The sequence below is a fragment of the Branchiostoma belcheri genome, unplaced genomic scaffold, assembly GCF_001625305.1.
Source record: "Branchiostoma belcheri isolate BF01 breed outbred unplaced genomic scaffold, Haploidv18h27 scaffold1, whole genome shotgun sequence".
Lineage (NCBI taxonomy): Eukaryota > Metazoa > Chordata > Leptocardii > Amphioxiformes > Branchiostomatidae > Branchiostoma > Branchiostoma belcheri.
This window is the reverse complement of record NW_017802379.1, coordinates 1,847,336-1,919,424: the sequence shown is the minus strand read 5'-3', so window position 1 is coordinate 1,919,424 and position 72,089 is coordinate 1,847,336. Positions and strand designations below refer to the sequence as shown.

Below are 72,089 nucleotides of genomic sequence, written 5' to 3'. Positions count from 1 at the left end.
CCTCGATAAACCTTGTGCAACGGAGCGGCGCACGGGCGAGGGGCTTCCGGTCCCGCGGTCACAAACCATTACCACCGAGGACCGCAAACTCATCCTTTAAAATTCCCCACTGAAGTAGGCCTAGGTGTTCCCGTTTTCCCTCCGTCTCCCGGGTAATCTGTAGTTTAGGCGTGGAAGATTCGCCTGGTGGTTATCAGTGTCGGCAGACATTCCTCTGACGTGGATTCGCGTCCAGTAGGTACCAGTCAGGTGTCTATCATCGGCTGATTTTGGATACCTTAAGAGTCAAAAGCCACCTCCAGAGTGTTTACTGATCAAGCAATAGTAGCGCTTTGCGTACGAAAGGTTTGGGGTGTGTGGCGTAGATATGGCGACATGTGTACACTTAAGCTAGTTTATGGTTGCTTTTGTGAAGTAAAAATAGTTAGTTGACGCTTTCATAAAAAAGTTTGCTGTCTTCCTTATTGCGACAATGCTTTGTATAGCAAGCATGGGTACACTTACAAAGTACCTTTATTTATCAGTTTATATCATACATTTTCGTCACGGTCTTGTCTAGTATTATATAATTATAACAGGTGTTTTAATTGTTCATTTATCATAAAGATAATTCTTTTAGGTGCATAGATGGATGACCGTTCGGTCTGCCATATCTGTTGTACAGACATAACCAGCTTTTGAATTTATTTAGACCTCTGGACTAAAACTATATATCATTGATGCACTAAACACGTTTTACCAGAAGTGACCTTTGACTGTAACGTTCCTGAAAACTACATGTTGCATTGTGATTTGGAATATACATTTTATGCTCTATAAAAGAGAAAGTTTATTGCAAATACATGTTCTCTTACCGCCTGGTCGGACCGTTAGCGTAGCCTCCACCATGCCTTTCTACGGGAATACGGATCGTAGAATTCGGCAAAAAAAAGAGAGTAAAATTGGCCAAGGGAGTCCGATCAGGGGAGGTAGTTTCTTTCCCTCTCCGCGGTCAGTCCAACTATAGGACGGCCAAACTCCCCTGACAAATATTTTCCTATATATAGCCAGCGTAGTTAGTCTGGTAGAGACTACCGTTAGGGCATTGTACAGGGGAATGTACGTTAATTTGTTCTCGTGAGTCGGAGGTAAACAGAGCGGGGCTGTCCTGGCGTGAACACAAACAGCCTCCGTCGCCGCAGGTTTACCCGCTCCCTGCAGGACAAATGGAGAGTACACAAATCATACTTTGTCGTCTGTAACGGTTTTGTCACGCTGTCCGCCGTACGGGGTACACGTTAAGTGGCTCTGTAAAGGATTCGCCCATCTCTGGGACGGCGTCGGATGAGTCACAGTTTGGTCATACTTTAGTTGCAAAATGATGCCCGAAGGCTTATTCCATGTACAGACCATTAGAAATAAAGTACAGTAGAAAAGGTACAACTACGTTTGCTATTATAGGGTTAACACAAACTTAGGAAACTTCGCCCATCTCTGGAGAAGCGTTGTCTGAGTCAGCGTCAGAGTTTGTTCATACTTTATTTGCAAAATCTTACCCTTATTCCATGCAAGTCCAAGTCATGCCTTCAAGTATTAGAGTTATCAACCAAGGATTGAGCTGTTCAAAAACTTATTCTTTCCTAGAACTATCGCAGAGTGCAACTCGCTGTCACCAAGTACAGTAGGGGCATTGTCATTAGATAGCTTTAAACAATGTTTAGAGTTAGATGCTCAAGTCGTTCGGTGTAATGTAGCCAGCTGCCGCCGCGCCACATGCCTGCGAAGTTGGTGTGTTATACCGGCTATACAGATACAGATAGAACAATAGAAATAAAGTAAAGCAATATAGGAGGTATAACAACTGTCTGATACTACTAACTTATACTACTTATACTACTACGTTACTATTGGGTTAACACAAACTTCGGAAACTTTGCCCTTCTCTGGAACAGCGTCGTCTGAGTCAGCGTCACAGTTAGGTAATACTTTACTTGCAAAATTATGCCTGAAGGCTAATTGCATGCGCATGTATAGAAATATAACAACAATAGAAATAAAGTAAGTAAAGCAATAGAGGACGTGCATCTACTGTCTGATTAACTTATACTACTACGTTTACGGGGTTAATAACGGTAGCAGATATTCGTAAATGACATACAATGTATCGTGCGGTCTCCACGTTAAGGCTAATATTCCACATCGAAGTGATTTTTTTTCTTCTAGTTTGATAGGGGCTGAATTAGGGATATCTAGAGACTTTTGCTTGTTTTTTTGAAGGCAAGAGTCGTAAATTGTATGTAATGCAATAGATTACGATGTGTTGAAGCGAAATAGTTTTGTACAGCTAATATAGTAGGGTAGGGACACTAGGGAGGGAGATATATTTTGAGACTTATAGATATTGAGATAATCTATAAAAATTGTCCAGATATTGCTAAGAAATATCCGTGGCCACACCAAAGAACTACTTTTCTTGTAAGATTCTAATGATGCTGTTTAAACTAGACTCGTGAGTATGATAATTATTTTCCATTTAACTCACTGATGTAATGCAAAGCTATATATTACTGATATACACGCGTATTTGATTCACTTTCAGTGGGGAGGACACTGCCTTTTTTTGTGTAACTGTGACATGTTGAATCGGAAAAGTTTATTTAGCGTATAAATCGGTCTAGACAACACCAAAATACTCCCGGTCACTTGTGTCACCTGTAGAACGGATTCGTTCCTCTGTGTTGAACCCAGACCATCTGACGTGTACCGTATGGACTTACCAACCAGCCCCCAGGCGGGACCTGAAATGAAAACAAGGCATTAGCGAGAAGAGAAGTTTGTGTTACGAGACTGATTTTCTCAAGAAAACAACCGCCAACGAAAAGGAAACAATCCCGAAACTCTAGCTCAAATCGCGCTTGCCCCCAATTTATTTGGCAACTTAACAGTAGTGAACTGAGTATTACTACTAACGCCATTTTGTAGCATACATACATGAAAACATTAAAATTTTAAGACTGGAAATAAGGACACCTATATGAGTATAATATACCTTAGGGATTAATCAACATGAACTTTTAAAAGATCGTGTACACGCGAGTGGAGCAAATATCTTTTAAGTCGGGAGAAAATATCTTCGTTACAATATCGCCGGGAAATACGTATGAGAAGAAAAGTCAATAGTTAAATTTTTCATCGGTAGTTTCAAATACATCCGTGTAATCCTGATCTACTTTGTTCTTTCTAAATTACAATTATGCAATTATTCGATTGATGTGCATTTCCCTGGTTTCTAGAATTAAATAAGATAAATCACAATATGGGTGTTGCAACTTACACATGTATCTGCATTGTAGCTTTTAATGATACCCTCGAAGTTTAAACTCAACTTTGTAAAATGTGAGCCTAGTTTCCTACATATGATGCATGTCTATGTACGATTATTATAAGAGAATGGTTTTATTCACGAGCAAACTTGTCACAAATAAGCAGCTATGTTTACTTTGATACGTTTACATGTAGCTGAATTGGGTTGTGACTTAACATACTCGTACGTAAGTTATAACGATAAAATTATTGCAGATAGTTGATAGAAGTTGAATATTAAATAAAAAAAATATTAAAAACAACCTCTTCATATACATTATTATGCATGCTGGTTGGTCTATTTGAACAATAAGTCGACACAAAGTTTCCCGTAGCTGTGTACGTTATTCCGTATGTCCAGCTGGTAGATGTTAGCAGCTCCCACACTGATGATGTTTTATGTTGCCGCTTGTAGACATTTTGCCGGAGGATATTCTTGAGAGTAAGTCTGGTACAGAAGTTCTCTGCTCCGTGTGAAAAAAAATGTCTAAGGGGCAACAGGTTTAGGCCAGTCGTGGATGTTTCCTTTTTAACACTTAATTTCAATTTTCTTTTAAACACTTCATTTTGGTCAGACCTGTAGCTAATACAACATATTCATTAGCCTCTACCAGGCTTCGGGAGGGGGCTGGAAAGAGTAGAAATCGGCCAAATAGAGAAGCCAGTGGAATTGGCAAACTGTTCTTTCCAGTACACCAACTCCCCTGGCATGCTATTTGGCCGATTTCTACTCTTTCCAGCCGCCTCCCGAAGCCTGGTAGAGGCTACATATTCATCACAAGACAAAACGATGGTTGAAAAGTAGCCTCGGTGCCATCTGATTTTCAACGGGGGCTCCTTGCCCTCGCTGTCACGATTTTTTTCGGGCAAGCGAGTACAGGAGTTGCCGGTACTCCGTACTAGTCCATGCCGAAATGCTACATAAAGTCTGCTTGTATCAAACACGACTTCAGAATGGCAAGAAAATGTACATCTACTACCTAACATTGAATCGAGTCTACCCATAACCGTTAGACGCTCGTTTCACTAGAAAAAGTGCTATACAAACCAAAGAAGTAAAGGTTATTTTCTTTGTGACCTATACGATCCGGAAATGTTTTCTTTGTAGAGGTAAACACATATACATGCAATGTAGTTGTACATAAGAATGCCTCCGGATGCCTTTGACTTCAATTCTATATCTTAAAATGATTCTAGCCTGTCTCTTAAATATGTACAAAAATATTGTCTTATTTTGGAATAATGTAGGGATAATACAATGCCGTGAGCTCTATACGAAACACATATGCAAGAACCTTAAATACGATACAATCAATTATTTAAAAGATACGTTACTAAAATTGTGTGGAAAAAATGTAAGATTACGAATAGTAGTACATCATCATGTTTTAACAAACAACGTCGTTTTTAAGAATGTAACTCAAAGTGTTGTTTATGCTGATTTAAGAAACAACTTTCTCACACTCATACTACATTTACAATTTATCAGTCTTTCCTCTATCTGTTCCACTGTGTCTTGCATCTTGTGAGTTCCTTTATGTCCCAGAGTTGTCTTTCTGTTGTAGGAGGATCCAGTCTTCTATGCTTGAGGTCGTTTTTGTATATATGTAAATACGGAAGGTCTTGCGAATGTTCTGTAGCCTTCAGTGTTAAAGTTGCATCCTGTTATATCATCGCGAATATACCAGAGATAGAACCTCGATAAACAGACCCACACTGTCAGTATCCAGTTCTAACATCAAAGGTATTTACGTTATTTTTAGACCTGACTGCTACTGAAGCGCTAATCCCATGAAAAATTGAACTTCGCCGATCCCGTATTTTCGTAAGAGGAAAGTCAACATGCGGCCGACGACAGAGTCCTACCCCCAAAACAGGCGGGCCGGGGTTACGGTCGCTGCCGCTGAATGGCGGGGTGTGTACTCTGGTAACTACAGAAACAAGAAAGCCGACACTGGCCGCTGAAAAGTCGCTTCCGAACCGAAGACGGAGGGAAACAAACGTTAGGAGACGCACCAAGCATCATTTAAGAAAGAAAACACAAAAACATCGTCTTAAAAATGAGTTTAAAGGGTTAAGAAACAATATATAATGTTTTTCTTGAATGTCGACATACATGTAGCCAGATTAGAATGATATCAAAATGTGTATCTTTTTTGTTCTACAAACTTGGCAATGCATTTTAAGGAACATGTAGGTGTTTCTTGGTTGTTGCTCTAGGGAAATTTAAACTAACACAATTTTCCTAGGTTGATAAACATTATCGATGTACATTGAGTTTTTTTTTGTACAATATCTAGTCATTCTGAAATTAATAAACGTCTGGGGAGTCATAAAAGTGTAGGCTTTATAATTTTTTTACACTTGTCGATTTTTTTTTAATGCTTCTAGAGCAGACTTTGTACAAGGTGTATTCTAACTTCACATTTTATTTATTTCCTTTGATACAGCGTTAACATGTTACAAATTACGCCGTATCCACGTGAGCAAGAAAAAATACGGAGAGTTATACCTAACGTATATGAAAAACGCACTAAGCTTCCACGACACATTTTATCAGTATTTCTGAATAGTTCGTCTGTTTCAGATTTTGCCCACATGTTCGTCAAAGTAATTTCATCTTCTATTTCACTCCTCCAGTGTCATGCTAAATTTGCCGTCCGTCATCGCTCGACCACCTGACCTGATTTTTCCTCGCCAACTGTGATATGATTAAAGATGCTCCCGGCTTGTCCGCCCCCTCCCACAGGCAATCTTATCTTATCACAGACGTCTCGTCTTCAAACAATCTTCTTCCTCTTTTGAGATGACAAAAGAAACCCAAGCCTCACGTCGGTGCTCAGAAAGTCCGCAGAAAAAGGCGTGTTGTTGGTGTTTATGTTTTCCTACACCACTACAGGAGCGTCTGAGCACAATCGTTCCGCAGGGTTAGAGTTACCCGCTATTTACCGACCTCGGGTTTGTTTCCGGCGATTTTCAGGCCGCGTGGCGAAAATAACCTTATATCAGAAATCCTAGCCTTCCCGGGGAGGAGTTAAAAAAACACGTTTTGGTCAATAATCACCAGATTAGTCCTCAAACAATGGCGGGATGGCCGGAGTTGTGTTAGGGCATTAGCCTTTCTACAGCCGAAAACACTCCCGGACAAAGGAAAGAGAACATCGTGGGGCGACTGTGAGTTTTAGAACCGTGGAAACAACAACAGGAACGATACAAGGCGCGATGTGTCCGTTCAGGGCGGGAAACTTGTGTAAATCACAATTGTGAAGAGACTACTCGGAATAAAAGAAGTTTACGTCAGGAAAAAGCCAACAACAAACAGCTGAAAATAAAGCTTATTCTCTCACCGAGAGAGTGGCTATCTAAATGTTAGGCCTGAGATAAATCTAAGCATCAGTCGACAGTTCAGATAGGCAGTTGACAAGCGACCTAAAATGGGTACAAATTGGCTCTTTTTGCGTTATTGTTGTTTGAAGTGGGGTCCGCTTCCCGACATTGCAAACGGCTTCCTGTATACTTGAGTATGAGTCGCGTGATGACAAGTCGAGGTCGGCCATTTTCAGATTAACATTGGGAAGGTATTGATACCGGTATTCTTTTAACAGTTATCCAAGTCGTCATACAGTCACCACACTATATACGGTAAGAACATTATGAGATTTTGAAAGTAATTACAATTTAAAGTAGCCACTAGAGTTTTGCTTTCCCTAAAAAAAGTAGAAAAGGAACGCAATGCACATATTGAGGGACATGTCTTTTATCACACAAAATAACTAACAGTTTCGTCGAAGGTCTGACATAATTTCTCCTTGACGCTTTCAAATTTCACATCACATGGTTTCTTTTCGATAATAAAACTTGTTCTCCGCAAATTCATGGCCGGTGACTTATTGCAAGTACGAAAAGTACATTGGAAATTATGAAATAATAATGAACAATATAATGAAATGTAATGTAGTTTTGTTGCGTTTGATTTCTTTTCAGTATGCAGTGCCGGTAGCTAGAGTACATGAAATGCCCGACGAGATATATGAATTGGAAGGTGTCAGTATAGAAATGCAGTATTTTGTAGACTGGAAATATGTATAAAACTGACAGACATTTGGTGGCTACTTCAAATAATTATCTCTTTCGGTGCTATATTGATAACATTCTTTCATAACAATTTTAGTGTCCTAAGTGCATCAACGCAGATTAAAAGAAACCGTTGATACGTGCAATCTATTTCTAGTGACACATAACATTCTTAATATAATTACCAAACTGTGGGAACGGATGAAAGAAGAATTTGCGCGGGAATATGAAAGACGGATTTAGCACATTACAGGCGTTGTTGTCCTCAATCAACCATTTTCAATTACGCTGAGGCACCTCAGATTAGATAGTGCAGAATTGAAGAACATCTTGAAATATTTGGACATTCCCAGAATGTATGGGAACATATTATAGTCGTGAGAACGGCCGTTATTTAGTTGCAGATTAAAAAAGTCTATCATTTGAGGTGGCAAAGGGACCATTGCTTGATGTGATGTGTAGACCGAATTTTGTAATCACGGTTATATTTTGTTTGTTGATTTGTTCGCTAAGAATAATTATAAAAATGGAGAAAAATAATGTCTGCATATGCAAGCATGTTTGTGAATCAAATTCATATCTTTACTCTGACAAGATTTATTTACTTACAGTTATGTACCCTAACACGTTAATTTGGTTACTGATAACTAGAAAAGTAAGGACATTAAGTCATTTAAAACATATTTGGCCACAGCGTGCACAAAATATAATTTCCCTACTGTTGAGGTTTCTAGCATATCCAGAACAACTTAAGAAAAAGAGAGAATGAAACGAAGCTTTGTGTCTTATTGCACAATAGTCGTATGCAAAATATGGCACCGAACCTTTTAAGATATTTTGATCCAGGCGTGGGATCATAAATATTGCATTGAACATCGTGGTCATTTGCTTGATATGCTAAAGACTTCAATTTGCAACCGCAATGCACATTGTTGTATCATTCCTTGTTTTGGAACAAAACAAAAGACATCTAGATGCAAATATTTATCTATTTTCAACAGCGAAAGACGACTGAATTACTGTCTTTCTTCAATATTGTCGTTAGCAAAAGGCGTCCGGGGAATAGAACCCGTGTCCTCACTCTGTCAGACTATCTTGATCCAGACGGATGAGGCGATTGGCAGCAGTGGGCGGCTCCCCTGTTATCAGACTTCCGCGGGAGACAGGGGGATCGGCCCGCGTGAGACAGGGGGATCGGCCCGGCGGAAGTTTTTCTTCTCGCTTCACAAGTGGCAACACCTGTGCTATCGCAGGACCGCAACGCACGGAACGCAATCAACTTTATTGCACAACGATTGTAGTGGATACAATGTGTGAAAAGTACTATATAACGAGTCTAACATCTACACTATTCTATTCATAGTAAACAGGAACTACATGCTTAAGTATGAGTATGGTAATCAGATTGCTAAGGAGACAACACTGAAAAATGTCTCTTAGGACAAAGGCTATGGCTGGAATCATAGCGGTGCATTTGGACTTTTCTAGGTGTATATGAAATACTGTAACATTATTATCACATTGGGCATTTTGCATTCAACAATTTGTACATAATACAATGTAGATGAGATTTTTTGAATAAAATATTTTCATAATAATTCAAAATAGTTTCATGAGGGTTTCAGTTCTGGGGTTTGCTAAAAAATACTGTCCAGAGAAGTTATTAGTCAACCTTAGGTAGTTTCAGTTTGCAGGGTACGTACGGTTTGGCAAATCTTTACTTTAATAATTATAAACGGCGAAAGCCTCTGATGAACAATTTCCCTATTTTGTTCAATTTTTACATTTTTTTCAGTCCGGCAAAGAGGTCTGGGTCAGACTAAATAGCGTGACGTCTGTTCTAAATATCCTTATCGCCGTATCATAAAGGAATGGTGACTATGTTCGACAGGGGATTCACGGGTAATCCGTATGTTTATTGAAATTCCTTGCCCTGAATAACGCTTGTTGTGTTGTTATTGTCCAGTCTGAATTCGTATATACCTCTGGTGATATGGGACTAAACAGGAATATGTAGTATGGCCTCCATCTTCTTCTTTTTTTAGTCGATGCGTATCATAGGTATTTTCCGTTAGATACGTAGATACAGGCACATTGTGTTATCCGCGTTTTATCCTATAACGATGATCTCTGATCAGTTGATTAAGTCGATACTTAGTTGAACAAGTAAACGAAGCTTTTTTAATCTGTGTCAAAATTCTGACTACGACTGTGCCTCGTACTTTAAAACGTGGTCAGTTTTGGTGCAGTTTGAGGGCGGCAATACAAAACTATTCCGGGTGAGGAATATATGTCTGATACTGAAATTCACTGCTATTTCGTAGCATTTCTTTTTTCGTTATCATTTCATATATACTTTGAAATTGCTCGGCAACAAGCTACGTGAGGAGTCCCTAATTTTGGTACCACCAATAAGTAGCTGTAACCAGCCTACGATACAAAACAAGCAACTGCTTTCAATCAACATTTTTGCTTCACAGAGGTCAAATTACTATGGGAAAGTGTTGATTCTTCCATACATTAAAAAATTACCATAAAGTTGATTTTCAAAATTCAGCCCCACCGCCCTGGTGCCGTCGAAAGTATCATACAGGTGATGTCGTGCTGGGATAAATTCGACGAGAAATCCCTCGGCTCCACCGGTGGGTGGTTGGCTTGTACCCCGGCCGGCCCACGCCGTTGTTATTGCTAAACTCCTGCTAACTCCTACGGATTACCCGGGAGAAAACCGCCCCACCTCACCTGTAGTGTGTGGTCCCATAACCGTGCAATACTCATATTTTGTCAACAGTGGCCCAATTAATGCTCAGTTTGACGAGAAAAAAAACTGAGACGTCTCTCACCGACCACAGTACCGTATCCAATCGGCCTGCCTGAGAGATGGGTGGTTGAGTTGTGAGCTTCGCCTGGTGCGCTATGTGTAAATTTGTGAATTGACCCGGCATTATGTGTACTGCCTCGTTGTGCATATATGCATTGTTCAGGTAGCCCATGTACACATTAAACTAACTCATTATACAAGACTGATACAATATTTTCCCTGTAAAGTCTGTGGCTTTATGTACTTCTTGACTTCATTATTGTAACAAAATTACAGGTCCCATTATTTTTGCGGCCAAATTTTCAAAATCGATGTTTTTTTCTACACGTATGTCGACTCTAAAGTAGCTTATAGGCCCAGTCATAGTGCAGGGTACTCCAGTTAATTTTGAAGGGAAATCGTAAAAGTAAGAAACCGTTAGTTTTCTCAGATTTTCAGAACAAATCTCAGAATGGACGTAGTAATTTGGTAACAGAGGATAGCAGAAACATCACCACTTTTTCACCACAACATTTGGGACGTTTTCAGTCAGGCAACAATTGGAAAGTTGTTACACTGACATCTATAATCAAGGTTTTAGCCACACAAATAGCTACAGCATTGTCTCCGGAATTTGGACAGAGGTATTAGCTGTGTGTAAATAGGTGGGTTTGTGTGGTTTAGTAACGAGTAAGGAGGTCAACAAGACCAGACAAACTTATCAATGGTTACATCGTTTGTTCAACTGACGTGAATGGGTTTCGAACCCGTGTCCACTTGTCACATCAAATAGGCACTCGCGGGGCCCTTAAATACCCCCCGTCCGTGCGTGTGTTAGCGCCATGTCTGGTATGTTCATCTCAAATTGGTAAATACGACGGGAATCGAACCATTGTCCTCGGGTCAGACCTTACACGGCATCACGCGCCCTCCCTCAGCAGGTGGGAGATCCGACGGCTTTCTTTCTTTCCCTTTTCCCCGCTAATGATGTCTGAGATCATCGCGCCCTCCATGTCAAACCGTTCATCCGGGGTACAGACGCTCGTCATCCGGGGAATTGACAGTCTTCATCCGGGGTACTGATCGGGGCCATAGCGATAAGGAGGCTCTAATTGACCGCATGAGTTTGCGGGCGATCTCCGGACCAGATACGGCCGACAGTGATTGATCGACGGTAATGCCGGCCCGGAGAAGTGACGCCATGGATGGATTTACGGATTACCTGGATCAGAGCGAAGCCCTCGATTGGTTTTTCGGGAGCGCGCGGCCGTCTCCCCCGACGGAAGAATGCCTTATCCCATCCTGGATGTTTGTAAACTGAAACAAACACCACTATAACATCTCCAAAACGTCATGATCAGATAGTCACTTCTCTTGATGATCAACTGTTATTATCAACTTAACTGTTATTTTTTACGAACATTAAGATAAAGATCAAGCAAAAATATTTCAATATATATGATTTTCCTTTACATACATCACGTGGATTAAAAAACTAAAGTAAACCCTTAGAACTGAGACAGACGCTTTATTGCATCCCACAAACATTCAATGACTCTTCTCCTTGATGCTACACCTTACCTAGTGTACCATTTTCTTCCAAACTTGCAGAGCAGACTTAGCTAGGATTATCGTTTTGATAAGTATAATTGGGATTATTATTTTGTTGGCATAAGTAAATCTGAATAAATTCAGAGTAGGGCTCTTTCCCGGTGTGACTGGTTCAAACCTTACAGTCCAACCTTACGCAGCTTGTACTAACTGTACAAAACTAATGGCATTTACCGGTTATGCGAAACAACAAAAATCATTAGGGTCGTTTTATCTTTCAATATCTTTCAATATCGTTTTATCTTTCAATATCTTCCCGGTTTCTTCTTTTACCAGGTCCATCAGCGTTACATTTGTCAGGATAATCTTCTGCCCAGGAAATACCAGAGAAGCTGAGAATATCTGCACGCCAGGGCTGAAGTGTCGAGACCATGGATCTACCCCGTGCTACGAGACAACAACTGTAACACCATCCTACAATTCTTACATTTAAGTCAGATCAGATATCATGCAGTTAACTGACCCTGTCATGGTCTTTTACAATCAAGCGCTAATTTGATGACAGTTAAGACAATATGTTACTGAGACTTCTGTATCAGACGTAGAAATTTTCTAACGTTTGATCCCACATTTTGTGTAAGTCGGTTTGGACTTTCATATTAGTAAGAGGCAAAGTTTCCATATGAGTTAATGCGTTTTGCTTAAACTATTCGTTTTTCATTTTACAAGCTAATTAATAAGCTAATGTTTCATGATATATTGAGAACATTTCATTGAGATTTCCAGATATAAAGCTTATTTCGTTTATTGATACCTTGTCTTCTCACTTTATTTTACTCACACTTACTAGCATTTTAGGATTGTCCACATGGCAACTGTAAGTTTTATCAACACTGCTGTAGGAAGGATATTTTAGTCGTTTTGCTAAAGCTTTCTTTTTTCCTCTACCAGGCTTCGGGAGGCGGCTGGAAAGAGTATAAATCGGCCAAATAGAGAGATAACATGCCAGGCGAGTTGGCCCGGTAGAGAGAAATCGGCTAAATAGAGAGATAACAGTTCTACTTTTTCCATCCGCCTCGGCGAAGCCTGATAGAGGCTATTCTTTCGCCACTCTGGTTTTTCGTCGCTGCAATTATCGAAATTGCCGTGACGCGTGGTGGCGCTAGACGCGATGATCTGACGTCACGGTTCAACAACACCGTTACCATGGTGATGACAGTTTCGGACGACAGACAAACTCCAAAAAGTTTTGCAAGTCAAAGTTTCTTATAGTATCTTTAAAGTTGTGTTTTGGGCCAATCTCTTTTCACTTTCTTAAGATTGCACACAGATTGTTCATGTAGTGTAGATATTCTCACTGATACATTCCCTTACCTTTGACATGCAAATATATACACTTCGCTACCTTTATATGCCCGTACAGAACGTATTTTCTGTGTATAGAATATAGTTTGTGTACCAGACCACCAGTAGCTGCGACAGATGAACGACCAAATATTTAACAGTTCGCTCAACGAATTTCATACATTTGGATAAAGAATACTTGGTCGAATATTTTTTCACCTTTTGTATTTTTGAGGCATTTAAATCATGGTGCATCACATTCCGATTATAAAATCAAGTATGATTAGTCTGAACCCATCGTCCGATCCAGTACAAGTTCTATGTTCTTGTAAATCCCACAGTCGCTTTTACATTCCTCAGTAAACACTCCGAGCCCGGCTGCCGACGGAGAAGTGTACAAATATGATCCATATGGCTCGGTGTGGGCCATATCTAACCAAAGGTCGCTCCTCCAAAAATATTTGGGATATCGCGTATCAAACTTAGCTACAGTCGCTAGTCGCACAGTTTACCTTCAGATTAGTCCTGAAGTCTGGCGAGGGCCTTGGTGAGAACGGCAGTGATTGTCGAATTTTCTGTGCCACGTGAAAGAATTGAATGGTTGTGACTTTATCATTACAGCTTGAACTTGAAGTTGACAGAGAATTTTTTTATAAAGAGGGTTACAAACACTGATGGATATAAAGTGCTAAGAACCAGTAGTAGATCCATGCTAATGTCCTCCTTTAGGCTTTATCAGTGTTGGGAAGAGCTATTGATGAAAGATGTCGGCACTGGATTCTGAGAAGTAAAACAACACAAAGATTTGGTGTTGTCTGATGTTGAACACTAGAAACATCATCTAAGCAGGCTGACTTGTTTCTAAAATCTTTAGATATGTGATTAAGTGTTTTCTTACAGGAATAAAACCATCAGTGCCATGGCCTTGAAGACGGGATTTGATAATCATCTGACCAGATATCAGGACGGCTGTCGGTCCGAACGCTTGAAGTGACAAGTCTGCAGGCTTCAAGCCTCCCAGACGTCAGCAGCGATCCACGTGGGCCCTGCAACTACCCCTGATCTGTCAGCCAAAAATTCGCCCCAATATTTCAGCGAATATTTTTTGGCAACTCTATATTGTTTACGTCTTGGGCGGATACTAATTAATTGCATCTTCTGTAGACTGAGTGACGCCCCGACATGTTGGGAGTTGTCAGGCTAGGATGATAAAAGAACACATCTGTTGGCAAAGGGGGGGGGGGGGGCTTTCCAACAGATCTGAATCTTCGAGCATCCTTGATAATGAACTGTGTTCTGCAGCTCAGAGTTGTTGAAACAGCCTCTGTATGTATCCAGTCTTTCTTCACTTCGTTCCACTGTGTATTCGTCCCTGCAAGTAGCCTGATTACAGTTCGTCCCCCTGTATTCATAGGCTATAGCGGACCAACTCCCCAGACATGTTATCCGTCTATTTGGCCAATTTCTACTTCTTCCAGTCTTTCCTTCCTAAAGAACTCTGAGACATGATGAGAGTCACTGTTTCCCGACAAGAACACCCTGAATCCAGGATTTCCGTCCAGAGAAACAAATATTCGTTCACGCTGTTTTCAAAATTTCTACCTCTGGTGTTATTAGACCTCTTGTTTCCGGTAACATAGTGATGAATCATGTGTAAACTATACTTCTGGGTCTTGATGAGACGACTTGTTTCCTTCGATGTCTGTCACAAAATACCTTTCATATTAGATGATGTTCCGAATCACTGAATCTGAAGGTCTGTGGCGTCATCGGAGAAGGTATGATTAACAAAAACAGTGATTTCTCGGAATTGTGGAGGAGATTCGGGTATATCTGAGTCACCCAAAGGATCAATAGTTTTTTGTGCGTACAACAATTCAAATTTCCTCTACAGTCTGCCACCGATGAGTGGCCAAATATTTCACAGGTCACTAAGTGAGTTTCGTGAAGAAAGAACGGTTTTTACGTAATTTGCTGTCTTTTGAATTGAATCATGCTTTTGCATCGTGCATCATATTGCACACAAATTACACGAATTTACACAAATCCAAAGTTTAATTTTGTCTTATTTTGTCAACTGTTCAACATGTTCTGATTCAACGAGTAACGTTTTAAGATTTTGGATGTTTTGAATCCAATTTCTATTTCTTGTGGTCGTGGACGACCAACAATATCACATTTTATGATGCATTTTGACAGTACAAATATACCTTTGAGTCTGCCCTAAAGTTATTTCATTATATGTCCTGTTTGTCGCATCAAACATTGTAGAAAAGAAGAAACCCACAACACACTATGGGTGTAGTTTCTCTCTCTGAGGTTACAGTATATGTATACAATGCAAGGCAAGAGCATATGCAAAATCAACAAATGATCGAGACGTAAACCAACTTAACCCATAATTCACCTTACCTTTTCTTTTACATTCAACAGAAAACATCTGTGTTAAGTCTGCCTCACAACACCTGTTTAAATTCTTTGGCTAAACGCTAATGAAAGAAATCGAAATTTGAATATGATGAAAATGCGACACTTCCAAAACGACATATACATAATATGTGGTTCGCAGCAGCGTATAATTTGAGGGTTCCGTATAGATAATTACGTTCTTAATGCAGGAATCTGGGCTACGTTTAAGCGTACACCATTATGGAGTTTCACAAACATTCCGAGAACATCATGCAACAGCTTATATGGAAACCCATAACATACATATACACAAGCTGTATTATATGCATACATTTTGTACACATCGCCTGTAACACTATTATTGACAAGTATTTTGTTCAGAGTGACAGATATGATATAAATCACTTTATTTTCTGTTTCATAAACTGTGTAGTAATTTCTGTTAATCCGTGAGTCGTAACAACTGACACAATCGTTTGTGTTGTTCGCCCTCGGGTGTCAAAACACAACCGTCCTTCTTCCGTTTAAATTTTGTTTACAACTCGGAGATTTCACTGTTTGTGGCAACAAAGAAGAATGCAGATTATGACAGTACTAGTATCAGGTTCTACAGTCGCTGGGAGGTAAAAGTGTTGAAAATACCTGTATGTTATGGCATGTTTCCAACAACAAAATCACACCCGCACACATGTGACAAAAAAAAAACAAAGAAGTTACTTTTCCAACGAAAATTTAAAGCAATGCATCTGTGTTTTGCTTCTCCGAAATTATACGTAGATCCCGAACAAAATTATTGAGAATGACGTGACTATACACCACATAAATACAGGATACAACATGTAATACTACAACACACAACAAAGAGAGTTTTGACTTCTGTGTATGTTGCTCTGATGAATGTGAAGAAACAACATATCCGTTTCCACTCAACGCTTTTGTAGCCAAAGTAAATGTTTCCAGTCGTCGTTGTGTAATTTCGATTGGTACATGTACATGTACACATCATATTTTGTGCTGAAACTAAGACGTCATCAGTCGGTGACCAAGTTTTTTCACACATTCGCAGGTCGTTCGAGGTCGGTGGCGACGTGTCGACACCCTTACAACCCGGACCAAACACGGAGACACTCCGCTTACCCTCGCATGTAAAGAATGCCGGGATTCTCTAAATGTTGGCGTGTCTTCGGTTTCAAAATTTATAAACACGGTCACAAAGAACCCCGGGGAGTGGCCTTTGTTCTGGGGACGAGTCGAGGTTCTTCTTGTCTCTCAGTCCTTTGATTCGTGAGGACCTGTTACGGGATAAAGGAGAAGGGCGTGCGCAAACACATGGATCAGCTTTCTGCTGACCAGAAACATCGACAAATCACATGTAAGGTTAAAACAACCTTTGGAACAAAAACAATTGACACTTATGCTAATGAGAACCGCCTTTCGATAATTTCTATCAAGCATTCAAGACAGACGAAATGTTTTCTGAAACATAGTCGTACATCGATTTTTAAGAAGCAGCACTGGCAGCAGAATATAAGTGATACCAACAGGATAAAAACAATAGTTTTATATGACGAACAATTGAATTTCCATACGCTATTGCAAATGTAATGTGTCTTGTTAAACATAATCATAATTGGTCACTTGTTTTGAAAACTTTGTACGATTGAGTTTTATTTTACTGCAATAAAGTATACGCTGGGAATGAACACTTCTAGATACATGACATCTTTTTAGGGGGACAATATGTACCAATACACCACTGCAACCTTTAGACAGACCGCACACCGTGAAGGATCCTAGGACAGGAAAGGTCGAAAAACTGTTTACTATCGGCACGAAGACGTTTTCGTCTTTTTGAGTGCTTGACAACATCAGGAACGGAATATTTTGAAGAAGTACTTAAGTTCAAAGCGTCTTTATCTGAATAGCCTGTGACTTGTTGTGTTTCAAACACCATACATGTATAACTACATGAAAAAATACAACATTATATACGTATAACGATTAGTATCGTTTGTGTGTTTACTAAGATTGGAAGGAGTAAAGAATTGAATGAATGGATTTAAAAGAATGAAGTTGTGCGACTTTTCAAATTTTAAAGACATCCCCATTTATTTATCCCGCAAGGATAAGTCATATTTGAGTTTATCAAAGTTGCAGTTGTTAAAATGTAACGCTAAGCCGATGTTCTAATGTTGAGCTGGGAATTTATTTATTGTATGTTTAATGCTGGAAAGTAGATATTATTAACATTTCTAACACTTCATCCCACTTCATTGTTCGGATGAAAAAAATCTGAATCCAGCTCCCTTTGAAATTTCCCAACTGCACAGCGCTACATTCTGACATTATTTTCACCTTTGCCACAAGAGCTGAGCGATCAACTATCTGGCAAAAATTGCAACGAATTTCAAAGAAAATAGAGAAAAGAAGTGTTTTTCTAATCTTTTGTGTGTTTTATTGTTTAATTATACTTTCCTGCACCACACAGATCAAACTTTGGTTGTTCAACGACGGAAAACAGTGGAAAGAGAGGGAGGTCCAAACCAAGCTGTAACACCTCAACACTGTTTTCTGGAGTCTCTAATTCATGTTTGTCAGCTCGCACAGAAACCCGAAAACCCACAGAGCGATGACAAAAGACTGATGTCACAGAAATGCCCAAATACGGTCCGCACACTTCACCTGCGGCGCGGGGTTGCAGCAGCCCACTTAGGTCTACTTCCGAAGAGGCGGCGGTGCGAGGAGCCCTGGCTGTCGTCACGTCCCCGTGTTTATGACCAGGTTTCCTGTGCTGAAGCTTTTGGATCGGGTGCATTTGTTGACTTGTTTAGTCTGCGGGGCAAGTTGTAGCAGGGGAGAAACTGCCCCAGTCACGCACCGCTACTTGTCCGAAGTTTGCAGCCTCCGACCCTAACTTTTGCGTTCAGAAATACAGCAAAATTATGCTCGTAGAAGAACCACACTGTTTAAGCTACAATATTAGAGAAATCAGAAAATAACAAGTCAAACCCAGCAGTAATGTATGTAGAAACATCAGATATATCTGTAAATTAGAGGGGTTTTTTTACATTCTGTGGTATTTGCAATTTCGCGTTTGAGTTCGCAGATAGATTGTTTATCATATCAATATTGGTTATTTTGTTTATCAATAAACTCGCCTGACTTTAGAGAATATAGCATAAACAGGTCCATTGCCTTTTCTGGACGTACGCCACTCCATCTTCTGTACACGCGCTTTCTCTAATCTAGACTAGAATGTACATGTCTTTAGCAGACTGTGGGAAATTGCATTCAAGTATAGGTCCGTACTGTTAATATGTATCCACTACAGAAGGTAAGTTGTTTGAATGCATTCCTGTAGGATGGCAAAGACATTTCGTTTGATTTTGCATCAGTATCAACGGTCGTTTTTACATACGCGCACGAACGTACACGGACGCAACTTCTGTCCCAAACACTTCTTTTCAAGAAACGACGTCCTACCAGTAGAAATGTACAACACACTATAAAAATATTTTTAAAAACATATCAAATAGGGCGTTTCTGTGGTTTTAAAGTACTTCGTGGTAAACAAGAGAATCTGTCAGTTTCTGTCAGAATCTGTCATGCTAATTTAGCATTTGAAAAATAACTCACATAATAGATAACAAGTCGCTGTGTTGCATTCAGGCAATATCAACCTGGCAATTGTAGTGCTTTAATTGAATGAGACGACTGAGGTTCAGAGACTAAGTGTGCAAGGCATAACAAAGCCCATTTTTGAGAGTTCGAATGAAAATTACTACAATATAAATTGACTATATACATTGCCAATGGATTTAGCCATCCAGGGATGGTTCCTTTGCCCAACGAACCAAACTCTTCTCACTTTCAGACTAGTCACAGTCTCTCATTCTTGAATAAATTCATCAGGTTGGTGAATGATTGAATAGCAAAGTCCTTATTTTTTACTTAGATTATAGCACTAGTGCTAGCTTAATGCTGTATATTTGTTTGTATACAGAAGCGACTCCTTTGTACTTAACTCAGTAGGTATTTTTGTACAATAAACTTATAAAGGTCTTCATTTATTCATTTATTCGCAACCACGAGGTGCTGCAGCCAGGTGTTGAGATCTGTGCCCTACAGAGGCGTGTTGATGACCCGGTACAAGGTCACCGTTCCGCTCAGGCTTCCAGCTACCAGCAGCATAGGGTGCCCGTCAGGAGAGGCCTCATGCGGAATGAACCTGAAATGCAGTTTCGGATATGTCTGAAGGAAAGACGGTGCTGCATACAGCCTGACTAAATCGCGCTCCTAGCGGCCGACCCGCGAGATACTGCACGTTGATAATCTCCTAGCAGATATTCGGTGTGAAGTTTCTATGTCTTCTCTAGCCTTGCAAAGATAATGTTCGTATTTCGCCTACAACTTTGTGTTGCGCCCATTTTCTGCCCAAAGTAGGTTATAGATAGCGATATTTTTCCAACCTACTGGAAGAAGAGACAGATAAAGGTAGTTTGGCGGTCACTATGGCAACGCCTAGTCTACTCACTTGATGTCCTCGGGGTCAATGTCACCGACCTCTCGGTCATCGTAGGCGCTGTCCCACCTCCGGTCCCACCTGTGTGGGGAGGGGAGCAGGGATGTTTGTTTGTTTGTTTATTTGTTTTTGCGCGTGCGTGTGTGTTCGGTATAGTCGGTTAAAGATGCCTTTGATTTGACTGTAAGTTTTGATCCACTGATATCGGGATGGAACCCCTGTATTTTTTCGGTAAGTTCTAGAACCCACCATTCGTAGCTTCACTAGTCTAATTAAATAGAATATCATAATCATGATAATTAAAAACAAACTTGGAAACAGTGCGACTGTTACTGTTACAGCTTCTGTTACCATTACTGTCACTGTTAGTGTTACTATTACTATTACTGCTACTGCTACTGCTACTACTGTTACTGCTACGTATACTGCTACTGTTACTGTTACTGCTACTGTTACTGTTACTGTTACTGTTACTGCTACTGTTACTGCTACTGTTGCCGCTACTGTTACTGCTACTGTTACTGTTACTGTTACTATTACTGTTACTGACCGGCCATGGCGGTAAATGGACTGGAATTCTGGGACGGCGTGCGGGTTGTGGGTGTCCAGGGCATACAGCATCAGGGTGGAGGTGCGCTCGTTCCCAAGGACGATAACAGTCTTCCCGAAAGCCTCTCCGACAGCCAGGGACTCGGACTGGGGACCCTGGGGACGAGAAGTACAGCCTGGGTACGAGAAGTAATGTCTGTCTCCGGTACAACGAAATTTGTAAAAGAAATCAAAGAATGCCTTGAATAGTCGATAAAGTATTCAGAAAAATAGGGACAGTGACTTAAATTCATAATTGTAATACTAAATATCTCTTGACTGCGTGCTACAGTCGTGCCTCAGCAGTGACAATTTAAAATTATTTTCTAAACGATAACGTTAAACGTAAAACCACGGAAATTTACATGTGTATAAAGTGTATACCTTCTTCTTGGACGTTTCGTCCATCGTGTCCTCGGGATGGTCGTGTGGAAAGTCCTCCTCGAACTCACTGTTGAATATGGACGGGTAGTACATCGCATGCGCACGCTCCACCTGGTCACCGCTGTCCCAGATCTGGGGATGGGAACGAGACTGCGGTGTTACGTCAGGAACAGGGAACGAGACTGGGGTGTTATGTAAGGAACAGGGAACGAGATGCATTGTAAAAAAGAAACTAGTTCAAGCCATTATTATTATTTATAACTTTTCAAATTCTCGATAGAAAACATACTATATATGTCTAACATTGTGAAAGTTGGGGTGGGGGAGAATGAAATACAGTTATGTCCCGAAAAAGCGTCTCAATGTATACAACCAAACGTTACCTGTGTCAGGTTCTTGGCATCCCAGACGGAGAACCCCCTCCCTCCGAACGCGTAGAACGCCTCGTACTTGGTGGGGTCAGAAGCCGACTTCCCATCGTAGTTACTAAAGCGTAGGACTCCTGCACTCCCAAAGGAGAGGAAAACAATATTTACCCGTAACAACGTGTCGAAAGCTTGCCGGGGAGAAAGCTATGACAAATAAGAAAAAGACTTTTGAAACATTAGTAAAGACCGCTATTCTCTGTGTAAAAAGAAGCAATTTGCCCGAAATGGTGCCTTTCATATGCTCAGTCCAAAGACCACATGGCCGAAGGCTACATCAAAACCAGGGGATTTTCTAAATTCTTTCAGATTGAGCGTAATATACTGTAAAACTGCTTCCACTGGACGAACCTAGAAGATATCGGACTGAATCTTGCAATGCTATTTTTCCTATGGAATTTGAGTGCTGAACCAGCCGTACCAGTACAGATCACAACCGATGCGGCAGCCTGGGTGTTTTATTTACTCTTACCTAGCTTGGTCTCATCCCTCAAGGCATCTCTCAGCATAGGCGACACACTGCTTGCTAAGGCATCGTCTGCAGGTCAAGAAAAAAAATTCAATACGTCAATGATAAGGGGGACGACCACATATTGGAGATAGTCATCATCAACATCATCATCAATATAGATATTCCTTTTCTGAACCTTGGTGAAATCATTATTGTTAACCATGTACGAAGCACACTGAAAACCTTTGGCTGGTTAGGCAACATTTATATATGAAATGCTACATAGACTTAAATACATATGTGAGAATTAGAAACTCCTACTTTCTACAAAGTCCGTGCCCCTCCACTCGTCGTTGATATCGATGCCGTTGACGGTGAGAGCGCGCGTGTTCCCCTCGTTTGACGTAATGAGCAGCTCGCGGCCTCCCGCGGACACGTACTTCACCGTGTCGGGCTGGTACAGGCCGTAGATGGGCCAGGCTGCGATGTGGATTCCTGTATCGGAAAACTGTCCATACCTCACATGCATATGTACACATACAAATCATTATCATAGTACATAGTACATACATGTGAGCAATGTTACACCAGTGCAGATTTCATAGTGTCCAATAACTTCATAAAATCACACAAATCACGCTTGAAAAAAATAGCTATCGCCCCCAAAAGCCATGTTTCATACGAAGGAAAGATTAGTTCAGAGATTTACACATATCCCTGTTTGTTTCAGTCTACCTCCGTCCTTGTCACTCGGGTCCAGACCGGAGTCTCCCCAGTACTTGGCGCCCAGGGGGTACAGCTCTTCTGCCGTTGCCGTCACTAAGTCAACCACGATCACTGCGTTGTTCTCCTACAAGGAATCACTTGCATATCACGTGATCATTGAATAGTAATCACGTGTCCGTCACGTGTAAAACTCATAAACCTTTATATCTCCCTTAAAGGTGTGGTATATTTTACCATCCCAACTTTAAACATCATTTGATAAGGTTTTGTAAGTTATAAGTTTGTTGATGATTTTTTTTATTCATTCACATAGAAAAAGGTGCAGGACATGATGGTGCCGCACTCAAGTGGAAAGCACTTATATTGACGGCACCACTGAAATAAATACATATAATAAAGAAAAAACAAACGCAACTTTAAGACAGGCAAAAAACAGTAAATACAGGAAATTTGTCGATGATTCTAGAATGATAGAAAAGAATAGTCACCGATGTTAGATGCGACAACAAAAAAGTATAGAGAGTTTCGTTTGATGATGATATGTTTTATCATTGTGTAAGCTATGCCTACTTGTAGTCCGACGTAAGCCTTGGTCTCGTCCTTGCTGAGTGTGACGTATTCCGGCTCCAGTTCCTCAGACAGCCGGTTGGGAATCCCGATCTCCTCCCCCCGGTACACCCATCGTACTCCTCTAGCCGCGTACTCGTCCTGTCTGGTACGTGTACAGCAACAACATGCTCACACATGAGTAACAGTTGATGCCTTGTGTGGATTATCAGCCCAAATCATACACAAACTTTTTTCTTCATCTTAGCTTAGTCACATGGCCTGGCTCAAGATGGCGGCATTTGAAGATATGTCTCGAGACGGTTTAGCCATCCGGCGCAAACATACAATTGCCCTAGAACACTATACAAAGTCCAGCACCTTTCAATCAAACAAGATGGTCATTGAGACCATCAAAAGATGATTGAAAGATAGTGGAAACCAATAACAGGTCGGGATGCGATATAGACTTCTGACAAACTTTGACCCTTCACTGACGTCAGACAAGCGGAACGTCGCGTATCTTAAGTGACTGGGTCAGACAGCTAAAGAGGACTGTGTGAGTCAGCCGAACATTCAGGTGAGTACGATATTTTTACCTTGGAGTTTAACTTCCAAAATTTACACTAGAGTTTGCTATACCTTTCATCGAACTTCCTGAAGTTGACAGTTCTGGTCTGGATGTGGTCACTGTTGGGCAGATCGTCCGAGCTGAAGTCGATGATGGTGAGAGAGCCCTCCGGGTTCAGGAAGTTCCCGTTCCCGTCTCCGCCGTCCTTCCCTTCGTTCGCCACGATCAGCTTACGGCAGTCACGTGTGAAGAGGAGCATGTCGGGAGAGCCTCCAACTTCATGATGACAGGAAATAGATGGGAGAGTGTTTCGATATAGTTTAGCTTATGCTGAGGTCACATGGGGCCTGACCGGACAGCTTTTGGGAACGAAAAATACGATATAAAAGACAACAAAACACGTACACAGAAATGTTCTTAATATATCAATCATGGGCGCTATTTCTGTATATTCTTGATATGAATTGTTAATTTTTCGTTCATACAAACAGCCCGGCCGGGCGCCGGTTTGGAAATAAATGTAACCTAAATATTAAATGACTGTAAAAACAATCTTACAAGGGGTATTCTGGGGATATCCGTTTAACTCATCTACCACCCTTGTCCGGTGCGGTATCGTGACCTGTGTGACCTTGACATGAATTGCTAATTTTAAATCCACGCAAACAGCCCGGCCGGGCCCCGGGTTGGGAACGTAATGCTTAGGTCACAATTAGAAACCGAGGCAGGTTACCTCTAGCCTGGTACACCTGCCGCATGTCGCCCGCGCCCCGGTAAGCCTCGTAGATGAGCACATGTCCCGGCAGACCCTTGTGTTCGTGTTCCCTGCTCAGCGCCACGAACCCGCCACAGTACTCCACGTCAGTGTACGCCGCCTGAAAAACACGTTCTCGGTGTGTGAGGATATCGATGCTTATCATTTGATGAATGAATTATCCCTCCGCAGCGCTACCACCAGTGTTAACATTGCTACAAGGACGTCCACACTCGACCACGGGTTGGGAAAGGGCCCGCTCACACCAAATCGCTGTAATTGGTTTCAATCCATTTCGACCAAAGCCGGATTGAAGTGGCCCCATCTGAACGCTCCAAATCGCATTGAAAGTGCCTCGATCCCAAACCACAAGACTGATATTTCGTAGCGTTATAAGTATTTGTATGTATTTGGAATTGCATGATCCTTATAACAAGGCAAGACGTTTTGTTGGCTGAAACTTACCTGGCCGGCTTGCGGAAGTTCCTGGTGGTGCAGCAGGCTGATGGAATGGGGATCGGACACGTCAATGACGTTCAGGAGCCCCGGCTGGCCTATACATGACAACATACAGAGTTAAAGAAAGTAACTTCCTTCGATTATTTAGAAGAAAATATTTAATGATGTATGAGTTTTTTTCCATTTTTTTGCGAAGAATGTTTATTCGACCTATAAGAATAAAATAAGAAGGATTTCTATAACATGGTGTTCAAATACCTTTTACCAAGCGTGAATAAATATTGGTACGTCCAGAATATGCTACCAATCTTACTATGTTGCACGTCACAAAGATAACTTTAGATAGAATATAAATATGCTCAAGCCCATGTGTACATATTCGAGGCTCCTGGCATATTTATTCTTTATTGATCGTCTGTCGATGTCTCCTTGACCCAATACTGATATACGTGTATGCATGTACAGAGATATTATGGCGTCCATATTTATGTAATGTGAAGGACCATAAATGCTAGTGTACGTGTAGAAAACGTGTGTTTTGCGATGTTTTAAAAATGTACGCGTCTGTGTGCGATTAATGAAGTGTTTTTCTTAATCCCAGCATCGTTTCGAAAGCTCGGTAGTAACTTGGGTAGTGACTGATATTAGGACAAAGCTAAGGAACATGTGTTTTGCTTGACAATACATGGTTATGTAGTGCTAAAGTTCACTGAGGTTGGATCAAATTTAAATAAATTTTCTGGTACAATGTAATTTGTATTCCACATTGGTCTTTTTCTCCAAGATGTCAGATGATAGATACGTAAAAGACCATATCAATACACGTATCTCTGTATTCAAAATGTACAATATAATGTATGTGATAAATGATATGAATAGTGATAACCACAGCAGTAAGATATTTTAAAAAACTATATGAAGCCTTGTTCGTATTTCACTGAAATTAAAGTACTGCTAGCAATTTTTGTCTCAGGATAATCTCTGGGCAGACAATGACAATGACAACAGCAATACTTCAAAGTCCGTATGTTAACGAGAGAAGACATTACCGACGCTGTAGACTTTCTTGTTGTCGGCATCGTAGCCGACTTGTTCCGCAGCCCCCTTCCCCATCTTGTACCTGGCGTCGCCGTCGCTGTCATACCTGTAAGGGAGGTACACCGTAGAGAGATGCTCCAGGCCAAGTCGGATGCACTGTCCTGTCGTCAAGACACAGAAGAACATAAGATAAAGTAACGCCATCTTGTTGGTTTATTGGGTGCCAAAGAAGAAAAAAGAACCCACGAGATTATCTGCTTGGATATTATATATTAGCTATTATTAGGCCACAACAAGTAAATTTTATTGATGACATCCTCCAAAGACTCCAAATCTGAATGAAATGAAATACATTACTCTATCAAAGACAAAACAATAAATCAGAGCCTTGTCTTGTCTCTTCATATTTATCTGCCATCAACATTGCGCTATGACAACAGACATATTTGCCCATTTTCGGCATATTGACCACTGTCAGAGGGCAGCAAAATTTCTTGTATAAAAAAAAATCAGGCGAAAATCAATGCGCGTACTGGTGTCATCCATAAAAGTTACTTGCTGTGGCCTAAACTATTTTACCACTTGCCAAAATGAAGCGGATGTTCTGATAAAGCAAAGGAGCACACATGTAAGTATTTGTCTAGCCGTGAAGCCGTGAGAATCTTTACCAACATAGCAGGTGTTTCAGAAGCTATCGGTTGACGTCTGTGTCATAACCTTTCCATAAATATATTAAAAACAAATATATTATTGCTACTAGTGCTACTTGTGTACACCTGTACTATTTGCGGACCCTTAACCACACGCGAAATTCTTTTGTACCCACGTGTCTGTTTGTATGACTATGACTAGACTTTACGAAAGTCGCTGTACTTTCGTAGTGTCAATAAAGTTCTTCTGTAAAATAAACAACATTCCATTCTGTGCTGTGCTGTACGTTTCCAAACAGTCAACCTTGGTAAATGTATTGACCTGATTAATTCAAGCTTTTTTATTTCATTAACCACACAACCGAGCAGACAGACGAGCGGCAGTCGACGCCTCGGCTGGAAAATTACATGAGACACTGAGATTTCCCTCAAGTAATCTGTTTTGAAAACGGCTTTGTTGATCTTTCTAGGGCATGACGCATAGGACACCGTGCTTGCCTTGTCAAGTCTGTATCTGTATCTGTATAGCCGGTATAACCGCCATTTGGCGTAACACACCGGCTTCGCAGGCACGCGGCGCGGTGGCAGCTGGCTACATCACACCGAACGACGTGTTACACCTAACCCTTGAACATCTTACTCTAAACATTGTTTAAAGCCATCTAATGACAATGCCCTTACTGTACTTGGTGACAGCGAGTTCCACTCTTCAATACTTCTAGGAAAGAATTAATTTTTGGACACCTTAATCCTCAAATGTTCGGGGATGGACCGTGGAGACATTAAACCCAATGCAAAGATGGGGTGACCTTCCCGGTCCCACACAAACCATGCACAGAAGGACTCGGTTGTATCCAGAGCCGTGCTTTATCTCGGATCATCCTAAGACATGGCTCCGGATAGTCCCCGTGTATCCAAAACCGTGCCTGGTTCAAATCTACTTTCTTGGATACGCGGAGACTATCAAGAACTGCGCCTGTGAGGAAACTTTTGTAGCTATGTTATCTATTCCCGTTATCATCTTTTGGTACTGATGCTATCTATTACAACGGCAGTTCCCATATTTCTTTGGGCTATTCGGAAATGTCAGGCCAAAGAAGGCTACAGAACATCGTCATTTTTATGTGAAAATAAAAAGGTACATTAAGCTTTAAACGACGCGGTATATATTAGAATAATAACATTTCATTGAGATTGGATACGAAAGTTCAGCATATGCGAATTACCGACTGTCTACTTCAGACAGCAAGTTGTATATATATCATTAAAGCCCTATACTAGCCACATACATTGAACAATGCATCTAAGATATGAATAGATCTTGCCGTACATCGTGGAATTGAGAAGAAATAGTGCGACGACAGACGTATAGAATTACTTGCTCTTAACTGTATTGAGACCTCTGACCTCTCAGTAGTTTTATACCCTATGTTGTATTCTCATTTCCAATGTCGTATTTCATTGCTATGTTGCATTTTATTTGCCATGTTGTATTTAAGTTACGTTTGCTTCTTGTATATGTATGTATGTATGTATAGTATAATGTAGTGTTTGTATTCAATACGACTCCAGGAAGACTAGTGTTGTATTATTAATTTGTACGCACTAATGGAGATCGATCAAATAAACAGCAAGAAGCCATAGGCGACAATTCTCCGTGAAGTATTATATATTGCAACAAAAAGAAGTAGCCATTGGCGACAATTCTCTGTGAAGTGTGATAAATCGAACAAAGAAAAATTGTTTAAACGCGCGTCGGCTCAGTCATCTTAAGACGCAACAACCAATCAGAGATGCGAAATGCCGACACGTGACGCGGGATTTGCATACAGTCTAAACAACGGGAAGGGCGCGCGATGCCCGAAATATTTTTGCGTCAATATTCAGCGCCGTGATTCAAGAGATTAATAGCCGGAAACAATTTCTTTTCTTGTTTTGAACGCATAAACATGCTTTTACGCTAATCTAGTATGATTCAGGGTTACTTTTTTTTAACCTGCCATGGCCAGATTATCTAAATATGGAAGAACTTTATTGCACGACAATTGTACAGGGTACATTGTATGGCAAATACTAGTAGGTAACTGTGTGTATTGTGTGTACAATCTACAGAAAGAGAAATGTACATCAGGTCCGATCATCCGATTTTCACGTTTCGGTTTTTTGGACTCGGTTCATGAACGTATTTTGGTTTGGCTCCTGGAATGTGCGAAGAAAATGACTCCCGGGACTGTCTACAGGGAACACTCGCACATTCGCGGTGTATCAGGACAGCGCGACTGGTCGGCATTAGCGCAGTCCCTGCAATTAGTACAGTTGCACATCAATCCGGCCGAAAGCATGATTGTGTTACACAGGCTACTTCTTCATATACCGGCTCATACTACAAGACGCCTTTACAACTAGCAAATCATAAAATTACCCGATCTACTAGTATGTGCGGTTTACCAGCCCCAGACCACATCCGACCACGAGGCAGAACACATTGATGGGTTGCTCAAAAATATTGTCCATGTTTACAAAGAGCTGCTCCACTAACACTATGGAGCGGCCCAACCCAAAAATATTGGCCATGTGTACAGCATGCTCGTTGCTAGGACGACCGGCCAGTTGCTACGTGACTAAATACACGCTGCCACTAGGTCGCCACAGCCGACCAGTTCGAAATCGATAGGATTACGTCATCGGTATTTACATTTCGTAATGCTGACCACTGACCACCCCACATTTCCGTCCCCATCAGCTACCGGTCACATAAACGGACGAAAACATTTCAAAGAAATGGGGATGTTTCGAAAATAAGCATTTACTCCAATATCAAAACAGCTACGGTAAAAATAAAAAGACGTGCATCATCCCGGACATAATGCTACACCACATGCGAAATTACACAGAAATGCGACGTACGGAAGAATGCGTTTTGGCTGCGAACATCTTCCAAAAAACTTGCCATCTCTTAACCATGGGCAAAAACATTTGGAACCACTTATCAAAACCACCCCGTATCTGCATGAAGTTCCACCCCCCCACTGCTATTCCAAACAACGCGTTTTTCTGGACCATTCCAATTCGCCTCGTAATTGTAGGGGTGCGTTTGCAATATTACATTGACCGCGAAAGCAGCAACGGCAAAAATACACATTCGTGCATCAACACGGGCATGCCCGCAGACGGCGTATAAAATTGCGTGCCGATTACACAAAGAGAACCCAGTGTTTTGACTGCGAACATGAAAAATCAGCCGATCACAACACTCCGTCCGTAGGTCCTGACCTCCTTCACGGAGTAATAAACAAACAGGAGCAATAGTTTTTAAAAAATATCGTACTCACATCCGGGGCTAACTGACGATTTTTTAAATTGTACAACCTGACATTTTTTCCAAGTGTAGAAATGTCACAAAAAGTGTTACTAAAATGTTCTGGTGCCGAGATGGCTGCCCATTTAAGTATGAAGACAGTAAGGTGGCCCGCTACATGACCCCATGCCACACGCGTGCCTGTACAGGAGTGACCCTGCTTCAACCTTACCCCACGCTGGAATGGGATGTCGGTTCCCGCAAACATTTGACAGTTATTCGGCGTGCCCAGCACGTACATTTCAGTTTTACAGCGTGTATCGGAGAAATTATGCCCATAACTGCAATCGCTTGGTTGATAGACCCGATGAGGCCAGCTGAGTAAAACTGTTGCTTGTAGAATATAACCTTTTCCGAAAACATAAATTCAAAATATTCAAACTCATACAAGAAATGACATATTAAGAAAAGTTCAACCAAGCGGATAAAGTCTCTACAGTGTCAAAGGTTTCAGATAGCATCCAAAATATTTCGTTTGTCACTGGGCCCGGGAATTATTTTTTATAAGGCCACACCAAGTAAATTTTATGGATGACGTCCTTTGGAGACCCTAAATCTAATGCGAGAGGGCGAAAAAAAAACAAGAAGGGCTCTAAAAAACAAGATGCCTAGATTAGAAATATACTAAGAGACGACAAATGTTAGGACACAAATTGAATGAGGTGACACAGATTAACAAGCAAGAAGTCTTTTATTCATCACCAAAACAGCAATAAATCAGGTGGAATAGCAGTTGTCGTCCTGTCCTGTTTTCGCGTTACGGGTTTCACGTCAATCTGACGATTTGCGGCACTGTCCTGACTCTTTGGTCATAGTTAAAGGAAGCGGAATTTCTTTTTTTTCTGGGAACGGGTCAAAATCAATGCGCGTGAGGACGTCATCCATAAAATTTGGTGTGGCCTAATGCAGTATTGCGTTTCGGAAACTCTATACATCGAACTTGTATGATGACTTTATAAATCACACATCCGACGATCAACGGAAGTGAACGTCAATGAAGTGTTTTTTTATATGGATTCTGGTCTTGATGGTGGAGATGAAATTCCCGGCCACCGATGTGTAGTTCCTTATTAAGTATTTCTAAAATAAACAGAGTAGACGCAACATGAATATAATTCTAGAATGGTGTTAGCCTAAAGAAGTCAATAACTGAAATATCTCCACCGCAAACACATAAAAGCGATAAATGTTACGTCTGATAGCTAACGGAGTTGGTGGCAGAATGTTATTACCATAGAACCCAGCTGTTAGATGTCAATATTGGAGAAAAAAGCTCAGTCAACCATGCTGGTATCGTGCAAACCATGGTCGTGATGCCGCGTTGCCTGTGCGTTGTCGTGAACAGAATCATGACCCCATGTATAACTCACGGCACTTTATTGCATGGGAAATACGACCTCACATGACCCTTGTACAATCTTATCAACAACGTTCTGATGACGGCCAATCCGAAGCCCGTTCTGTCAATGGTCTGCTGTATCAAAAACCGTGCTTTATCCAGAACCACACTCGGGGCACGGTTCTCGATAGTCAACGGACTCCACTCGTATCCAGAACCGTACCTGGGGCAAATCTACGGTCTTGAATACGTGGAGACAATCCAGAATCGTGTCTGATCCTATCTCTATAACCCATTCAGGTGTAGAACTAGATAGGCACGGGTTTCCAAATTATTCTAAAATAATGGTAATCTTTTCATGCTGTGCCGTTTTACATGACGATTGCCATCTAGTTCAACTGTAAACTTGGGCAGACATCTATCTCCATGCAATCTTACCAAGTTCGTTATATAACGTCATTGATCTTACACACACTCAGATGTTTCTTGATTAGCAAGCCTACGGAATCATCTGGCTCCGGAGGTGTTTTACTGCCGCTTGAGCGCTGATGAAGCCACAGCCGGGAGGTAGTCAGTCTGGTGCCGCAGGCTGAATAAAGCTAATTTGTGGATGGGAGCTAACAATGTGTAGCTCCAGCATTGCACACCTACCCTGTACATATATGCAACGCTCGTATCTGTCACACATTTTTCACATTCTTGCTCCTAACGAATGATCTATGGCAGTCAACCAACCAAACACACAGAACATAAAAATCGCTCTTTATGTATGAAATTTGCCGAGTAAAATATCAAATGTTTGGTCCCTCATCATTTGCGCATGGTACCTGAATGGTGTGTACATGTAAAATCGCGTGACCTATGACCTGGGATATCTGCACAAGGCCATTTTCCCACAGAATCTGCCCTTGAGATCAAGTCGCGAAAGGTCGAGGTCACAGGTCTAAAACACGATTCAGGACGGTAAAGAGTCTTGAAGAAATCTTTGAGTTTGGGTCTAGGAGTATTTATCGGGAATTGCTCCCATCAAACCACAGCAAACACGTGTGGTCTCTACTGAAAATCTAGGCATCTAATTTATGCCCAAATTGTATTTTAGCTACAGGTATTTATCTCATTTTTCGAATTCACATGTGATAAGGGTTGTCTCAAACGTAAATGAATTATCTCAACAAAAATGCGTCATCACAACTTTAAGCAGTCATCACGGATTTCTATTACAAATACCTATCACAACTAAATAAATGTGATAGATAATCAAGTCTTATATTTTCCCTGAACTCAAATAAGATTCGGAGAATGTTACTTTACTTGCTGTAGCCTTATTACATCTCTCCTCACGTCACCACGTGCCTCCATATTCCACGCGCGTAGGATCCTCAATGCTTCTCAGCGGGCCGCGCGAGCCGCAGAGTCGGCTGAATTATTCAAACTACCCCGATGTGGTATTATGTGTTTTGTCCTGGAATGGTGACATTACGCCTCTTAGGTGCGATTTTCCAGGAACGGGGACTCAGTGAGAGGTTACAGTGTGGAGGTACGCACCAGACGTGTGGCGGAATTCGTGATCGCGGACTAACCTAATGAACATTTAATGAAGGAGGGACGGATCGTTTGATACTGCGATTCAGCTAGCTACATCGGGTGGGTCTGGGACTACTGTTATTTGATTTGAATAACTAAGAATGTTTAAGTGGTGTTACTGAAGAAGGCACGTAGAATTAGGCTCGTTTGTTTTTTTGCTTGTTTGTTTGTTTGTTTGTGTGATAAGGATAGTAATCTCGTATGCTCATACGTGCCTCTAAGTTGCAATCGAGATTGCTTATTATACAGAGAATGATAAAAGACAGTGCATGAGTGCTAAAATATCTGAATATTTAGAAAATTACCCAGTTGCTTGATGTATTTTGTACCACGTGATGTAACACCTTAATGTTGTACGTATACCTTCCTAGATGTACAGACAATGATGTCAGAATTCTCAAAAACCTTCGCCGATTCACTAGTAATTATTCACCCAGCGTCGGTAGATGTACTTAGATAAGTTCAGCAATGTCAAAGGCTTAAGTCTGAAGCCGAAACGAATACTAAACAGACCAAGACTTTTAAAAGAGTGCGCAGCGCGCTGTGCATTCAATATTTCCTAATAGTTTCACACTTGTAGATCCGTATTGTCTGTGATAATTATACAAGATCAATACAAACTGAATCGGGTCTATGGGCTTTAATAGCTCATTTGCCATATATCTTTCAATTGTAATAAGCCATTCAATATTCTAGGCCGTTCATAATGAAACATATATCTTATGCTAAGACGAAACAACGCCATCTCAGGCTAACCTACAATGTATTGCCTATTGATGTGATAATACACAAATATCCTATTTCGTATCAGTGTGGAGTAAAACCATAACTTGCATTTTAAATACATATTGGAGATCGCTTGGTGTGTATTGTTTGGGTCTGTACACAGCATTTCTACGAGCCTTAATTTTTTTCAGAAAATTGGACCCTCCCCCCGCAGTATTTGCCTGGATGGCCTCGCCCATCTGCGTCAGAGCTGCGCTTCTGGGAAGACGAGGGAGAGTGAGTCGTGACATTCCAGCTGTTGTCTCATTCCCCGATCAGCAGAGGTGAGGAGAGGGGGACAGAGGGGCTGAGGAAGCCGGCCTGCGGCTCGACAGAACAGCGGTCCGGCCACAGACCGAGCGGTAAAGGTGCGTCTATGTACGGTGTAGTTCATCCTCCAGTATGAGCCACTTAGTGTACTGGTCACGGTGATGTCAAAACTACTGCCGGCATTGCTCGGTATATATCCAAATCATGATCATGAAGTCTAGATTGTACAAGCAGTGGCCTTAGACTGCCAAGGCTTCATTCCTTCAAACATTGTTAGATTTATTGCGATATTAGCAATGTTTTTCATGATTTATTATAGCGCGGAATATATTGCAGATATTCTGGGCAATAAAGGTTGCCTTGCACTGTTGCTTGAATGATGAAAACCGTTTCAGGACTGACATGTTATCGAAATGTACATCGGGTTTTTCATGATGGACGCTACTTCATTGTAAAATATTGAAAATTTTGTAATTACTTCAAATATTTTGTATGATAAATTCAAATTTTCTCCGTATGCAATGGTGAAAAGCCGTTCATGTGGTCGCATACAGATAGCTGAAACGCCGCGCGATAGTGTGCATTTTCCTCCTGAATATATGTCGCAGATAGGTACAATGTTATCGTCTGGAACCGTTTTGCGGATAGATCGTTGACAGTTGGAATGCCGGCCACGTTTCAACGTCGACGCCAGGGGCTCCTCATTAAAGCCTATCCGCACTAAGGCAACTTTACAGCCAATTCGTCGCCAATAAAATGTGGCGGTGATGTAAGCCCCACACCTCATACCTACACGCCAATCACTCCTCCTTCAGTTTTACCCCGTAAATCATACACAACATGCGGGTAAAGTGCTGCAATCGCCCGCGATCATTTAACAAACAGTCACGTACGTACAGCTTCCAACCCAGGGGTTTTTAATCTCACCTCCTGTAGAGCTACATGTTCAATTTGATCGATTCAGATTAGAACTCCTACTGTGAGATAATCCATCGACTTCCCGAGGCAAAGGGATCACGTTGTGTCAAGGGCATCCATGTCAAGTACATTCAGATCTTACAAATCGCAAATCTGCATATAAGGTAGGAAAGTACAGTTCTTGTAGCACGACCTCAAATTTGAAGACATTACCTGGATGATGATTCGGTAGCTACCTTCCTCTGATGTTGTGTTTTATGGCCCTGGTACCTCATCATGGCTTACCAATCTGATTAAACTATCCACGGAATATATCAGCATTCTTTGGGATAGGAAATGTTCGTAACAGTTGCAACTAGTCTTTGACATTTTTCTTGTGATGTTGATGACTCGACTTTACAGCGTCTGTGTGCGATAGTTCGTCCAGTGTTGGCATCTACGGTCGATAACTACATTCATCCTCCCATCGACACTGACAGACCCGACATAGATGTACAGCAGAACTGATTAAAAGACGCCCATGCCTGCAATCACAAGCAGATATTGCATGATATCTAAAATGTAATAATTTGGATCGTTTCAGGAATTAGAATATTGGAATTTCTTCTTCTTACCCAACCTGTAATGTAATGTTTTCCACCTGCTTCGAAGCTTGTCAGACATCTTCCTCAGGGGTTAAGAAAGGAAATATTTTGAAGAAAGGAAGCATTTTGATAAAATCCCTTATATATCACAGAGCAACAAGCCGTCCATATAAATATGCCAAATATGTACAGTTTAAAATATCAATGGACATTATGTAATTGTGAGTATAAATTTTTTATCACATGAATATTAATCCATGGATAATAAACGAAGAACGTGGGATGCTATTTCGAAAAAGACGATTTGCATATAAAACGTTTGCATCTCTGCCATTCTGAACCATACCCGCGCTACAAGTGGTGCATACATATTTCCATCAGTCGATAGAGTCATAGTTATATTGTACCGAGCTGAACGGTCCAAATGTCTGATAATGCACGACTGGTCGAACAGTCTGGTTCGATTTGTATGTTCGCTGGATAATTGGCTCCAAGTCCAGCATAAATTGATCGTCTGCGACAAGCGGGTTTTCCCTACTCGTGCCTGGACTGTGTAGTTTTAAAGCAAGACGTATAATCGGCTTATAGCATGTCTGGTTGTTACACTGCACCTCGTTTGTATCACTACACTTGTCTAGATACATATAAATTTACGTTTATATCATGCATACATATGCGCATACATATATATTACATAGATTGCTATTCTAAATCTAAAACTGAATTTCGTTCATTAATCTAGCCTAGATATTTTGTCAGTAGATTATTAGCTGCATCTAAAATACATGTGCACGATTTTGATATCATATAGTTTTGTTTTCAATATAATGCAACTTTTAAGTTTAGAGTAACGGCCGAGTTGAAAAAATAAACTTGACAGCGTCCGGTCCCCCAAAAGCTAGGATCGGCGTGTTTTCTTACGGTCGGTCTAGAAACTATAAAATTCAGGGCTAGGCCGGCATAAATTCCCTATTTCCCCACTCTATTTATACAATAGTATATGCAATAGATTGTCGATGGATGCGCTCAAGGTCGCTCAGAAGAAATGATGTTTTGATCATTAAGCTAACTCAGAGCTGTCGACGATGCAAATACTTTGGAATATAAATCAGTGACATCAGAAATCTGCTTTGTTCCGTCACATGATATACATAAATTTGTTTAAATGTTTTTTTTTTCTGAATTATAAGTTTTGTTTGATGGTGGAAAGTAATCGCGTACTGTATATTCATTACTGCATTATCATATTATTACTGTTCATATTATGACTCCTCGAGGGAAGAAACTTGAACAGTTACCCAGACAATGATATGAATGATGCTAAGGCATACGTACGTATTGCTATAGGCTAGAGTCAATAAAATCCCAAAATACGTAAGCACGTCGTCGTACGTTTGAGTCCCTACATTTGTATGATATGATCTGTATGAAGTGGCGCTATGGAACTTTCCATCCAAATGCTACTTTATGCACGGACCGTTTCGGCGCCCGGAGTTGATCCCGGACATTACGGTGTTCTCCTGGGATCTCTCAGTCATTTGGATGAAACGTGGCAAACGGCGCGTCTCGACTGTATCTCAGTCAGCTCAACCAATGTATCATACTCACCACTCGTTCCCTGTAAACGTTCACAAGGCCACGTTGATTTGATTACATGGATGACATCCACGCGCGCATGAAGTTTCGGACGTGATGAATGAAAACAACTTTTTTTGCCAAACTTTTTTTATTCGCTCTCGCACATTAGTTTTGTGGTTCCCAGAGGATGTCATCCATATAATCAAATCAACATGGCCTAATAGCGGTGCTGTACATTTATACATTGTGTACATAATTAGATCAAGGCCGGCATTGTTAATTTGATTTGTTGAAATTGCATGAATTAATATAAAACTCCGTCTACGATCGTGATAACTTGTCTGAAGGGCATGTCGATGAAGCATGAAATTAGAATATTCACTGTGATTTTTGTCACAAGTTAGAAAGGGAAGATACACTCATTGTCATGGCACTACGTCTTCTAATTGCTAATTGCAAGGTAACACGTAGAATGTATAGAGTTTTAACAGAAATGTTTTTTTAAAAACTGGCCTTGGCCAAGATGGAAATACATGGTTGGTTGACATGAGATTGATAATTGGGCACCTTAGTGACTAGAATTTGACTAATGCTAATAAGACAATTGTTAAGTATCATGAGCTCTTTCTGACGGAGAAACAATATATAATATAGCATATTAGCGGTTGTAAACAATCGCGTAACTCCATGTTACGTCAGTCTTTCCCTCCTGACATCTGCTTGGCTTTCATTCATATGGTAAATTGTGCCCGACACCCAATGTGATACTCAGCGTTCAGATCTATCTGGTGTTTATATGTACATTACTGAGGGTTTTCCTCAAATGCAGGGGCTAATCATTGAGTGTTCACGAAAGCATTGTCTTTGTCACATTAGAGATTATCCTTAATGGTTCGTATTCTCTTGTCTTACAAAGAAGCTCCTGTATCACCCATCAATCCCCTACCCGCACGGGGAGACCGACACTCGCCTGAATTATTGCATCCCATTCCGGATGAAAGGCCCGGCTGAATTCGGCGAAATGAAGCGCCCGTTCCCGGGATAAGACCTTTCCGGGAACGCGACCATCCCGTGCGTCACACTCGTGTCGATGGGCACTAAAGATAACTGCATATCTTCCCCACAGAACCTTAACAAGCCAGGTCTCGTCTTTATCACGGGTTAAAGTACGTAAAAGGGGTTCAATCTGCTACTGAAAGAGATGAGAGAATTCCTCCCCGTGCAAAAACAAGATCTGACTAGAGAGCGAAGTTAATGGAAAGTGGGCGGACCAGCACTCTAGGCGCCCGAGTCTGCTAAAGGATGGCTAATGAATGGATGTAAGAAGCCTTTCATTTGATTTACTGGACCCCTGTCATTTGGCTCGTACAATACGGTCTGTGGGATTGCATTTCCTGGTGACATTAAGTATTGATTTTACATTCCGGTAGAATGGAAAGGCCACAAGACCGTTCAGAGGAATCTTCAAGTGCCATATAGTCTGCTAAAACATTCCCATTGTATCAGATAGTGTAGAGATTACCATTTATGATTTATATTCTCCATCTCAGCTCACAAATATGCCTGGTGTAAATCTTATATAGAGACAAAAAAGATAAATTGAGGTCAAATTGAAATCACTCGACCGTTTGAGGATCCACAGCATCTTCAACACAGCATCTTCGTCAACTTGAGGACAAGGCACTAAGCGAAGGCAATGTGTTAGACATCTTGATTTTGTGTTACAGTAATATCTATAGCTAACACATTTTATTACGGCTTGAGTCAATTGTTGCCAGTGGTGTAATTACGTATACTTCCCATAGTCCTAAAGGGACTTCCCATAGCCCTAAAAGGGCTTCCCATAGTCCTAAAGGTGCTCTTGGGTTGATCAAATGAATAGTAATGCCTTAGGTGACAAAGTGTGCCAATTTCGGATATTTCTGATCCCCTGATTTACCTGATTAGATTTGGCAGCTTGTCGTGTCTGTCCTGGGAGGGTAATAAAATGGGAAGCGATCCTTCGCTATACGTCATCGCTCAGGTAGGAGCTACATAGCCGCCATTGACGTAGGTTCAGTTGTAGGTAGCATCTAAACCACCGAGTCAGGAGGTTCTATCCAACTCTCCAAACGATAGCGAGTCTGTTGGTTGTCATTCTATGCTCTTTTGGTTGTACCATTCGTGCTCTGCGGTAATTGGAATAATATCTAGTTACCCATCACTAAAACCTGTTACCGAATGTCCCCGTTTGGGGTTTTACGGCTTTTTATGCCTTTACCTTGGGGTAGTCAAAGAGTTACTACTAACACTGATGTGTTGTCCAGTTCGCTCAGCACATACAAGCTATCATCGTTACCACAGTTTTTACACACAGCTGACACCATTTCTTCAAACTCTCCTCCTTTGTTCTGATTACTGACTGATGACTGATGAGTGAAACATTAGGCAGCAGATGACTCTAGTTCTCTGTAGATAAACCCACGAGATCCCGTTTGCTGACGATACCTACATAATACGTACAGCAGCTCATTCGTAAGCAGCCAACAAACGACTGTCTTATATAAACTCCAGCGTACGTCAGCTAAGCCACAGGATTTCACACAACTCCATAAAACTGCTTCTGCAATTTCCGGTGAAGTTCGCCCAAGCCTATAACTCGGCAGACAGTGAAGGTCAGATGCACGCCACAGCCACAATACAAGATTAAAGCTCTCAAACTTTATTTGCAAATCTATGCCCGAAGGCTAATTGCATGGGAACACATGGGTACGACAGCGTTAAGAAATAACTAGGCTATAAATATGGTTTTGTCTTTTTGTATAATATCATTATTGGCATTATAGTATTATACATCATCATCATCATCATTCTAGTATTGCTGCAAACCAACCACTTCGATTTTAAGTAAACATAATTACGCTTTGAGTTGCTGACAGTTTATATATCTGTGATAGTCAACCAGATAAAAACTTCTTAATCCATTGCATATTAGTTGGCGTCCTCAGTTAATGAAAAAAGATTACTATGAATATTAGTTCTCAGATATGTAGCCACCGTTTCATGTGAAAAGAAGCGTTCTAATGAAAATTTTCAACAAGTGATGCTCCAGGCTAGACCGAAGTAATGCCGCAAGAACCTTCAGATGGTTTGAAGCCATTAAGAAAATCAGACATAGCCTCCGGCCGAAAAGACGTATCCATCCGGTTATTACATGAAACAGTGATACCGTTCAGTACTGCGGGAGGAAAGTCATCCAGGCGGCGTCCGTGTGCTGAAGGAATCTATACTGAGAAAATTGGCTGTGAGAAGGATTGGAGGTGAAAGTGGCTTGACGTGTCCCTGATGGCTGTTGAACATGCGGGGAGATTTGTCTGCGGATGCCGAGTTGTCTGAAGGACTTGGAGTGTCTTTTGTGCCAAGCGCCCGCTTCATTCCGCTTATCGTACTCAAGGTGCATCAATGAGACGCCGGGGAGAGTGACTTCTAGTAGCCTTGGAGTTGGTAATGGTCACCGTCTGAGTGTGTGAATGAGTGCTTTTTGTAGGGATACTGCAGAGGCGAGGCACTTCAGGGTGGATAGAAATAGACGTTTCCCGCCACAGTGTCTCAATGACCATTGATCCATGACCCTCTCCTGTTGCCCGGCGTTCTGCGACGTGTGAGCCGGAGCCGGAGAAAATGGAGCCGGAGACACCCTGTACCCTGGCGGGTCATGGTGATGTTTAGGACAGGTTCCGTGCGACAGAAGCTCCATCGCGCATGTGCTGGCTACATATTCATTCACATGGATGGCAGCCATGTCGTGAATACCCGATCAATGCCGTGCGATACGTGTATTCTGCTTATCATGCTCGTTTTGTTGCCTCCCCTGGAGTTATTGGAAATGAACACTATAATTGGAATTTATGTTGTGGTCGTTGGAGGCATAATAGTATATATTAGACATGTGAATGGTGTTAGGGCGTCAAAGCATAAATTCTATGACATGTACTCCTTAATACATAAAGATGTCACTGCCGTTGGTTTTAGGATATTATCAGGCATAAATTCTACGACATCTATTTTCTACAGTGTCGATACTACACTCATATGAACTGCACAGAAGTAGACAGAGTTTGCAATATGCATTGAGTAGAAAGATTTTTTTAAATTCATAAACACCGGGCCCTTTTATGTTCATGTGCTCAGATTAATTTTTGGCTGTTGTTTTTCTTGCTATTTCTGCACTGCGTGGTTCCTCATATTAAATTGGATTCATGAAGGATTTAATTTTAGTTGAGCTGTTAATTGCTTCATCAGTGTGAATAAACGTTCTTCAAACTCAATCCCCAGTCGTGAGCATCCTTTAATTATTGACTTCTACCAACAGAGATGAACTTTATTTCAAGCTGAGCCCAACTTCTCTTCATTGGGCAGCATCTATCACACTAGTAGTCACAGTTCATAAGTTTCGAGACGTCTCTGCCGAAAAAATAGATTGTAGTAATTTGTAAGGATTACTCAGCCAGAGTTGTTTTGACGAGTAATATAAAAACCTGCCTGATCGAATCACCGAGAGACCCGGCAGGGGCTGGGGAGGTAATGGGATTTTCTAGAACTCTTGGGTTTCTCATAATTTCTTCATACCGCCCGCTAAGGCGCTTCGCTCCGCTGGATTTAATTGCTGCAACGTCCGAAAAACACAACGGCTCGACCCGTGCCCACTTCCGTTTCATTGGGGAAATGTGAACTGACAGACGGTGAGCCGAGGGCGGCACTCCTACCGGAAACAATATTACATCTTAATGGTTCTACAAACCAAGAGCGCGGCGCAGTAATTATAGAGGGGCTTATGTGTTCCTAAGCCAGATGGAAAATTACCTTGCGGAAATTGAAACGGAGGTGCGGAATGTATATGTAGCACACGTAATATTTGATACTATATAGGGAATCAAGCGTAACAAGCCATCTTTCTCTCTCCATCTCTTTCATCCCTTTTCCTCGCTCTCTCCCCACCTCTGACTCGCCTTCTCCTAGACGTTACACTCTTTGCCCTTTTCTTCTCCATTCTTTCATCACATGTACATTTCAATGTTTTAAGTAAGATTATGTATTTAGCTTAGAAGTCTTGCACAGCTCTTTGTCTTATTGTACCTGTTACAATTAATTATTGCGTCTATTTTAAAGATCTTCCGGAAGATTGTCTTTGTAGACTAATGTTTATGAAGCTTATTGAGATATAAAGTATCCACGTTGTAATCTACCAGCAGATTCTATGGGGCAACGGGAGTCTATATTGGCCGCCTGTATCCATTGGCCTCCTGTAACCGCTGGCCGTGGGTGGAATAAGGCGGCCAATATAGACTCCCCTTGCTCCACAGAATCTGCTTGGTGGTTATCCACGTTACGTTGTGCAATGAAGTTTAACTTGACTGTCATACCGTTTTTTGTCCCCCAGAAATGGCGTGGAACGCTACTTCTGCGGCCATGCTCGATGCCTACGTGTACAACATGACCGACAACAACAACAACACCACCGCCGCCGTCGGCAACTGTGAAGACATGGTGGCGAACCCGAAGTACAAGCAGTCCCTGCCCATCGTGGTGCTGCTGATCGTGGTGTACGTCCTGGTCATCCTGGCCTGTCTCTGCGGGAACGGGCTGGTCTGTATCGTGGTGGCGAAGAACAGGAGCATGCGGACCGTCACCAACTACTTCATAGCGAACCTCGCCGTGACGGACCTGCTGGTGGGAGTGTTCTGTATGCCGATCACGCTCATAGACAACTTCCAAACAGGTGAGAGACTAAGACATAGTTTGCATCGATGATAGTATAATCTGTAAATATACCTCTGTGTTTGCCCAATCGAATCTAATATGTTTTAATCAACACTTTCATTCTAGCAGTATATATTTGCCGTTGATGCATAAAAATATATGTCAAATGAATTAAGCTTGAATTACAATTAAGAGAACATTGTTGCCATGCATATAAGATACAAATGTACTAGATAATATATGAATAATAAAAGATCAGGCTACCTGAGAAATTCGTCTCTTCGTGTTTAGCAAGACAATACTAAGTATTATTTGAAATATTTTTTTTTCTTAATTTTAATTCCATTTCCCGCATGTAACTTCGTTCTCTTCTCCGGCAGGTTGGGAGTTCGGTGCCCTGATGTGTAAGCTGTTGCCGACCGTACAGGGGATAGCGTACGGCGCCTCAGTCTTCACTCTGGTGGCCATTGCTGTGGACAGGTCAGATTATAGCATTTCCCACTGTACGTGCTTGTCGCACCAACTGTGTCAAACGCTAATCAAATCCCTTGCATTTTCTATGATTTGGCCCCGGCTTTCAAGTATTAGATGAAAATGCGCCTTTCTATATTTTCAAGTATTAAAGGACTGCTGTGCTCCGGACATTCAAACGTATATTGCACATAAAATAGCTTGCCGCTATCGCACTTAAAGACTAATGTTTACCAAAGACGATGACCCTGAATTTTTACTTGTCTGTTTATCTCTGTCCTGACAGATACCTAGCCGTGACAGCGCCGAATGACGGTAAACTGACGGGCATGTGCACTTTCTGCATCATCCTGGTCATCTGGCTGTCAGCCATCATCATCATGGCGCCCATCTCCTTCGCTACCAAATTCGACAAGAACGACAAGACCTGCTTCGAGTACTGGACCTTTCCTGATGGTAGGTGATAACAAATGACAATCTTTATTGCGATTTTTTCGTACAGGGCTACGTACACAAGTCTTTTGCTTTGTACAATGTAGATATGGGTTGGCATGCATGGCTTGGCTGTAACATCCATGATAGCCAATCCACCTATACTACTATCTGCAGGCTGCCATAAAAAAGCTAGCTTTTGTCGTTGTCCCAATCTTTCCCTCGTGGTTACTCAACTATGAAATTATCGGTGCCAGTAACACATACTTTGCTTCTGTCTACAATCTGAGAAAACTACATAGTAAGATATAAAGGCAGCTAGACCACAAAAATGGTATTGCCATGACTTTGGGTGCCATTTTACCTTGTATTCCCGCAGGACACCGCCTGTACACTCTGGCCCTGTTCGTGATGTGTTACCTGGCCCCGCTGGTCGCCATCACGTCCCTGTACATCCGCATCGCCGTGCGCCTGTACAACACCAGCGTCCGCTCCAGCGCACACTGCGGGGCCTGGGGCACCACCGGCGCCGCCAGTAAACTAGGATACAAGGTAGGGTCAATTTCCCATTCTCTGGGTAATATGTGACTTGGGCGGTTGGAGTAGCTTGTCTTCTGTGCAATCCAATAAAGTGGGTTCCAGTCTGGTGACTAAACTTGTGGTCATTGCAGCAAATACCCGAACGAACCCTTGAACTAGTCCCAGCTTCAAACAGACCTTTTGTTGGCTGCAAGACAGTATTAAATAGGAAAGGCAGTATCCATTGGTGTAATAAAAAGAGCAGTACAAGAAAGAAAGTCCGAAAAAACACCTAAAAAACGTCACGAATAAGCCGACGCCTAAACCTCTGCCTAAAACTAAATTTTCACTACCTTTTTTCTGTCAAAAAATGGTTTGTTACTTCTTCTTATATTATTTTGCTGTCGTCAACCAGTCCTTTGTCAGACATGGCAATTTAACCCTAAATTCCCTTGACCTCCAGGTTCGCGTGTTCAAGATGCTGGTGGTGGTCGTGGTCATCTTCACCCTCCTGCACCTGCCCCTGCACACCGTTACCTTCCTGGCCGACTACGGCGACCTCAGCTGCCCCGTCAAGGAGTCCATCTTCAAGTACGGCTACCCCATCGCTCATTGGCTGGCCTTCGTCAACAGCTGCGTCAATCCGATCGTCTACGGCTGCATGAACCGGAACTTCCGCAAGGGGTTCGCGTCTGCGTTCCGCCGGGCCGGCCTACCGTGCTGCACGTTCCGCAGGATGAACAACCTCCGCAACACCTCCGACAAGAGACGCCGCTCCACCAACCGCACCACGCCCAACGCCGAGAACCATGTGAGCATTCTTCATTCATACAATGGTCAACATAGCAGCAGTACATAAACAAAGAAAATTATGGACTGCTTAATTGTATTGACCTTACATGTACATAAAAAAAAAAACTTACAGATTCACGACACCGACATATACAACACATAAAGACTAAGCAATTGACTGTTGTAGAGTCTGATTGTGTGGTGCAGAAACGAACTCTCCAGTCTGGAAGTTCTTGCCGCATTCCTCCCTCATTCGTTACGACCTTCCTGTGCTCCTGTGCCTTATCCAAAGCATGAACATTTTTTATTCAGAATCTCAGTCTTGTCCTTGTTTTTGTAGCATTATAGAAGACTAATGACTCTAGCAAGCACACTAGCCCTCTTCCCTCAAGCATGTCCAAAATAGTTTTAACTCCACTGGAAGTGCAGCGGCCAATAACAATCATCTTTATTTGTATGCGCGTTGACATTCTTCTGTTGTTCCCTCGAAAAACCTTGAGCTCTGCACCCTCACCTCTTCGCTTCGCTTCTCACGCAATCTTGCTATAGAGCAAGTACCGTGCACCGCCTTCTCAACAAATACTGCCGAATAACCATATTTAGTCATAGCTGGTATGGCGGTCTTGTTGTGAAGGATGTTGGGGCAGAATCTAAAGGTCCTGAGTCCCAAGCACCTTAAAGAACCACCCCATCACACACATGATGAAAAGTCCTTCCTGTAGTGAGAGAAGAAACTGTTGAAAGGTTTCTAAGCTACGTAATTCTAACCTACATATGTTCAATGTGTAACCTACTGAATTCTTTCACTGTTTTATCATTATTTCAAGGAGGATCCAGCAAAGCTGAAGGGATCCCCGGACACAGGCGAGATCGAGCTAGTTGCAGTTCCCAACGATGTCACGAGGCGGCACAACAGTCACAGGTGCACGGGCACCACCGAGCCAACTGTTGGGGTCGTCAGCTGGATCAGTCAGGTGTAAAAGGTTTTACACTTGCATTGATTACAGCCCTTTATTGTGAAAAGAGGGGATAACAGCACGAGTTTGAAAAAAAATGGTTATGTAGGTGGCCAGGTGGTATTGTGGTTAGGGTTGTTGACTCAGAATCGGAAGGTTCTGGGTTTGAATCCCTGGCAAGCCCAAGTGTTGTGTCCTTGAGAAATGTGATTGACACCTATTTGCCCACTCGGCTCAGGTGAAGATGAGCCTAGTTTAGGGACATCCTCTTGGATGGGACGTAAACCTGAAGGTCCCGTGTTTGAGGAGAACCACACCTCAAGCACGTTAAAGAACCCACCACGCCACCAAGAAAGAAGTAGGGGTTATTTTCTGGTGGGTGTGCCAGCGACAAATGCAGTAAATTTCCATGAATGAATAATCAAATCGTTGTGGTGGAAAAGGTTTCCCAAAGCTGTGTATTATATAGCTTCTACCCCTGGAAGACGTTTGACCATTATTGCAAAATAGAAACGAAAGAGCAGGCACACGAGTTCGTTCGGATGGAGAATCATGTACAGACGTTTCCACCCAGAATATTACCTACAACAGGACCAAACCAAGCCCCACATGCAGGCTGTGGGTAGATTTTCTGTGCTCTTATAATCTTGTCGCTTTCACTCGCTTACACTCCCTTCCAATAAAAGCTGCGATCGCTGACCAACCCATAAAATGGCAGATCGCTCTATGAATTGCTTACATCAATAACTCAGCCACACAAATCCACTTTGGGTCACTCAACGGTCACTCGGTGATCGCCTTGTATAATTGAAAGAGGGCCTTTAACAGCCCAACTGTACATAGCTGCAGACTATTTATTCATGAAGAAGTGGCTTACAACATGTATATTTGATGTCGATAGGATTCAAATGTTTCTTCTTAATGAAACATAAATCCATGAATGATTGATTCAATTGTGATTTTGTACAGTTTGATTATGATGTAGAGTGTATATTGGTGATTAAATTGATACTATAGAGAGATTTATGCTGCACTATCTGTATATAAAGCTAGTACCGCGAGGCTGTAGAAGAGTATAAAATGCCGTGTATTGAAGAAATGAAGCCAGGATTAAATGTTAAGTGTGGTGTCAGCTATATTGTTATTGAACAACGAAATATTGTGAAAGGAGGCAAGACGGCCATTTTATCTGAATTGTAAAGGAAGTAACAGGAATTCTCAGCAGATATTCTCAGCAGATATTATAAGTGCCAAGCGTGTGTTTGTACAGATGACTTAATGTTTAGATTTTCATTGTCTTCTCCGATTTGTTGTTATTGTTGGTAAGTCCGAAATTTCAGGGTAATGCGTTGTACAACGAAACAGCAATGGAAACACTTGGAACTACAAAAGATTTCAATGCGTAAGATTTTGTCATGCCTTGAAATAGAATGCATAATTATTTAAAACGAGTAAGAATTTGGCATGTCTTGATATAGAATGTATACTTATCTAGATGTTCAAACTATTTATTCAGAAATATCTATATAAATTAAATACTATATGTTGTTATGATCGTTACATTGCTGTTGAGTGTATGGAAAATAACTATTGTTAGATACCAAGTTGAATGAATTGAATAGAAAGCGTTTGGATGTGAGACAAGGCAAGGGATGTAGGCATGTGGACATAGAAGGGCATACTAAGAATTATGAATTGCTTTGTTATTGATTGATTGTCGATACGATCCAGCTGTGTGTACATATGTGATGAAAGTTCATTGATCTTGATAGCGATGTACTTTATGCTGATGCCGCTAGGGGTCGTCCTTAGATAGGTCTACAGCACCTCGATGTGTTTACGGCTTTGAAAACTTGACAGCAAAGGAGCAACTAATTCAAAATGTATATACGTACTACGAGTATATGTACTCCATAAGGTGAAAGGGGAAAATTTAAGTACCGTAAGATGTCACGGGCTCCCGATGGATGCTTTTAGCTAAAGGTATAAACTTTTACAGGAGAATTGAAAAAAAAAGTAAATTAAATATGTCTTGTTTCCGGTTTGAACTCAGTGGCATTGTTGAAAACCGGCAATTAAATCGTGTATGTTTGCATTTTTCTCCTGTTTTCTCGTTCTTTCATTGGGTTAGATTGAGTGGAGTAACTTGGAAATGGAAAGAAGTAAACATGCACTCGTTTGTCAACAAATGTAGCCTCCTAGCGATAGTCAGGACCAACAATGGGAGTATACCTTACGAAACTACATTGAAAGTCATGAATAGCCTACCGAACTGGTTTCTATATGACGAGTAGACGCCATCGACACTATGAAACTAGGCGATACTATGAAAGTCGGTGACTTTATGAAATAGTAGGCGACACTGTGAAACTTGTGGTGACACTACGAAACTCTGGGAAAGACTATGAAACAATAGATGATATCATGATACTATGAAACTAAAAGTATTGAGTCTTGCATTACATGCCTTAAAGGCGTGTACTTGGGCGTATACCGTGGGCATTCAAAGGCTGTTTACAGTCTCTATTGTGACGTATTCCGAAACCAACAAGTCGACAAATGCGCATGTGCATAATGACGTTATGAAACTATGGGCAGAATATTTCCAGAAGATTCGAACAGACGTTTCCTACACCTGAGGGCTGAGAACACAGACTTTCTGAAGCTCCTGTAGTCAGCTGTGGCTTAGTAGACAATATCTTCTCTAAAAGTCAAGAAATTGCAGATTAAGAAGGTAAGAATTCAACAGAATTATAGTACGTGCTTTGTACTTGCACACGGCTGTTATGTTAGGCTGGCGCAAATATGGCTGGGCACTACACTATTGACTTTACATTCACGCTGTTGACTTCATGTTCAATACAAATGGCCAAAATGGCTCTAGAGGTACGTATACTCGACGTTATGTTCATTTTATCATTGAAGTCCCATAGCAGAGAATACATATGCCGGGAGGGTTTTAATTAACATTTAGACAATTACAAAGACAAAGAATTGAGTGTTGTGAATACTTTATCTGTTAGAAGAACGTGTACATCAGTCAAATAGATAACTATATTTTTGGACGGACCTGTATGCCAGTCAAATAGAGCTAGAAGCCCGGCCTTAGTGCCTTCGATGTATGTTTGTGTTGGTAGCACGATTCGTAAAATTGGCACCCCGGAAGTGTTGTGAGTATCGTTGGCACCATGGCATTAATAATTCAATGTCTAGTATTGTCTACCATTGTTACTGTCAGACATTGGACTTTATCGTAGTCAACTAACGACATATATATTATGATCGTCCCATGTTTACACTTCGTTTGTTTGCAAACACGGCGGTCAGTTTCTAGGGTAAAGTTTCCATTCTAAAGGAGGGTATCAGGTTACCGGGGTTCCGCGCGCGTCTCAACGGTTACAAATAATGAACAGTTTCACATGGTCTGTCTTGTCCAAATGTGATAAAACCCGCCTCAAATGTTACTGTTTTTTTTATTACCTTCGCCAAGAAGGTTATGTTTTCAGTAGCGTTTGTCCGTCTGTCTGTCTGTCTGTCTGTCTGTGAACAGCATAACTCAAGAAGCTTAATATGCATTGTCATGAAACTTGGTAGGTGGGTAGGTCTTGATGAGAGCTAGAAATGATTAGATTTTGAGCCCCCTGGCGGCTTTCCTAGGTACTGCAGCAGAACTTCCGGTTTTGATATCTCGCGATCTGGACATACTAAGGTCACCAATGTTTGGTGGTAGATAGCTCTTGGGGTAGGGAAGAAGTGACATGAGTTTGGACCCCCTAGCGGCTTGTTGTGGAACTGCAGGAGCATTTGTTGAAAAATGTTTGAAGAAGGATAACTCAAGAACCAGTCGGCGGATTGTCGTGATTTTTGGTGTGTAGGTAGCTGAAGTGATGCTTGACATAATCAATGACAATTATGCAAATCAGGAGCTAATTTGCATAATTAATGAGGAAATTCTATAAATCTGTTTTGCTCGATAATAGGACTATGAAACACTTGTGACATGTAATTGAGAACGAAAAAAAAATCCGAGGATATATATTATGTAAATGAAGACCTAATTTGCATAATTAGGGAATTTTTCATAATTTCATAGTTGTAACTGCTGGGAATTTCATACTTGCCACATTTGGAAGTTAAGTGAAGGCAAACATCAATAAATATAATTTATTCAAATCATTACCTCATTTGCATAATTTATGAGCAAGTCCTATAATAGCCTATAATAGCCTTATCTTCCTTATAGGAAGATAAGGCTGTCATTGGGTGGAGAATATGATCAACTGATACAATCCATGCAAATGAGGCTCTTACTTGCAAAATCAATTATTGAAATTGTATGATTCGTCACCCGCAAGGGTTAACATAATTTGGCGAAGGTATGAGATCGTGGAACTCTTGTTTTTTATTTTTTTATTTTTTTTTTTATTCCAACATGTAATCACCAGACGTGGTGACGACACACTCAAGTTTTTTCAACTTATATTAATGCCGCCACCAACACAGGGGACAAATACATGACATGACAATACTCCCTGAGCTGAGTGAGGAAAGTCGTGTAAAGTGCCTTTCCCAAGGGCACAAGATCGGTGGCATGTCAGGACTCGAACCCTGGACTCTAAGTTCCGAGTCGCGCACTCTGCCACTACGCCACACGACCCCCCTTTGTTACAGTTTATTACAGCACTAAAATGCGTGTGAAATTACTCTCAAAGCCCGTAGAATGCTTATTGTAGAGCAATCGATATTCACCAAATAACTGATATAAAGCCTATAAATAGGCTTCTGAATTCTGCTGCTCAGGAGAGACCTCTAGCGATCTTATTATGACGTACAAGACTATTCAAAGCGGTACAAGCAATGTCAGTGGCTAGCAGCTATAATCCTACTACGAACATAAACATACATCGAAGGTACCAAGTGCTTCTAGCTCTATTTGACTAATGTACACGTCCTTCTAACCGATAAAGTATTCACAACACTCAATTATTTGTCCTTGTCTAATGTCAATGGTCTGTCCATGATAAATACATTGAGACAAACTTAAAGAATCAATATTTTCAACCATACATCTACAGTTCCTGCATACATTGAAAAATGGCCAGCAAGGGTGGAGGAAAAGGCCTGACGCCGTACCAGGGAAACCGGCGATGTTTCGGCGAGTTTAGCTGTCCGCAGTGTGACAGGACCTGGGTGTCTGCCAACAGCTGGGCGGACATGGGACAGCAGTGTCAGGACTGCAAGATTAACGTGTACCCGCACACACAGGTAAGGCATGGGGCAGCAATGTCCAACCTGCTACTGTACCCACGCATACACACAGGTAGGGCGTGGAACAGCAGTGTCAGTGCTGCAAGATTAACGTGTACAGGCACACACAGGTAGGACAGCAGTGTGTACCCATACACGGGTAGGACACACAAAATTAGTGTCAAACAAAATCAGTGAATACACTAGTTGCGAAACCATGTTTTTTGGTGACCAATTAATTACCGTGAAGCCTCGTTAATATATTTTTGTGCGTAGCTGTGTTTGTGTGTATGGTACCGGACACTTGGTCCATGTATCGTGGTGAACTATTTTTTTTATTCATTACAACCTTTCAATCTAATCTTAGCACTTCTTTCCTAGCGTAAACTGGAGAAGCCAGAGGGCCTGGACGGCGTGATCGATACCCAGAAGCACCACCCGCAGCACCTCTGTGAGAAGTGCAAGAAGCTTGGACGCTACTGCCGAGACCGCTACTAACTGCAGTTTGGAACAAATAAGCTAGAGGGACAACTTCGCTTAGTCCCACGCTTTGTGCATATACAAAATGTAGTATTATTACATTGTTGGACTGAATCACAGTCATATTTGCCAGTACACTGCAATTGATTGAAATAGCGTGACTCTGTAAAACTATACTATGCTACTATACTATGAAACTATAGGTGACAACGAAACTATATATGGTTGACACTATGAAACTATGGGTGACAGTGAAACTATAGGTGTCACAATGAAACTATAGGTGACACTGTGAAACTATGGGTGACACTGTGAAACTATGGGGGACACTATAAAACTATAAGGGACACTATGAAACTAAAGCCACTATGAAACTATTGGAAAAACTATGAAACTACAGGTGACACTATGCAAAATAGGAGACTTTATGAAACAATTATATTTGATACTATGCATGAAACTAATATTTAAAGTACTTAGAGTCTTTCATTGCCAAACAATAAGGGTGTGTCTGTATGTAGGCGTACATGTATACTGGGGATACTCAGGGGCTGCTAACAGTTTATGTCCTGACGTATGGCGAAATCTTTAAATCAGAAATGCAGAATATTCCCAAAACATTTGACAACAGAAGATCCCACGACCGAGGTTCAATCAGACAGGAAATCTGGAGCTCCTATAGTCAGCTGTGATTTGGCAACCGTTATCATCCATTAATGCTGAGAAATTGGAGATTAAGTAGGTTATCATTTTTAAAAGCACTGTACGTATCTGCACAGGATTATTGTGTTAACTTTATAGAAATTCGAAATCGGAATGCCATTATAATCCACATATTTCGTCCTTGCATCGCTGCCGGAAAGGGTCAAATGTAAATACTATTTCCGAGAACATCTCAAGGTCGAGGTAAATAACAGGCTTACTTCGGAGCGCAACCTTGCTATCCACACTCGACCTCCGCGACTTCACAAGAACGTATTTGCATGTTTACGTAACACGCGGTACTCGTTCTTTTGGAGGAATGCTTCCTTATCCGAAACACGGGAATAAAGTTTGGACTTCAAATCAAAGTGCACATATTTGTCGACTTTTTTTTCATTCCTGCATCGCTGCAAGAAAGAATGAATCATTATGGTACATATTACTACTTGAAACGTCCCAGGAGCATGAGAAAATGACCTATGTGCCCCAATTTGTGTACGATACCGCCTACTCTGTATTAGAGTGGAATCACCATGATTGAACCTTGTTGGCTCTTATGACTTGAGAGATCCCCTTAAGTGCGTAACCTTGCCACTCACACGCGATCTTTACCTTGCTTTTTTGCAAGGTATTACTTACAAAAATGAAACAAAGGAGTGCGCTTTTGTGAAGTTTCATGTGTAATGGATACCATTGAAAATTGCAGCACTATGGAAAAGTACCTTGTAACTCCTATTCATTCTCGTTTTTCAAACATGGGAGACATGTCGTTTGTGCTACACGTACAGTCATGATAAATCAATCCGCCGAACTCCTACAAGACTGAATGAATCATACAGACCTGGCCAGAATAGAGACAACTATAAAGTTATAAGCTTATAGATCATCTAGTCAGACACTCGAAGGCCTACAAAGCGTCTACAATACACGTAAAGAAAAGCTCTAAAAGGAGGTTACATATGACATCTGTACTTGATTCTCAAAGGCATTTTAACACAAGCTTGTGCACAAGTCCGGGTCAATATTCTGTCAAAGTTTCTCCTTCTATTAATACGGCGGATAAGTAATTAAGATGTTTCTTTCTAGATTTCAGACTTGTCATACGTCTTAACAACCTGTATGACTCCTCTAACAAAGATCCTTCTCCCTCAGGTTAAGTAAGGAGGCGCCATGGGCGAGATTGATGGCACTCTATAAAAATGAAGCCAAGAAAACGAAGATGCTTGTCAAGACTTACGACTTAAGAAGCTTTAGGCTTGCTTCCATTCCTTTTACGCTATTGCTAGCAATTGCCTATCGTCTGTGTCATGAAGATGTCAAGAAGGTAGGTGAAAGGTGTGAAGGAAGAGTCTCTAGCGACGTCAGAATTGCGTCAAACACATCAAGAACGGCACTGCGTCGCAATCTGGCTTTTTAGTCTATTTGGAGGCGATAGAGGAGTCATACACACCCTGATGGTCTTGATAATAAGAACAAGCCTTTTTTTGCTGCAACTTTTACTGAAGCAGTATATACGCTGTTATAATTACAACCTTTGCAATATTAATCAATAAAACAGCTAGGCTTTTTAAAAAGGCTTAAGATCACTCAAGCTGTCAAACTGATAGCTATAGAGGCAATATGAACTGATTAAGTCATGTTAATTTGACGTGGCGACGATAACCCCTGTCTCTGTCTGACAACTGCGCATCCGCAATGTCTTATCAGGCAACTATCATGCAGACAATCTACACTGTTAAGACGATCTCGACGTTTCCTCGACAAGGCATAAGTAGATAGATCATGCTTACATCAGTGCCGTTTCGATGTGCACCAAAGACTTTGATGAGTGAGCCAACTCTTGAAGCCATGCCACGACTCTGGTTTCCCAACAAACAACACGAGGTGCGGCTAAACCTCAATCGTACATAAGAAGAGAAGGCAAAAGAAAGCGGCATCAATATTTATAGTTTGACCTTTGGCTCCAGTTTGCTTTCAAATAGCTCGTTTCGCGATAATTCGCATCCTGTACAAGAGAACTTTAAAGTAGTTTTGATGCCTTTGATACTGTAGCTATCAAAGGGATATCAAGTAACGTTTCTCCAGTGGCAGACAGATTATCCCGGACGTATTTCTTACAGAACACAGACGGTAGACAGATCATCATGACCCCGGGTTAGGATCAATGCTATGTTATTATATCGGGTACAGGTTAATTGTAGGGATCGGCATCCCTAGTTTTACCTTTGACTCCATTTGGCTTTCAAATAACTCATTTGTGACCTTGTACATCAGTGCTATACAGTAGTTCTGATGCCTTTGATAGCTATCACAGAAATGTCAATAAGGGAAATGTTTTCCGGGAGCAAAGATCACGTCCCTTATGTGTTTCATACACACAGCGAGTACAGACGGTAGTTTGATGTTATGGCCCCAAGTTATGATCAATGTTGGGTTACAGTGGGTTACAGGTTGATTGTCCGAAGTTGTATCTGATCATGAAGTCACTATTTTTGGAAAACTTTTCCCTACCGTGGTAGTCACGTATCGTATAACTTTAAGAAAGAGTAACCATGCGCATGTCTTAAACGGTCAAGAAGGTGCATCTGATTTTCATTCATAACACGGCAGGTCTTTAATAACTTTGCTCAAACAAAATGCATAAATGTCATCTCTTTACTTAGTTTTCGTACTTTCAGTTTTGTACCACTCACAATGACTAAGCGCTAGACCTTTAAGCCCCTGTCACACATTCACGAACTTCCCCCGAATTCGTCCCCGAACACTAGCCGAGCAGGTCGGCTGATGTTCAGGACCAGATTTAGGTCACGCCTACCTTTCGTATATGAATCAAAACGAATTTGAGTTAAGTTTGAGCCAAAATTGATCCCTGAACACGCCCGGAACACTGCTGACTTACTCCAGGAATGGTGTTTTACTGACTTACGGTCGAAACCCAGCCAATCATGACCTCCTGAACGCCTCACGAATGTTTTAAACTTTTTGAAACATTCGGCTGGCGCAGCCGAACTGTAGCCGAATTCGCCGAGCGCCAGCCGACCCGCTCCTAACCATGGTTGGCGGACGTTGGGCTAGCGTTTGGGTGGCCAAATTCGTGAATGTGTGACAGGGGCTTTATCGGCAGTAAACAAATGGCCAAATTCAAAATTCAACCTTCACAGCGACCACAATCAACTTCCACCAGTAAATACACTTTGCCATATCGATAATTTCTTACTAATACCCCATAAAGCAGCACTATAATATCGTTCAAATAGTTGCTAACTTATTTCTCCTCACGAAATGTTAACGTTAGCAGTATAAAGTACCTGGCCAAATGCCACACTGTTTCCTCAGTGGAGGCCTCAAGGTGCAAGGCTTTGAAAAGTGGTAATGGATGGCGAAAAGTTTTCGTATCAACCACAATATCTCGGGTGTACCTAAGGCCACACCGATTCAATTTTATGGAAGACCCCCAAACTAGTGCGCGCGGACGAATAAAAAAAAATTCCGGCCAAAAATAAAAATTCTACTAAACCACAGGAAAACAAAGCTAGTATTGTGAATTTACGGCAGTACATAGCGACATATACGACAAGCGCTAGCCGGCAGATGCTGGCTTTTTGCGGAATTTATGAATCGACACTGTACGTATGTACTGAGTTCTTGAGGCGTGCAGCTTCGGCAGCCTGGGTGCCGTCCTCCAGAGTTATCACAGGCTCCGTATTGTCACTAGCTACCATGGACTACCCAGGCCTAGAGCCAGGCCAGAGCCTCGGAGGACGTAATCTTTTTTTTTTTTTGAGAACAGGCGAAAATTAATGCGCACGCGGATGTCATCCATAAAATAAAATCCATGTGGCCTACGAGACGATTGCAGCTGAGTAAAGCATCCATTACTTCAAATGGCAGAGCTGAAAACAGATCGTGACGGGAAAGGCGTTTGGTTTATTCACCGTCTCGTTATCACAGTCTGCAGTCTGTCTCAGGAAGAATGAAAAATCTATGTCGTTGGGGAGAATTTTTCATCTTGTAATATCCAACTGCAGATAGGGTTAAATGTGGTATTACCCATCCCTCATCTTCCATGCTTAGGTTCAGGTCAAAGAATTGCGGTTGGAAGGAAGTAAAGAAACATGTGTGGTGACTTATGATAGCAAGTTTTATAGTAAATTGCACTACTACAGTTTGCGCACCGTTTGCAGCAGATACGACGTTGGTATCACCTCACTGTACTATTTTTCATACGAATTTTCACATGTTTGTAACTCCTGTGTGGACAACCGAATAACATCGGGGATGAGGTGACCAACAATAACAAGTAAGGTAATTTTCTTGTGCATAGTTCAATCTGAATTATATTCCCACCAGACTTTCTGTACAGCCGTAAACCACTGCATATCTGGGTTTTGTTTTCTGATCTGAAGACGAGATTCTCATTGGACGTTTTGGTGATACTCTGCAGACGAATTGCGATCTCTACAATCATTGTCGTGTTTGAAGGTGGTAATGGCATCATTAACTGATTGGTCCCTGCCAAACGGAAAATTCTTTACTGTTGGAGATGTAGAAGTGCTGAAACTACGAGTCAAGACATCAAGAGAAACAAGGCGCTTCCAGTAAGTGGGTGAGTGCGTCATACGCTCTTTGACCAAACCAAAAGACATTGATCGATGAAACTTCTTAGCTGTTTCTGCCACGTTGTTATTACCATAAAAAACATAGCATTTTCGGCAACTTTGCTTTTCAGCAGATGTTGTTACACTGTAAGAAAGATACATGTACCAAATTGATATCTTATACCTCTCAACAATCGGTCTGAGAATAGCAATTCGCTTCGGCTACGAAACTTGCCCTACTGATCATGATTACCGGGCAGACAGTAGTAGGCGTGACCGCGTGATATTCGGCATCTTGTCTCTAGTTTGCCAAGTTTGACAGAATTTGCCAACCAAGTAAGTAGTGCGAGCAACTTTCAGATGCGTCATTCAGTCATAGGCACGTAGTAACCTTTCACGGAAAATAACTTATCCAAAACACTGTGTATCACTGTGCAATATGAACGTTTGCTGCATTGGATTTATCCTACCTGTTAAAGGTTATAGTTTCAGAAATAGACTATCCCGAGTACCTCATTAGTAGTAAGTAATAATAAGGAGAACTTATAACATCTGTGACCAGAGTAAGCATTTCTATTTTGACCTTTCTTGTTTCCAATTAGCAACAAAACAAGTGAAGCCGCAGTGGCTGTCAGGATCAGCTGGTATGCCCTAACGCATGTGTTATTAGATGGGTTTAACATTATAGTATCATGTCAAATTTGACAGATGTCCTTTTTGGCATAACGTATCTGTAGTGTCCACCTTTATACTCCACCGAACCCACGACTTACCTGCCAACCACTCCCCAACTAATAATTGATCTCCAAGCAGATCATGCGGTGGCAAGGCAGTATCCGTTGGCCAGAGGGGTGTCCACCGAAGCTAATGGACACTTCTCTGGTCTATGGATACTGCCTTGTGACCGTGTGGTCTGCTTGGAGATTGCTTACAATAAGGCCGATATCGATGCTGAGTTGGGAGTAGCCTGAAGTCAACCCTAGCCTATTCTAGCTCCACTTCGCTCCTCCTGGCATTTAAGAGAGAAGTGAATTTCCCGACGTTTATTTTTCAAAATCTATAGTCGGTGTGTGCAGACGTCTCATGAAGACTCTAGGTACTAGGTATGACAATTCTCAACCACAATGCCCCTGCTAGTAAGGGTTCATGACTATAATCCTCCCAACCATGGTCTGGCGAAGTTCCGGACACCATGGTCAGCGATGTGTGACAGGGGCTTTAATCAGCCACTTTTGGCAGGTGTTGTTCACTTCGGTAGAGTGCAGATAGAGTCTAATGGACCAATGTTTGGCAGCGTGGCCCAGTTTTGATTTTCATGACTTGCAATAAGCAACTCTGCCAATACGTCAACGCCATTCACACGCGCCAACTTTACTTTTCAAGAAAAGTTTTCGATATATCTCAGGCGTCCTAGATCGTAGAATGGCGTTGCCGTAGATATCAACTCACTGTTGACAGGATTTCAGGAATCATATAAGTGTTAATAGAATGCTGACCCTGACTGCAAGTGCTTCTCTCGTAGGCCATGGTTTGGCAGTGTGCCACAAATCTACCTTAGATTCGCTGCGTCATCAACCACGCTATTCTGTATCAGCATTGAATGCTTGAAAAGAACAAGTACTAGTGTGTGGCAACTTTGCTTTTCATCAGAATGATGTTATACCGTACGCACAATAAATCATACACACCCCATCAGCATACTTCTGTTCTGAACCAGGTGACAGCCGCGGGTAACCTCATTCTTCGTGAATACAAGTTTCAAGATTTATAGCTTTCACCGTAAGTGTCTCCTATAGGCACCAGTTATTTTTTATGGTTTATGTGTTGTTTGGAACGCACATAAATATATACCGGATATCACTCCCATGATTCTATGAAACGATGGAATATTGGTGTATAAAATCATTTAGAGTCGCATATCTCACTATTATTGCAACAATACACATGTAGGTCACAATTACTTTACGTTTGGGGCCACATTGTTACTAGCAGCAGCAACTAGCTTCAGTGCACAGTAAACCTGTCTTGATTGCTCTGATGAAGATGACAGACGGTCATCGAAAGATGTAGTCGGGGACTTTGCTATTCTAGCATTTATTTTAGAGTGTATGGTTGCACTGGTCATTCATGTGTTAATTTACAGTTCCATCAAGCACAAAGCACCCGTTCATTTTTCAGGCATCAATGAATCCCTTGTACGCACTGGTGTAAGGAGCGTGCATTAAGCAATCCATCATCAAGCCAAACTTGTACAGATAAAGTTGAGGACTCTGTGAGTGCATGTTGACAGCAATGCTATACAATTTCCAGGGATAAAACTTCTCGCGATGCTGCCGATGCCAAATTCCAAGAACTGCCGCATAGATACAAGCAATAGAGTCATTCCTTAAGACGACACATCATGTCCTAAGTGGATAGTTGAAGGATGAGTAAAAGAAGAAATGCTCCATCACGGTGACATGTGTGAGACTAAAGCCAAGGAGGTGAAGGATTCAAAGTTTGCTCCCTCTAAAACATCGTGCTGTATTTCTGCGGGCGATCCCAGGAGCTTCAATCAATGCTACTTTAGCCAGTCAGATACATTTATCTCAAGTGTCAGGTCTCCCAGCAGGGGCGTATCTTGTCTCGTCTATCTTGTAATTACAGACCAGATCCCCTGGCAATCTGCCCGGGATGGTGACACCTCGCAACAAAGGCCTCCGGGAAATTGGCAATCAACGTTACACGAGGTGATGTTTGAGATGTCGACAGTGGTGTTATGTCCGATGTGTGTATACATCAAGAGTGGCTGTCATGTAACTTTTCAACAGCCTGTCTTCTCTCTGGTATTGTCAGACTGGCAGTCAAAAATCTCTGCAGAGTAGAAATTGGATAACATTAAGGGGGATAACATACCAGAGAGGAGTTGGTCCGATAGGGAGTAGTTTGCAGCACCCGAAAACTGTACGTATACTCTCTAGCGGCACCAACTCCTCTGGCATGTTATATCTCTATTTGGCCAATTTCTACTCTTCCCAGCCGCCTCATCCGATCTCAAGTACCATTGTGAAGCTATTTGGTAGACATTATGCCACATTATTCCATTGCATCTAATGACGGGAAAAGGCGGTCCAAACTACCCGGGATTATTCCTGTTTTTCTGCGTCGCTTGTTACTATTGGCAGATGCTGCACCTTCAGTGATATCGATCGGATGACTGCTAAACCCAGACCATCGTTTAGAGTGTTCCACGAAGCCGACCTTTGCAGGCTTGAAGCGCGTTATCCCGGCTCAACACTGCTTACAGGGAACCCGTCAAGGGCAAATGTACCTGTCTCGGAATATTTGATTTAAAGGTCAGGTCATGTTGATTTGATTACATGGATGTCATCCCCTGGGAACCCCCAAACTGACGCGAGCTTGCGAATAAAAAAAGTTTGGCCAAAAAAAAGTTTCCTTCCTCTACGTGGTCATAAAGGTTTGAACAAATGACTAAACACACAGAGTATGGTATGGCGAATGATAATTGACTCTTCATTTCCATTTCTTCATATTTTCTTCTTTTCCTGAAGTGATTTAGGCATTCCATGACATCAGTATCGTTTTCCAATGCCTTTTTTTGCAACATATATACGACACATACGGCATCTAATGGAATTAAACCCTATGAAGAACATGAGAATTTACTAAAATCCTATCTGCTGTTCTTAACACTGTTTTAATGTGAAACAAGAAATACTATGAGGTGGAAGAAAGGTCAAAGTAGCCGAGCCTATTTTCGTGAAAAGCTCAATGCAATTTACATAACGTTCCTCAATTCGTGAAAAGCTCAATTTGACTCAAATCAGGCTCTTCGTTGTCTTCAACCCATCGCTACAAATGAAGAAAGGTTGAGGTAGAAAGGTTTATTAAGATTACAGCTCCTATACGCTTACGGTTTCCTTATTATTGTCTACCAGGAAACTCTTAATAGTCTATTTCTGAGACCCTTTAACAGGTTGTTTGGGGGTCACCCTACGTTAGAGGCAGGTATAAACGTTTGTCGGGTGTGGAGATTGCTTTAAGGGTCTTCAGCGTAAGTAAAGTAAGAGAAACACTTTTCATTATTGTGGCAGCTCCATTAGAGCGTTAGTCGTTAGTGCTAAAAGTTTTTAATGTTTAGCGAATCGTAGACTTGCCTTAGCCATACGGGTCTCGAACTAGAAAACTTCATTTTACGTAATAGACTACAGCTTTACAAGACCATAAGTGAGTTCACAAGAGCAGCAGAGACTGATAAAAATATACTTTAGTGCGCACAAGTTCAAGAGGCACTTCCACATGGGAAATCAAACGCCGGTGAGTGTGCGCTGAAAACGACCACGAGCATTCAGGGAGGTCGTTATTTTCCATGCAACTGCCAAATTCCATGTAGTGCTGAACGAATACAAGTGTTCACTTAGGCCGCAGCAAGTAAATTGTATGGATGGCATACTCCGTAGACTCCAAATCTAATACGTTAGGAGGACGAAAGAACAGATCGGGCCAAAAAATAACAAGATTCCTACATTTTCACATTTTGACATCATTGTTAAACAAGAAATGATACCTGTATTGTGCTAACTTTACGTATACTGTCAACTATTACAACATCAATTTCTCACTGAAACAACTTTGAAAAATAAGCGTTTTCAATCATTGTACAATGGTCTTTAAATACAATTACATATAAAAGAATCGACTGTCTCAGTCTCTTCTCTTCATATTTATCTGCCATCCACGTTCCGGCCTAGCAACAGACATCTTTGCCCATCTTCGGCATGTTGACCACTGTCAGAGGGCAACAGTTTTGTTTTCCGAAATCAGGCGAAAATTAATGCGGGCGCTGATGTCATCCATACAAATTACTTGCTGTTACCTTAGCACTTAAGACAAATCCTCATAAAACCAACCTTGGCAGCGACAGAGAACTTTAAAAGGCGGCGTTTTAAGGGGAGACTTGGATGAGCAATTCGACTGCAAAATTCCAGGAAACAGTATTGTAACCTTAACGTTAACGGTGACGTCCCGGCATTACGCGTGGTTAGCGATGCCAGCAACAGGAAATGAACAGGCTTGGCGGACAGAAAAAAAAGTATTCACGTAATTTGTATTCCAGTGCGAAAGAAATCCAGGGTCTTTATTAAGAAAATTTCAAAGAGCACGATACTTTTTAGCCTTTTCTTAGAATACTGTCCCAATCGGAACTACTGCTACTCATTGCGTGTATCTCAGTGATCATCTTACTAGAGACCAAAGAATTATATCAGTAAAGACCCTAGGAAATCAAAGATCATGACTTGCACTATGGGGGTAAGATGGTGAAGGGGGACAGATTAAAGATCTGCACAGTACGCACGTAGTATGAATACATCATTGGGCAATACCGTCATACTTTTCACTGTTTTTCTTCTGTCCCAACATTTATTACAATACGGTGTACAGTGTGGCGACGACACCCTCAAGTTCTATCAACTTATTTATATGCCGCCACCAACGTAGGCAAACGCATGAACAGACAGTATAGTCATTTTCATCTGAGGAAAGTGGAGAGGTTCGTGTAAAGGGCACAAGATCAGTAGCATGACAGGATTCGAACTCGGGACCTCTTGGACGCTCTGTCGTTACGCCACTTTTCACTGTTGCACCCTGTTGGTTACAGAACACCGCAGTCTACTGAAGGTGAAGGCTGGGCGCGGCTGGGATCATGTACACATCGCTTTGCATTTCTATCAAGCCCTCTGTGTCGCGTTCGGTCGTTAGATACATTTATCTGCACAGCCTCAAAGCCTTGTCTCTTCAATCTGAGGGTAGATTCATTTGCGACGGAGATAGAACAAACAAGCAGATACCATCTCAGCACGACAGGCTTTAATGACAGGTAACTCTGCATAAAGTGGAACGTTCGTCACATACACGCCATTAGGTGATTGATGTTTTTTTCCGGGTCGGCCTTCAGTCGATGGTTTTTCTGGGGCCTTGACCTCTTGGTGTGGGCTGGTGGGCTTCTCCAAGAGATCGATATTGCTGCGCTTTACCTTGCGGTGGCGTTACTTGTTTTAAAACATGAGGCTGGAGCTATGTATTGATTATCGTTACCAGCATATAGTTGTGTTTGGCTCTCTGTATGTAGCTTCTCAGTGTTCAAAAGCTTGGTTTCAAACTGAAGAAATGACCTAAATTGGCCAAACAACTTGACTGATTTGCCGTGAGCAGCAGAAGGCCAATTTGCCACATACAGCTTCATTCAGGACGTGGTGAATTATTCGTGGACGTTCGTTCTTCAATTTGTCATTTTGTTGAAATCGAAAACAAAGAAGATTGCACGGTACCTGGCGCCACTGTCTTCTTCAGGTTAAACATTTCACCCTTTATTTTTCCCTTCTATACCCAAACTGTCAATTTTTATTTTCCGCACTCGGGAAGTTCAGAACCTTTGCAAATATTGGGTGATATGTATGGTAAGGACGGCTGTGGGTGAGTAGCTGGCGGAGGATGATAAGGCGTTATTACTCCCATGTCACGGTTATCTGAGTTTTACTACTGGTGAAAAAGCTACCATACGTCAGCATGCTTGGCCGGGCCCTGGGTTGTGAATTGTGATCTTAGTCAATATATACATAATGCATTTCAATTCTTTACATCCTACCTACATTAGACATGCACATTAGACATGTGTTTCACACATTATACTAGTCTCTTAGAATCTCTGGGCAACGACGTCCATATTCTTCTAATGTACTGGGCTCAGTGTAATTGACGTAATTCTAATGTGTCTTTGATGTTATTTCATTACTGGCTTACCTTACTTGTAAAACATCATTAATTTCTGTGTACAAAATCTCCGGTAACCTTGTTTTGTATCATTTTATTGACGTGATGAAACGTCATATAATACCCTGAGGTTTCTTCCTCAGTCCCATACAATACGTTCTGCTCGTAAAACGTTGTAATTGCATCAGGATAGATAGGGTTCACTGAACCAGGACGCAAGTAAGCCCCTGGGGTGCAAAAATGGCGCGTACAGTCATAAATTGTCTGGGACTCAGGCACATTTATCCGCAAACATGATATGAAAGAAATGAAAGCGTCTACCGTGTACAGTATCAGGATCATTATTACTGCATGAGAAGATAAAAATTCTCCAATTTTAGGGAAAATTGAATTTAGTTCCGGTTGAATAAAATCAAGACTGTAAAATAACATACTTGTAAAATGCTATGCAGTTACAAAGTATTTTTTTCTAAAGACTAATTTGCGGATAATATGCTGAAGGCCGCACATTTGTCCCAAGATATTATCACTTCTTTCTTTGGTAATCAGTACCATCATATAAATGAATCAAACTCCGTTCACAGCTGTAAACTCTCCATCAACAAGAAATGGCAAGACGAAAACAGAAGATCCCCCGGCGAATGTAATAAAGCAAGACAAGCGTTTAAGTATTATTGATCTCCGTAATCTCCTTATGAAGGGAAAACAGAATTGTCGTTTCCGATGGAATTCATGCTTCATTGGGCATGATATTACCGTCAGATCCGAGCGCAGTATGGACGTCTTTAACTGCGACGAAGATTTATGGCATTTGAGAAAGGTACGATTGCCAAGCTTAGCCAGAGGATTTTGTGTGCCAGCAGGACCAATGGCATACCCGGGCTCCTTCTCTCTTATCGCCGGCGGCAGCCTGTAGGATTACACGGGATATTCATCATTCATCAAAGCAAAACGCATCCCAAGAGTTCAGGAATATGTGTGAGAAAGAGGGAGGGGGTGTTTAGAAGATAAACTTCGCCTGCATGCTAGGTATGATATGCCTGAATCGATTTCTATTCATCGATGGTCATATATATTCAACAAATCACCAAGTCCAGCACAAGGTTTCAACTGACTAGCTACACGTACGACATCCTACCCTAGGTGTAGCTGATTAGAATCTTCTAGTTTGTTGCCGTGTTTCTTCATGTTCTCATCAAGACTATAACGTTTTTGTTTTCTTTCCTGCCTCGTGGTGGCATCTGTCTTCAGTATTCCCTATGTAATCAGCAGACTCGATGATATACAATTACACATTACCTTGCGCAGAGTCGGGCTGCTCAATCCCGCCTATGTGGGAAGATTAAACACACCATTACGAACTTTGTGACTGCTAAGGTTTTCTTTCTAACCTTTTCAACAATTGATCTCATCTATGGTGTGCCGGTTTCACTAATTGCCTATTCCGTTCAAAGTGTTGTTAGAGCTTGGGGAAAGCAATGGCTATTGCGTGGATGGAGCAGATTGAAACTACATAAATGTGCTTTCCTCGAATAAAACTGTCTAATCTGGTCAGACGGGTGGATCAACAACTTTGCTTGAGAAGCTTTTTGTTGATCTACGGGCACGAATGAGACATAAAAACGCAAGGTCCCTACTATACATATTGCATGACAGATTGATCTACTGTACACAGTTCACAACAACTGTAAACGGAGCCCACACAAAATGACTTGTGACGTAGACGCCTTAGATGAAGACGGCCAATCTCGTCCGAACGAGTCGCCTGGGTATTGGCGTGACGTACAACATTGAATATTCCAGGGGATAGGTATAAAACTAGGCTGTACCCGGCCCCTGTCTACATTCGAAGACAAAGCTGTGGTCTGTGAGGCTGTGGTCTGCAACCATCGACTGGTAAGTACTAACGAAACCTTTGGGAACCAAATGTTGTTCATTGGCAGTAACGACATGAAATGAAGGGTTGGTTTACTAAACTCCTGGCAATCTACCGAGTGAACTCTACGACATTTTTCTTCCTCCTGACTTCTGTTACCGCCAGGTACTAGTATCAGTTTTGTCCAGACAGCTCGTTAGATTATTCTCAATTAGGTAAGAGACAAGTAAGGTTTCTGTAATTTTCGTTAACATCTTCGTCTGCTCATTTTGAAATGAACGCCGGCGTCAGACGTTCTAAGGAGTAAGGTTCTTATCTGTTGAATAGCCGCCCGCTGCAGCTGTGTAATCACACTCAGCACGGTGCGATAGCCGGCTTATTTTTGAAAGGAAGCCGTGTTTTTTAATATGCAGATAGCAAATATATATGTATTCAAAGAGGTAAAACATGGCAGAGGCACACATAGATATGTGAAGTCGCCAACAATGTGTTTTATCCGTTTGACAAATTGCACTCCTTTGGTTGTCTCGAGCATTGGTACATAGTGTTAGAAATTTCACTAGGTGCAACCTGTAGCGCTAGATCACACTACCATATATTTGGAAAATGCATTACAGAACAATCTTTCAGGAGGCCAGTTTAACATTGTTGACATTAGTTAACCGTTCTTTCTGGTTGTGACTGCTCTGTGTATGAGAGGTTATGGCGTCGAACCTCCGTAATTAAAAGAACCCAGCACACTTATCGATGAGTAGGGATGGCCAGGTGCGCTTGGCTAAATACGCGAGCCGTAGTGTAGCCTTTGTGCATTAGAGCTAGATGCTACTCGAAAAGCATTATGCCTTACTTCAGTTGAAGATAACAAAAGGAGTGAAGGTAATGCGTTCTTTAATAAGGACATGTTACCTTGAAGTAACCCAACCTGTTGTAAATGATGCAGACTCTATATATCATTTCAGAGTCTTATCTATGACAAACACACCATCCTTTTTGCATCAGTATTATAGCCAATGTATGATACCCCAAGGCCTTACTGGCTTCCAAGAAAATGTAACATTATTCTTCAGACAGCCTTCCACGACCAAGGCCATGAGAGGAATCAAAACAAGATCACACCGCCGTTTTCACAGCCAGGTTTTAATGGCGTTTTACTGATGCTCCAAAGTTCTTTGGTCACGGTCTGTTGCTGAAAGCGTGGGCACCATTAGCACTCGGACACGGAGATCATGGCAGTTTAATATGAAGGAAACGGTCCACTCGTCAAATCTCGGCAATGCGAGTCAGGTATAGTCGTCTGTGACTCATGTGAACGCAACGTTCATGCTTCATTGCCAAACGCTGCCCAAAACACTCCAAGTAATAAATATTTCTCCTAATCTGTTAACCGGTGCAATAGCTCAATTGGTAGAGTGCTCGCTTTGTAACCGGGAGGTCGTGAGTTCAAACCCCGGCCGGGTCATACCAAAGACTTTAAAAATGGTACACACCTCTTTCTCTGCTTAGCACTCAGCACATATGAGAAAAAGTGTGGGGAGGTCAAACACACAGCACTACCAGCGGACTAGCCCCCTGCTGTAGTGCATTGCACAATTGTGTGTCGCCCAAGGGCTACAGAAATGGATATGGGCACCACCCTACGCTCTGCATAAGAAGCATGGGAGACCTTTCCTTTCCTTAATCTGTCCTGACACGTGTACGCCGAGGGATACAGGAGTCACAGAGGTGAGAAGATTGATAAAAGCAAGAGGGCCCAGTGGGTTAGTGATAACCCGGGTGTCACGACACCTTTGGCCTTCAAATGGGGAAACAAATACTAGTACCTGCTATTCTTTGTTCTTTCGAGACCGCCAAGAATTGCACAGCAAACCATTTAAACCCAACTCATTTATGTGAATGTCTGTTTCCATTTGGCTAAAGGATGGGCAATCTTCTACCTATGCGAGAGACAGTAAACCTAATGGCCAGGCTTAATTCAAGTAAGCGCAACCTCTTCGCCCCGCACGGACACCGAGCCTGCTGGATAATAGATCAAGGTACAAGCATTTTATTACACTATGGTGATCAATTGCAAGCAACTGATCATATGTTCAGAAATCATTATCACTTAAATGCAATAAAAACTATGAATTGTCCCATTTAATGCATAATCATTAAGAAATAATGTTCTCTATTTGTTACAAGAACGGTTCCTCAGCATATTGCATTTAGGCGGTCCAGTTTTCCATAATGATTGCATCTTTTATTGGTTATATAGCAAGACCTGAGCAATGTGAAGGTTATAATATAGTACGTATTATTAAGTAGATCGCGGTGTCTGAGGGAAAACCCATGGCCGCCTGGTAAGAGGATCACGCTGTACACACCAGCAGCGTCACGGCGAACTCGCTCGACACGTACACAGCAAAGCACCAGTGAACAGATTACAGAAATATCCCGACGTAATGCCGCACCCTGGACATAACCTTTTTTAGAATTCAGCGGGCAAAAACACATATTCACCGGCTGAGGAGATTCCCAAGCTGACATTTGAAATCCATTTCAGGGACTTACGCGGCTCTTCCACTAGATAAGCCTCATGCAACTTTGCTCTATAGCCAGACACAGTCTTTCGATCACGTTGCAGTACCAACAACGACGCCAGTCTAATCTAATTCCACGTTACCTGCAGGCATCTAAGTTACATAACATCATAACAATCAGATGTATAGAAACGTACCGACGGTACCTGTTCATGACATGAAAGTCGGTCTCTAATTTTGCTCCTGTAACCATATTTGCTGGGCATTAGGGCCTAGCGTCAGGTACAATGTGTGGCCTATTCTAACCACATCATTTGCATGAAAATCATACAATTACAATCTTCAATATGATTTATATGCTAGAGACGTGCCTATTGTGCATCAAAATGGCGACACTTGAGTGATATTAGGCCCAGGCCAGAGGTATCACGTCCCCGGTGGAAATGAACCACAAAAACCGAGGTTTCGACCAACTGGAGCCTGCTGACATATGCCAGACGTGGTGCCACCTTTATGCTCTATTCTCCATTGTGCAGCACGGCTGCTCTGCTCTACTGCATACCAAATAACTGTTTGCCCAGCAGTAACTGCGCAGCTTTTGTGCCAAGCTTTGCACTGGTACTTTGCATTCTGATTTGATTTGCGATTTTCCAGCACTGCGCCAATTAAAGTGCCGCAGAAGAACAACCTTCTTCGAATTCGGTGGATTTTTAAAAACTTACGTGATCTTCTAAGGAGTGCAACGGTCCAACTTTGGTGAAAGGCTTCTCTTCAGTTGTTCATCCTTTGACCTTTCTTCGCTGATTGCTTACTAAAGAAGTTTATTATGAAGCAGGTTACTAAATATGCACCGTCTGTCTGAGCGCAAAGGTTAACAAGACCCACGAGGGACTGATGAGGTCTCTATCAAATACCAGCCACTTGGGCAACAAGCCCAGCCTTTCAACATCAATTTCTTCGACGTAAAGAATAGTTACAGCAATTTTAACCACGACCAAAGTAACCCCAGGGACGCAATTAAGACCTCATATGGTCGAGCTGGCAACGCCAATATAAACTTTCTAATTGTGTCAGTTCCTTTACACTTGGCAAGGGAATGAAAACTATGTAAATAAAAGGAATCCATAGATTCTCGTTACGTCTGTAACTATGCCTTGGCTTTTCGAAACGGCCCTCCGAAGGGCAACAACTTGGCGCTAGTATAATTTTCCTTGGTAGTTTAATGGCCGGTAAGTTCGTGATCTAACCCCGGGGTTACTGTAGTCCACTATAGGTTGACGGCCCTAGCTCGCCAGAGTGTGTAAGAGATACAGCCAGCGGCAAGAGGGCTATTTCATGGTGAAGATTGCAACATTCCTCCGAAGAAATCAAACATACCACAAACCAGGGAAAACAAAGATCGGCATCTTATTTCTGCAACAGAAAATCACCGTAGAAGATGGGCTGCCGACTTACTTTTTCTCATTTCTACCTTGTAAGTTCCCTTGGTTTTTGCATATAACTAAATTTCCTGACCAAATTACCTTTTGTTCCTGATCTATTGAGTTTAGCATTAAAGTTAACATTAACATCCTGCTACGGCCGTTCTGATGGCCCATCCCTAACCATTTTGTACATGTATATTTCGATTTTCCAATTCTCGTTGTTGCCGAACTACAGAACCAAGGTTAGGCAGGGATGATTAATTGTTGTAATTGCGCCATCTACCGTGGCAATAACGAGTACATCGGTCTTCCAGCACAAAGGGGAGAATGTCTAGATAACCTCATGAGATAACCTCATGTACCCAAAGTATTAGAAAGCACGTTCAGGCAGGCGCAAATCACTCCGAATAGCGGTTAGTAGATGCCTGTCCAGTATTTAGAAACAGTTAGATACCTGTGTTCATCAATGTGATACTCATAATTGTGCTCACAGTATTCAAGATGAATAGGTGTTGCTCACAATATTCAAAATATAAACACCTAGATGACTGTGCTCACAGCATTCAGAATGCAAACACCCGAAGATGTGTCGCAACGTGCAGAATGGACACACCTATATGATAGTCCTCGAAGTATGTCCTATGGCGTGCTATGGCCCCTTTTAACACCCCGTCAGAATCAACAAGTTGGGTGATAATATGGTTGGGTGGAATATACATTTATTCGGTAAAACCCGCGTGATCCATCATTCATTTCCTGGAGCGAGGACAGGTGTAGAACCCACGTCATCGCCTGCTAGAGAATCCGTGTGTTGAGATGAGTGGATTATGTTATGCACTATGAAAACCCATTCCAGCCATCCATCTACGTACCAGTACGTTCACATGTGTGTATACTGGGGGCACATATGAACTCCATATGCGTACTTACATTGAATTTCGTAGATTGACGCTCTGGATTTACAAGAAACGCACAAGTCGTCAAGACTGTGCAGTACATGTCCCGACTGAGCAGTACTCCTGAGACCTGACATGAGAAAGAAATTTCCTTGAAGAATGTAACACCATTATTTAGCCTGGAGGAACTCAACAGTACTACCGGTAACTTATAAAACAGGAACATCTATAGTGCACTAGATAAAGCAGTCGACTGACCATAGGAATAGAGAGGGGACGCGAGTGACGTGGACTATTACAAAATACCGTATCGGCCACAACAACCTTTGGTTTGTATGTACCTTCGCCATGTTATCCTCATCTACCATTCCACATGTATGGCAACAACTATTAAATGAATGAATGAAGACCTTTATTGTACATTTTGCCCCACTGGGCTAAAGACAGGTCACATATTGACAAAGTACATCATCAATGTTGATAATAAAACGGCTATAGTACACAAGTACGTTCTACTTCCTCTCGCTTTCTGGTAATCTTATAAATGTAGTTGGCTGTATGAGTAGTTAAAGCTGGTTTGTTAAAGACTACAAGGAATATAAATTTCTCTATACTATTCAAATACTTAAATTGGGAGTATTTGCTTGACACAAAATCGAAAAGAACGTTTCTTTCGCTGTCATACATGGAACAATCCACAATAATAAAAAACATCGTACAAAAAAGAAAAGGGTATATAATGAAAAGCAACACCCTAATTACTAAACATCAATACAGTATACCATCACGTAGGGCTAATCAAGAGTTTCGGCATTTTTTCCAATAACAAGGCAGTCTTTATGCATGTACCTATTTTTGCATTGCATGTATGCGCCACTGTCGTATCGTAGGTTTTATCTACCAGAACCTTTCAGCGCAGATTGGCGAAGTCAGCCAAACAATTTTCCAGTGCGTTCGGTGATGTACTACCTGCTGTGTTTGATACGACAGCTAGTTATTTTACACGTCAAGAACGTTACGTAAGTCCCTAAATGAGCAGGACAGTAATTCTCCCTGACTGGCAAGAGATTGTTCAGGAGCCAGGCATGGTCCCTTGTGGTGAAGCTCAATTCCTGGTATTTGGAGCCCAGGTATGTTCTAATAAGTTATTCCCCCGTTGAGTTTCAGTGACGAGTGGACAGCAATCAGTATGTGAATTTATTAATATTATTTAGAGAATAGCCATAGTTTCATATTTGCGCAACCGTCGTTCTTCCATGGATACACGGACACGCCAAGTCTTTCTGCATGTATATAGACGGCAAATGCTACTTTCTCAAACATGGCATTATTTCTCACATGACCGACTCCCCACGTTGCGACTTTCGACCCTTTGATGATTAAAAAGCCATTATCCGCTCCTCACCATTGGGTACGGGGTCGTTTCTTTTCATCGCACGTCTTCAGAGGGAGACCCAATCATCTGAGATTTTGAATAGCTTGAAATATCATTAGTTCTGAACCAGCTGCCTTTGGCAAAAGACGTCAATGACATTAGACTTCATGTTCAGCCGCCCGCCACATTGCTTTGATCAAGAGGATTTACCAAACAGCTTTGCAGCTGGGTTTCGTCAGTAATTCTGGCTTTTAAGAAGTAT

General features: G+C 41.7%; 3 protein-coding genes across 4 annotated transcripts; 2 read left to right on the top strand and 1 right to left on the bottom strand.

Annotated features, from left to right (window-relative positions):
• Positions 1-19,405: 19,405 nt before the first annotated feature.
• Positions 19,406-26,200, bottom strand: LOC109462485 (mesenchyme-specific cell surface glycoprotein-like). Its single transcript, XM_019759045.1, has 13 exons — positions 25,996-26,200; positions 24,953-25,041; positions 24,467-24,608; positions 23,805-24,009; positions 23,187-23,328; positions 22,626-22,740; positions 22,212-22,385; positions 21,912-21,977; positions 21,398-21,516; positions 21,015-21,146; positions 20,593-20,747; positions 20,055-20,123; positions 19,406-19,748 (listed from the first exon to the last, which is right to left on the bottom strand). The coding sequence occupies exons 1-13, from the start codon at positions 26,186-26,188 to the stop codon at positions 19,643-19,645; spliced, it is 1,707 nt and encodes a 568-aa protein (XP_019614604.1). The 5' UTR covers positions 26,189-26,200; the 3' UTR covers positions 19,406-19,642.
• Positions 26,201-33,964: 7,764 nt separating this feature from the next.
• On the top strand, positions 33,965-46,115 carry LOC109462445 (neuropeptide FF receptor 2-like). Its single transcript, XM_019759004.1, has 7 exons — positions 33,965-34,048; positions 42,450-42,788; positions 43,150-43,249; positions 43,527-43,696; positions 44,052-44,224; positions 44,655-45,002; positions 45,811-46,115. The coding sequence occupies exons 2-7, from the start codon at positions 42,452-42,454 to the stop codon at positions 45,961-45,963; spliced, it is 1,281 nt and encodes a 426-aa protein (XP_019614563.1). The 5' UTR covers positions 33,965-34,048; positions 42,450-42,451; the 3' UTR covers positions 45,964-46,115.
• Positions 46,116-48,569: 2,454 nt separating this feature from the next.
• Positions 48,570-52,622, top strand: LOC109462304 (zinc finger CCHC domain-containing protein 24-like). 2 transcript variants are annotated; one of them, XM_019758845.1, is made up of 3 exons: positions 48,570-48,673; positions 51,015-51,204; positions 51,568-52,622. In XM_019758845.1, exons 2-3 carry the CDS (start codon positions 51,034-51,036, stop codon positions 51,682-51,684), a joined length of 288 nt encoding a protein of 95 aa, XP_019614404.1. In that variant the 5' UTR covers positions 48,570-48,673; positions 51,015-51,033; the 3' UTR covers positions 51,685-52,622. The 2 variants fall into 2 exon arrangements, with proteins under 2 accessions (XP_019614404.1, XP_019614396.1); XM_019758837.1 differs by having other exon boundaries at positions 51,007-51,204.
• The last annotated feature ends 19,467 nt before the right edge of the window (positions 52,623-72,089 follow it).

What these genes read in the sequence shown, in the direction of transcription:
- LOC109462304 (XM_019758845.1), top strand. Translation starts at nt 51,034, where the DNA reads ATGGCCAGCAAGGGTGGAGGAAAAGGCCTGACGCCGTACCAGGGAAAC. An exon ending in ACGTGTACCCGCACACACAG is followed by an intron (nt 51,205 to 51,567) that starts GTAAGGCATGGG and finishes CTTCTTTCCTAG; the next exon opens with CGTAAACTGGAGAAGCCAGA.
- LOC109462445 (XM_019759004.1), top strand. Translation starts at nt 42,452, where the DNA reads ATGGCGTGGAACGCTACTTCTGCGGCCATGCTCGATGCCTACGTGTAC. An exon ending in GTGGCCATTGCTGTGGACAG is followed by an intron (nt 43,250 to 43,526) that starts GTCAGATTATAG and finishes CTGTCCTGACAG; the next exon opens with ATACCTAGCCGTGACAGCGC. An exon ending in CCAGTAAACTAGGATACAAG is followed by an intron (nt 44,225 to 44,654) that starts GTAGGGTCAATT and finishes CTTGACCTCCAG; the next exon opens with GTTCGCGTGTTCAAGATGCT.
- LOC109462485 (XM_019759045.1), bottom strand. Translation starts at nt 26,188, where the DNA reads ATGGCGTTACTTTATCTTATGTTCTTCTGTGTCTTGACGACAGGACAG. An exon ending in ACGAAACGTCCAAGAAGAAG is followed by an intron (nt 20,748 to 21,014) that starts GTATACACTTTA and finishes TCTCGTCCCCAG; the next exon opens with GGTCCCCAGTCCGAGTCCCT. An exon ending in TCCATTTACCGCCATGGCCG is followed by an intron (nt 20,124 to 20,592) that starts GTCAGTAACAGT and finishes CTCCCCACACAG; the next exon opens with GTGGGACCGGAGGTGGGACA.